Consider the following 58,594-nt stretch of genomic DNA (forward strand, 5'->3'; position numbering starts at 1 on the left):
GTGTTGTAACATCATCGCATGCATTCCTGGGTAGCACATGACACGGAATTTTCTCGATGGGAAGTACAGGATTTGTTCTCGATATTGACTTTTCACCTGAATAAAACATTTAAAACATGGGGTCTAAACAGTTACCAAATATGCTACTAAGGCAAACTTTTGACCAAGTATGGTCTAAGCTCTCCGCGTAAGCGACCACCTGGGCTTGACATTTTAGGCGGTCGGTTACAAGTGGTTCGACTGTATTCCGTTTTTCAAACTCAAGTGTTGGGAATGCCAAGACTCAACAGGCCGTTTTTCGCAAACTTCACAAGTTCATTTAAGATCACAAGGTTTGTTTTTCTCTCTCGCTTTGACTGTGTACTTATACTAAAAATGCATCATCGCACGGCGGTCCTTAAAGCTTAGCGAAACCTAATTTGATTGGCTTACAACCTCTTCTAAACAGTTTGATTGCTTAGTTCCTTGCCCCCGAGTGGGGGATAGGGCCGGAGATCAATTCTCGCCATCTGTCCCTATTCTTGGCCACAGCTGCTGCTGCGGCCCACGATGTAAGTCCCAGCTCAGCGCGTTCCTTCTCCACAGTTCTCCGCCATGTTTCCCTTGGCCGTCCTCTACTACTTTTTCCACTTGGTGCCCAGGATAATGCCACGTGTGGGTTTCGGTTTGGTGCCATACGCAGAACATGACCTATCCACTTAAATCGCCTGCGTCGCACTTGTGTACTGATCTTTTCGATTCCCGCTCTTCTCCGAATTTCATCATAGGGCACACGCATGGGCCAATGGACTTTCAAGATTCTCCTTAGGCATTTGTGAAGAAAGGTGTCAAGCCTTTTTTCATCCGCTTTTGTCATTCTCCAAGTCTCGCATCCATACAACAGGACAGCAATGATGTTTGACTTGAAGATCCTCATCTTAGTTTCTCGGCGGAATTCACCTTTTCTCCACACCTTTGAAAGTCGATGAAAAACACTCCTAGCTTTAAATAACCTACTCCGAATGTCCTGTTCGGCACCACCCAAGTTGTTAACAGTGGCCCTAGATAGACAAAGCTGTCTGTATCCTCTACATCAGTGCCGTTTATCTTTATAGGATCTTGTCTCCTAGCATTGAGTCTGAGCATCTTCGTTTTGTTGACGTTTATCTTCAAACCCGTACCTTCACTGTTGCTCCCCAGTCTTTCTAACTTCGTTTGTGCTTGCGTCCATGTGCTGGAAATGAGCGCAATGTCATCGGCATAGTCTAGGTCTTCAAGCTGTCTCATCATCTTCCATCGAATCCCTGTATTACCTTGCTCTGTAGTCCTACACATAATCCAATCTATTATCAGCAGGAAGAGAAACCCTGACATTACACAACCTTGTTTCACTCCTGATTTCACGGTAAACCAATCCGATTTGCCTGCTCCATCGATCGCTGCACACTTGGTGTTACTGTAAAACAATTTGACAATTCTTATGAATTTTGATGGTATTCCATAAGACTGCATTATCCTCCACAGTGTTTTACGGTGGACACTATCAAATGCTTTCTCGTAATCTACAAAACAAGTATACAGACTTGCATTCCATTCCAGCGATTGTTCGATGACATTTCGCAGCACAAAGATGTGCTCAGTCGTGCTTCGCCCAGTTCTGAAACCTGCCTGTTCTTCCCTTAGCATCCCATCCACTGCATCATGCAGTCTAGTAATAATTACTCTTCCCATAACTTTCGCTGGTACTGATAACAACGTTATTCCACGCCAGTTGCCACAGTCAGTAAGGTTCCCCTTCTTGGGAAGCTTAACGATCAGACCACAATTCCAGTCCTCCGGGATTTCCTCTGTCTCCCACACCGTGCGAAATAGGTCTTCTAGCAGGCACGCAGTTGCCTCTATGTCAGCCTTCAGTAGCTCTGTTGTGATTGAATCCATTCCAGCTGCTTTGCCATTCTTCATGTTCTTCAGAGCCTGCTTTATTTCCTGTCGGGTGATACATTCGTCGCTGACATCTATTCCGTTTTGCTGCCTATTCTATTCTCCTTCTTTCTCTTATCCTTTCTGATCTTGTCTCTTCCATCTTCTTCTTCAATTTCCTTCTTTCGTCAATTTTTCTCCAACTTGTTGTACTTATGGAAGTCTTGCTCTTCCTTTGTCTATGACCAAGAACTGACTTTGCCGTTTCGCAGTAGGCCTTCTTGATGTTCGACCATTTCTCCTCGACGCTTTCGGCATTCTGGGTGTCATCATTTCCTGTTTCATCAGACTCAGTTTCTGTCAAGCAGCTAAATCTGGTCTTAAGCTCTAAGACAAATCTTTGTTTAATCTCAGGCACCTTTAGCTTGCTCAGCTCATATTTCCGTGCAGTCGTTTCGCCTTGCTTTCTAACCACCCCACTTAGCTTCAATCGAATATTTCCAACAACCAGGTTGTAATCACTTCCAACGTCGGCTCCCCTGAAAGCCCTGGCGTCCTGTACCGATCTCTTAAATATTCCATTACCAGCTATGTGGTCGATTTGATTCCTTGTTCTTCCATCTGGAGAGGTCCAGGTGTACTTATGGATGTCTTTGTGGGGGAACATGGTCGTTATGATGGCCATGTTGTTGGCCGCACAGAACTCTATGAACCTTTCACCATTATCAGATCTGTCGCTTCCTAAACAATGCTTACCAACCACTCCGTTTTCGCCCTCCATTTGGTGCCCTAACTTTGCATTCCAGTCGCCCATAGTTATTATGATGTCATGTCGAGGTGTCCTGTCATACACCTGTTGCAGTAGTTCATAGAACCCGTCTTTTTCATTGGTGTCAGCGTCATTGGTCGGTGCATAGACTTGAATAATGGTTGTTTTTATGTGCTTGGATTTGAACCTAGCTGTTATTATTCTGTCGCTCACAGGGTTCCAGCTCTCCAGAGCCCTAGATGCCTCCTTGCTCATCATAATGGCCACACCGCTTTGGTGTTGGTTATCGTTTCTGCAGCGAATATTATATTCACTCCTCTTTGTGTCCTAACCTGCCCAGACCCTGTCCATCGACACTCGCTGATCCCTAGGATCTCCACCTTGTACTTTGCCATCTCTCTACAAACCTGAGCAGTCTTTCCGGTGCTGTACATGGTACGCACGTTCCAACATCCCACTCTCATTGTCTTCTTAGGGTGAGTCAACGCCCTTATCCGCATGCAAGTTTCCTTTCGGCTTTCACCTGCATTCTTCATACTGCTGTCCATCAGGATGACGGAGTCGTCTCCCGTAAGATAGCAGGCCGCTGATCTCGCTCCTTGGTGGTTATCGGTACACTCAAAAGAGTGGCCTTGACATCAATTTCCGGTTTCCGTAATCACCTTGCTTTTACGGGATGGGTTGATTGGCCCCATGCCCAACCCCCAACCTGGAGGACCAGGGATTTTCTGTCGGGGTGTCCTTCCCCTAGCCACGGGTACCAGATATTTAAAGGCGCTGGAAGCTCGCCTTTCGCCATTGTCACTCAGCTACATCGTATTACCAGGGTCACCAAACGTGGAGGTGTGACATATGACTTGCTGGCAGAGCCTTTTTGAGACGGTAGGCATTTCTCGGCACTTACAAGAGCTACCTAGTGGCAACAGTAGCTCTCACCGGGACCTTTTACCAGCCTTTGACCCCCCCTCCCCCCCCCCCTAAAAAAGAAAACAGTTTGATTGATGACGGAATATTACCTGACTCGCAAGCTTGTTTTGTTGATAAGATGAAACACGTTTACCATCTGGTACTAATTAACTGGTAATCATCAACTGCAATAATTGAGACTGTCAGGCTCGTGCTTCCGATTTCTATTCTTAGATTCCCTGAATCACGCAACTTAAAAATAGGATAAACTGTCACAAATTTAACTTGGAACTTTCAAGACACGGCTTTGTTCGATTTATAACGCCAAGTCACAAAAGAACAGACTTGGATACGGATAAAACCTTATTAAGCAAGCTTATTCGGCCCGTACTGGGCAAATAATAATCTCAACCTTTTTATTCTGAATTTATGAACCTCTCTTTTCGATCTCTAACATTTTTTCTTTTTTTTTTTCACGTAAGAAACTCAAAAGTAAACTCAAAGAAAAAAGCAACTTTGCTTAACTCACACTTTGTTTATTTGCATTATCAAAGTAAATGAAGATTTTACAATTATTTCATATCAAAAGCTATTCACTACTAGTCATCATTGCTAACAGCTCTTTCTACAAAACGTTTCATCATTAAAGTAGCTAACTTTAAAGGTCCAATAAAATAAAGCTTGAAATACAAACTTTAAAAACATATATATTAACCTACAGATACAGTCGAACCCCGTTTTCTCAGACACCAGTGTTGATATAATCTTAAGCTGGTCAAGTAAGTTCATTGAAGCAATGTTCATTGTACTACATATTTTCCAGTACATAACTGACTGTCAATAACCTGCTAATCCCTAAAACAAACTTGCTATGAAAACATCATAAAGATAATGAAATGTCAAAGAGTATAGTAATCATTTTAGAAACAATACGTTTCTTCTCTAAATTAAGAAAACGTAAATCCTCTAAACAGCCTTTTCTTCTATAGTTGAGGTTCTTATTTCAGCAATTAATCCATTAAGTGGTTTTATTACTTTCTTATTTAGTATTGCTAGTCACCGCTCTATTAATCAATATAACCACTGGTGCAGCAAACAAACAAATGTTTTTTTTTCCTTCAAAATAATTCATACAATACAACTCAAGAGATGTGGCTATTTATCCCATCCACATGCCAGAGACACAAATTTGTTTTTGTCACCCACCCACCCACCCGTCCCCCCTACTCCCAGAACAATTATTGAACAGTTCAACCGATACAGAACCAAACCACCAGCAATTACGTGAATACTGCATCTCTAACGTTTTACCACAGAAAAGAATTCCACAAATTCAACTAACTGAAAACTAAAATGGATTTTGAATCCCTGAAAAATAACCCGATAATTACCGGTTTTCGTTTTGTTTGTAAATGACAATGTTCACTCCAATATTTGGATGCGATGGTTATACTCGTCACAAAGAACAATTCGGCCATTACTGAGATTTGCTACAGACCGTGGATAATTGAATTCTCCTGAATTACAGCCCTTTGTTCCAAACTTGCCAACAAACTTTCCATTAAGTTCAAACAATTGTGTTCTATTATTACCTGAATCACAGACCATCAGATGTCCTCACTTGCTCACTGACAAGCAATGGGGATAAAAAAAAACTCCCCGTTCCCCCACCCTGCTTTCCAAACTTGTACTGAAAGTTTCCATTCCTGTCGCAAACTTTCAGACAGTGTTCAAAACAGTCTGACACTATGAGATATCTGTCACACTGAACACAGTGGATAGGATAAATAAAAGAACCCTGCCCACCCATCTTCATTAAAAACTTGCCATCAGGAGAAAAGATCTTAATCAATTTGTTTCCTGCATCAGCAACAATGATATTACCATCACTGTCTACAGATAAACCAGAAAAATTAGAGAGCTGATTGTCAAGGCTTCCTTCCATACCAAACATACCCACGTACTCACCCTCCCCACTGAAAATCTTGATCCTATAGTTATTGTACATGTTGTCTGCTACGAAAATAGTTCTGTTTGTATGACAAGTTATTCCAGTTGGATACTTAAATTCGCCCGCTTTGTTACCTTCCCGACCAAAAGATCTTAAGTACTTTCCATCACTCGTGAAGATTTGAACTCTGTGGTTCCAGCAATCAGTTAAAACTATCTCGTCCCTGGCATTCACTGCCACCCCCCTGGGATGGTTAAACATTCCAACAGAGGAACCTTGTTTTCCAAAAGAAAAAACAGGTCTGGCCTGAAATAATTTCACATCAATAGAAAAAGGACTATTAAAAACCTGTTTGCCGTTTACCTTTACTGTCACTTTGTATTTGCCTTGATCTTTCGGTGAATAGCAGATTTTGTAGCTTCCATCGTTATTGTCATTTATTCGCACTTCCGTCGCGCATTCTCGTTCTTGTTCATCCCTGATCTCTGCCGATACACGGTCATGTTTATTGTAACACTGCTCTCCCTCTACGTTTCTTGTGGCCAGAACAAACTGTGCTTCAACTCCAACAGTTCCTTCTTGGAGTCCTTTGCCCTCAGCGACAGATTGACTAGCTTCAGTTTGCTGCAGTATTTTCAGTGTTCCGATTTCTTCGGTGTTGACAGTTTTCAACATCTTTTGATTTGGCACGAAAACCAACGCGGGAAGATCTTTCAGGTCACGTTCACTTGGCTTAGTAGTTTGATCAACTCCCTCCAAGATTGTTTGTAATGACTTTTTCACTTGAACGACTTCAGCGTTTGCACTTCGAGTCAAAACTTTATCAGCTTTATCCAACGATGATTTGATCATCTCTATTTGATGCTCGATCTCAGTCTTTTGCGTTGTTAGACTTTTGAGTGATTTCTCTTTTTGGTCTTCCACCGCTGCAAAAATAGTTTGCTTCTTCGCTTCAATATTAGCAATTAAATTGTCAACAGTCCTCTGAACGTCTCTCTTCACCTCTTCGCCTCGTTGTATGATCTTCGCGTAGTCTTCATCAAGTTTACTAACAGCAGTCAGCTTTGCTTGTAAATTACGCTTCTGTGTTTCAATCATTGATTTCATTTCAATCTTTTGTCTTTCAGCTTCGTCTTCTATGGCTCCAAAGAATGACCAGGATGATCCATCAAAACACAAGATTGGCAAACGGCCGCTTCACAGTTCTTACAAAAGTACTTTAACTCTTCTTTCTCGTGCCGTTGCTTTGTACAGAACACAGGTCGCTTGAGCACATCCTCATAGTCCTTCTCTTGAAAGTCTTTCAGCGCCAGAACACGGTGATCTTTATTGCTTCGCATGATGTTGTGTGCAGTGACGCGCTCTTGACAGTGAAATATGCAACACTGGAAACAATAAGAAGTCTCAGAGCTTTTCTTCTCGCAGTTCCCACATCTTACTTGACTACTTCTGCACTCTCTTATTGCCACACATCAATCAAGCCATTGAGATAAAAACTGGTTGGAAGATCTTTCAGATCGCCACTTTCAGGTACTCTGCTAACGGCTTGACAATTTGGGCATCTGATGGTGTCGCAGCCATGGCTCGTCCTAGGCCATTGTTTCAAGCAGTGCAGACAGAAACTGTGTAAGCATGGCAGATGTTTTGGATCGGTAAATATGTCGGAACACACCGAGCAAGACACTTCTTCGCGGAGATTATGGAGCAACGTTTTGATATCCATGTCGTGTTCAGAAACAAGCGAGTAAAGCAAGGTTTCGACGGAACTCAACTCGAAACAATGAAGTCTTGTGACTTTCTTTTCACTCTTCTCTGAATCGTGGCTGTTTATTATGCTAATCGTTTCCTTTCTTGAAACCGAATTATGCTAATCTTTTCCCTTGTTGAAACCAATCATTGAACGTTGCTTTAAGAGCCTTTGTCATTTTGTTTTGGATACTGATTCTTAATGTGACCATTAGGGCTCGTTGATCAGATGTCACTAAAACATTACTGTTTTGGAGTCTGTATTTCGATTCCTTTCTGTCTGAGTTGACTTCATTTGCTTTGTTCTCGCGCAAAAGATGGACAGCTCATTTTGTTGGGGTGCGTTGGTCAGGCAAAACTCCAAGCAATGGTCTGAACTTACAATCTCTACGGACTCGCGAAGACTCGCGATTATCTGCGAGCAACGTGGTGGACTGTAATTTTCATATGGCAATGGCATCTTATCCATCCTCTAAAATCTTTCTCTTTCACCTGCTCCTGTGATGAAAGCCTCATTTCTCCTTACCATCTTATGGCAAATGTAAGAAGACACGTTATGAAAATGCAAGACGCAACCATCATAGTTGAAAACGTTTGACTAAAACCCAAATTCTCTCAAAATTATTTACAAAAATATTGTGACTAAGTAAGGAGAAATTTGATATGGATCTTTTTCTTTAGACGGTGAAAATCACTGGCAAGTTTGAACTAAGAGCTGCTGTGATTTGTAACAGCTGACCTCACTGCTCACACTTTAGCCAAACTGACCAACACTGCTGGAAATTATCCTGGCTTGCGTGGTATAAAACAGCCAAGAGCATTGTGGCTCCCCTCGGATTGGATGCTACTCCAACACAGATTACTTCCCTCTTAACCTTTTATTAGGTCCTTCTAACATGATGGTACACTCCTGTGTGGCGAGAGGCACTACAACAGTAAAATGTCAGAGGGGGCGACGTCATATATCCGCGCGGATGCACGCACATGTCAGGGGCTCTCGCGTGGATGTTGTCACGTTGCGTGATCAAATGGTGAGAGTTGAGAGATTCTCTTGCGTATTTTTCACAGCGATGGCAGGGAATAAGGCAGGGAATACGAACCAGGGAGCTTATATGTAGTTTTATGCTCTGAGCTAACGGAAAAGGGGGGTTTTTCAGGGTCGAAAACAAGACTTCAATCTCGCGCTGGGAATGAATAATAAGATCTGCTCACGCTAGTTGTAAGCTTACGCGTATGCTTAAGAATATAGCAAGAAAACTATCTGCTCTGGTATCGAGTTAATTTGTGAGTTTCTCAGACAATGTTTAATCATAACCAAAACCCGTTTTGATGGTTTCTTATTGTCTCTGCTTGTTTGGTGAGTTTGCAATGGTTTTTGAAAGGAAAGTCTGACGCGTACAATTAGCTCATTTGCATAGTGCAGCTCGTGCACTTTCAAGTCCGAGTCCCTGTTTTCAATTGTCAACAAATCTTGACAAAGATTTCTTTCGTTATCTTTTGTGCTGAGATGCTGCAACAAATTTCACGAATGCAAAAAAGGCTAGAAAACATCATGTGTGTTTCTTCAACATAAGCATAGTGAAGTTTTACACTGCGAAAATGAAAATAGACAAGGAGTTTTGATAACTCGATCAACAAAATCGAAATCGTTATTCCAAGTTGATTAAAGAAAGCGTCATCGTAACTTTGCTGATTATTTCTGCTTTATACACATATTTTCAGCTTAGCTTTTAATATGTTCTCAAACATTTATCAATCTTAAACGTATTTAAAAACTATAGAGCTATCGTTTGAGTTCGATGTACGCTTTCACACGAAAGTGCGGCGGAAGTACAATTTGTCATGTTTACTGACTGTACAAAACATGCATCGGCGGGCGCTCTCATTCATCGACAACAGAGAATTTACTGGATTTTTACACGAATAAAACTGAGCAGTATCTACGGACGTACAGTTATTAAGCCTCGATGAAACATCAAGCGTTGCTTACAATTCAAGCGAAACTCAAACTAGCAATTATTTTGTTTTACTTTTCGGTCGCGATAGACTGACAAATTCCTCGCAAGCGTGTGGCAAGAGGAGCTATGAAACTATGAAGTCCTGAAGCTCTGCTATATCTAAATATATCCAGCTAGTTTTTTGCTGTGTAATGGAAAAGCTGTTACTCTTCAACATATGTGAAATTTAAAGTGGAGTAATGTACAGCTCATGTAAAAGAAGCATCAGTCGGAACACAACTTGGTCAGCGATATATATATGCTTACAGCGGAACATACCTAAATTCGACACTGTCTTACTTCACTCAAACTGGAGCAGCTTACGACGAAAATACTTAAGCAAAATTCCAACAGATGTAAACGCGTTGAGTTGCGGGGCAAAAACATGAAATATTTCGGGAATTTCGGACGCCATTTTCCCCACGCGACATCCGCAAAAATCCTCGCAGCATGTACGCGCGTGTACCGCAGGTGATGGCGCAATTTGTTCTAAAAATAGAATTATTGTCCCATATCATGGGGACAACCTCAATACTTGAAATGGCGCGCGCTTACGGTCTCCGTCCCCGATTATGGCTCCTGGAAAGAAACAAATGTTTTCAATGGAGTGTTTCTCGATGCCCCCTTCTAGCAATTATCTAGATACGTTCAACCGTTTTCTTTCTGTCTAGTTGCTATGAGGAGAAGACAAACACTCTCCCAGGATATTTAGTAAGAAAGTAAACTTATTTCGTGAAAAATTAAGCAGCCTCGCATCTAACGACCCGGTTAGCTTTATTAATCCTTCATTTGAAGCCCTTACTAACGAGTGCGCTGTACACAAAATTTAGGGGGGTCCCAACAATACCTTACTAAAGCAGGGCTGTCGTGCGATTCTATTCTTCGGCGGGAAAACAAGGGCAATGTTTAACTGTGTACATTCTGATCGAAACACTGAAGAGAGAACAGACAAGCCGAAAGCTGGAGAACGCATGTTACATCTACATCTATACTTAGTTAAGTAAGTCGGTAAAAACCGTGAGATATCACACCAACTGTAAAAATCTAAATAAAAATAATACAATGGAATATAAAAAAAAAAGTAAAAAATAAAACAATCTAAATAAAAATAATACAATGAAATAGCAAAAAAAAAAAAATAAAAAATAAAAAATAAAAACTCTAATGAATAAAATTAATACAATGGAATATTAAAAACTATTAACTAACTTTTATCTAAAAAGTATCTACGGACGTTGTATTCCGGCACAATATTGTATTGTAGCATTGCTTCCAAAAAGAAAACTTGGCGAAGCACAATACCCAGCTACAGAGAAAGAAACATAAAACGCTTTAAGAACGGCGCTTGTTTATCTAACCTATTGCCACTTTTGTGAGCTCAGTTCTATACGTATGAATTTAGCGCTACCAGGAAAAAAGAAACCCTGCAGAATATGAAAATAGTGCTCGCTTAGTCGCCTAGCCGACCCGCTAGCTAAGAGTAGTGTGCAAGAGCTCTGTAGGGAGGGAAAAGTTAACGTAACCCCTTTCAAGTGTATCTTCTGTATCTGAACGCAACAAAGAGATAAAGATATGGTTCGACCTGGGCTCGTGTTAACAGGAAGCTGAAACTTAATCATGTATCAAATAACCACGTAACTTATCATGTATTTCGTTTTCATGGCTCCAAAACAAACTCAAGTTTTTTCAATTTATAACGTAGTCACAAAAGAACAGAGTTAAATACGATAAAACCTTATTAAACAAGCTTATTCGGCCCATTGTACTGGAGAATTTATGAACCTCTCTTTACGATCTCTAGCAATTTCTTTTTTCACATAAGAAACTAAAAAGTAAACTCAAAGCAAAGAGCAACTTTCTTGAACTCACACTTTGTTTATTTACATTATCAAAGAAAATGACGATTTTACAATTATTTCATATCAAGCTATTTACTGCTCTTAATCACTGCAAACAGCTCTTTCTACAAAACCTTTCATCATTAAAGCAGTTAACTTTAAAGTTCCAATAAACTAAAGCTAAAAATACAAAGTTTAAAAACATATATTTTAACCTACAGATACAGTCGAACCCCGTTTTCTCAAACACCGTCAGAAGCACACTAAGTGTTGCTATAATCCAGGTGTCTGTCTTAAGCTGGTCAAGCTAACAGAAAATGTTGGAGCTGGGAACTAAAATCAATTTCCATAAGGCTCAAGGTGTCCGTATTAAGCGGTCATTCGTAAAGTGGGGTTTAACTGTAGCACTGCAGCTAACAAATACTGCTATTGAGTATAAGGAAAATACAAACTTCAAGGCAATTAGTAACTTGGTAAGTTCATTGAAGCAATGTTCTTTGTACTACATATTTTCCAGTACATACCTGACTGTCAATAACCTGCTAATCCCTAAAACAAACTTGCTATAAAAACATCATAACGACAATTAAATGTCAAAGAGTATAGTAATAATTTGAGAAACAAAATGTTTCTTCTTTAAATTAAGAAAAGGCAAATCCCCTAAACAGCCTTTTCTCCTATAGTGGAGGTTCTTATTACAACAATTAATCCATAAAGTGGTTTTATAACTTTCTTATTTTGCTAGTCACTCTATTATATAATATAACCACTGGTAAAGTAAACAAAAAAAAAACGTTTTTTCTTGTCCTTCAAAATAATTCATACAATACAACTTAAGAGATGTACGTATTATTCCCATCCAACTGCAAGCCACACAAATTTGTTTTTGTCACCCACCCACCTGTCCCACCTAACCCCAAAACAATTATAGAACAGTTCAACCGATACAGAGCCACACCACAAGCAATTGGGTGGACACTGCATTTCTAACGTTTTATCACAGAAAATAATTCCACATATTAAACAAACTGCAAACTAAAATAAATTTTGAATTTTGAATTTTGAATTAATGTCCTAGAGTTTCTCTTTTTTTTATAAAGTACAGTGCTCACTCCAGTATCTGGATGCGATTGTTATTCTCATCACTCACAACAATTCGGCCATTACTGAGAACTGCTAGAGACGATGGAGAATTGAATTCTCCTAAATTACTGCCCCTTCTTCCAAACTTGCCAACAAACTTTCCACTGAGTTCAAATACTTGTATTCTATTATTATCTGAATCACAGACCATCAGGTGACCTGACTTGTTTACTGACAAACAACAGGGATAATTAAACTCCCCGTCCCCTCCACCCTCCTTTCCAAACTTGTACTGAAAGTCTCCATTACAATTAAAAACCTTTATACAGTGTTCACTGCAGTCTGACACTATGAGATATCTATCACATTGAACACAGTGGAAAGGAAAAGTAAAAGAACCCTGCCCACCTATCTTCATTAGAAACTTGCCATCAGGAGAAAAGATCTTAATCAGTTCGTTACCTGCATCAGCAACAACGATATTTCCATCACTGTCTACAGATAAACCACAAGGATTAGAGAGCTGACTATCAAGGCTTCCTTCCCCACCAAACATACCCACGTACTCACCCTCCCCACTGAAAATCTGGATCCTATGGTTATCCTGCTCTGCTACGAAAATATTTCCATTTCTATGAAAAGTTATTCCTGCTGGATACTTAAATTCGCCCGCTTTGTTACCTTCCCGACCAAAAGATCTTAAGTATTTTCCATCACTCTTGAAGATTTGAACTCTGTGGTTCCCCCAATTAGTTACAGCTATCTCGTCCCTGGCATTCACTGCCACCCCCCAGGGATAATTAACCATTCCAACAGACGAACCTCGTTTTCCAAAAGAAAAAGCAGGTCTTAACTGAAATGATTTCACATCAATAGAAAAAGGACTATCAAGAATGTGTTTGCCGTTTACCTTTACTGTCACTTTGTATTTGCCTTGATCTTTGGGTGAATAGCTGATTTTGTAGCTTCCATCCTTATTGTCATTTATTCGCACTTCCGTCGCGCATTCTCGTCCTTGTTCGTCCCTGATCTCTACCGATACACGGTCATGTTTATTGTAACACTGCTCTCCCTCTGTGTTTTTAGTGGTCAGAACAAACTGTGCGTCAACTCCAACAGTTCCTTCTTCGAGTCCTTTGCCCACAGCGATAGATTGACTAGCTTCAGTTTGCTGCAGTGTTTTCAGTGTTCCGATTTCTTCGGTGTTGACAGTTTTCAACATCTTTTGATTTGGCACGAAATCCAACGTCGGAAGATCTTTCAGGTCACGCTCAGTTGGCTTAGTAGTTTGATCAACTCCTTCCAATATTGTTTGTAATGACTTTTTCACTTGAACGACTTCAGCGTTTGCACTTCGTGTCAAAACTTTATCAGCTTTATCCAACGTTGATTTGATCACCTCTATTTGATGCTCGATCTCGGTCTTTTGCGTTGTTAGACTTTCCAGTGATTTCTCTGTTTGGTCCTCCACCGCTGCAAAAATAGTTTGCTTCTTCGCTTCAATATTAGCAATTAAATTGTCAACAGTCCTCTGAACGTCTCTCTTCACCTCTTCGCCTCGTTGTATAATCTTCGCGTAGTTTTCATTCAGTTTACTAACAGCAATCAGCTTTGCTTGTAAATTACGCTTCTGTGTTTCAATCATTGATTTCATTTCAATCTTTTGTCTTTCAGCTTCGTCTTCTATGTGCTCCAAAGCATGACCAGGATGATCCATCAAAACACAAAATTGGCAAACGGTCATTTCACAGTTCTTACAAAAGAACTTCAGCTCTTCGTTCTCGTGCCGTTGCTTTGCACAGAACACAGGTCGCTTGAGCACATCCTCATAGTCCTTCTCTTGAAAGTCTTTCAGCGCCAGAACACGGTGATCTTTATTGTTTCGCATGATGTTGTGGCCTGTTACGCACTCCTCACAATAAAATATGCAACACTAGAAACAGTAAGAAGTCTCAGAGCTTTTCTTCTCGCAGTTTCCACATCTTACTTGACTACTTCTGCACTCTTTGATTGCCACTACATCAATCAAGCCATTCAGAAAAAAACTGGTTGGAAGATCTTTCAGATCGCCACTTTCAGGTACTCTGCTAACGGCTTGACAATTTGGGCATCTGATGGTGTCGCGGCCATTGCTCGTCCTATGCCATTGTTTCAAGCAATGCAGACAGAAACTGTGTAAGCATGGCAGATGTTTTGGATCGGTAAATATGTCGGAACACACCGAGCAAGACACTTCTTCACAGAGATTATGGAGCAACGTTTTCATATCCATGTCGTGTTCAGAAACAAAGGTTTTCGCGGAACTCAACTCGAAACCATGAAGTCTTGTTACTTTCTTTTTTTAGCTCTTCTTGGAATCGTGATTGTTTATTATGCTAATCTTTTCCCTTGTTCAAACCAATCATGGAACGTCGCTTTAAGAGCCCTTGTCATTTTGTCTCGCATACTAATTCCAAAGAATGTGACCCTTGGGGCTCCTTGATCAGATGTCACTAAAACATTGAGCAGAACAAAACATTAGTGCTTTGGTGTCTGTAGTTCAATTCCTTTCTGTCTGAATAGACTTCATTTGTTGTTTTCACGCGCAAACGATGGACAGCTCATTTTTTTAGGGTGTGTTGGTCAGGCAGAACTCCAAGCAATGGTTTGAACTTACAATCTCTACGGACTCGCGAAGACTCGTGATTATCTGCCAGCCACACGTCCCTCGTGAGCTAGCTCGCGCGCCACTTGTCGATCTCTCACGAGAGGAAAAATGCTTCTTGGCAGTCTGTTATAATCAAAACTACTTATGTCGTTATGGACTGTAATTTTCATGTGGCAATGGCATCTTATCCTTCCTCCATAATCTTTCCGTTTCATCTGCGCCTGTAATGAAAGCCTCATTTCTCCTTACCATCTTATGGCAAATGCAAGAAGACACGTTACGGGAATACAAGACCCAATCATCACAGTTGCAAACGTTTGACTAAAACCCAAATTCTCTCAAAATATTGCCACTCAGTAAAGAGAAATTTGATATCGATATTTTTCTTTGAACGGTGAAAATCACTGGCATGTTTAAATTAAGAGCTACTGTGATTTGTAACAGCTGACCTCACTGAAATAGTGAACTATTTTTAGTTAACGATGGAGTGATGTCACACTTAAGCCAAACTGGCCAACACAACTGGAACTTATCCTGGCTTGCGTGGTATAAAACAGCCAAGAGCATTGCGGCTCCCCTCGGATTGGATGCTAGCCCAACACAGATTACTTCCCTCGTAACCTTTCATTAGGTTCTTCTAACATGGTGGTACACTCCTGTGTGGCGAGAGGCACTACAACAGTAAAATGTCAGAGGGGGGCGAGGGAAGGAGGGGTTTGCCCGTCAATTTTTGAAAAGTGACTGCCCACTGCTTATTCCCGGACTGTTTAATCTGGAGTTTAGCTCACTACTTGGGAGGAGGCGACCAAATGAAATAGTCGGGGACTGATGCTCGTGGTCTCGCTAAGAAGCTGGTGTAAATCAATGATTCTGTTCTCACTTATAGGGTGTTCAGGACAAAAGCCCCATTAGTTTTAGCTGTCTAAGTGTGCATTTGAAGACCCTGAAGACGTTAACGCTGTGATTTTCGTTTTAATTGGTATTTTGTCGGGATTGAAAACAAAGTTAGAGTTACACCCAGATTGCTCTCCTCTAGAACTTTTATTCAAATTTTTCGACGAGCATCCCCGACATTTTTGTATGGGACTCCCGTAACACCCCCCCTCCCTTACCCCCACCCCGCACCGGGGCTTTCTGGCCGTCAGTGCCTCATGCTTATATACATGAGACGTGTAGTTATTCTATTGATGGAAAGAAAAGCGATTTTTGGTCTGACAAGGATCTTGTGTACCGGTCAACTTATCAGCAGTGAAGAATTTTTAATTAAAGATCGAGGAAGGCACAAATGTTTTCAATGTAGTGTTTCTTCGTTGCGTCCTACTAGCAATTATCTAGATACGTTCAACCTTTTTTCTGTCTTGTTGCTATAAGGAGAAGACAGATACTCTTCCATGACAATTAGTAAGAACGTAAACTCATGTCACGTAAAATTAAGCAGCCTCGCATCAAACGATCTGGTTAGCTTTATTAATCCTTCATTCGAAGGCGTTGCAAACGAAAGCGCTTTATCTCATACACACAACTTAGGGGCGTCCCAAGAATACCTTACTAAAGCACGGGCACTAGCACCGTCATACGTCACTGTTCAAGCGATTCTATTCTTTGGCAGGAAAACAAGGGAAATGTCTGATTGAAACACTGAAGACAAGACAGAGAAACCGAAACAGACACGGCTCCTCGTACGGTACTGATCAGATGAAACGATACTCATTCTTAAATCAGCAATTCAGCCTTGACAGAAATCGATAACTTTTTAGAAGACGAAGGTTCTTATACATGACAAAAGAAGACCAGAACACACGTCGCTTTAACAATACAATATACAGGACCAATTATCAGCAAGCTAACATTTATACACTGTATTGTGTTATTTCTCATTGTTCTTAACCTGCTACGCTTAAGTTTATCTTCCACAGTGAATTCGAGTAGCTGTCGAGAGATGGAAGTGGTTTTGAGTTTTGTAGTTTTTGTATAACATGACCTGTAATTTGGTTACCTGCTTACTTGAGTGCTTAGAAACCAAGGACATTGCGACAAACAGCTCCCAGCACATCAAACTCAGTTTCGGCATAACAACCTCCCCTCCCTGGCTAGAAGAACCAGTCAAAGGAAACACGATGTCAACCCCTAATTTATCGGTAGAAATAATAACACGTGCTATTGGTCGAAGGGAGAGAAATTAACAACTGCAAGACCACAGAGGGTTGGAGAGACTGGAGTACATTGTGCTCCGAGAGGCCGTGAAGTTATGTATTGTCTATACGCAGACCAAAAAAGTACAACATAAAATGGAAAATATTGCGGAAAAACGGCGATCCAACTCAAAATTTGAATTCAAGAAGAATTCAGATCATAAATACCTTAGTCTAAAGCAAACGCTTCGACATGAAGCCGGAGAAAAACGTTCTCGCTCGCGTTTTGTTATTCTGTGTTTCAGTTGAAAATCCAAGCAACACACGCTTTTTGCTCGCTTGCTGTATACATCATATAGCCTTTCCCATATGTGGCTCTTTTTAGCGTTTACGTCTAATGGAAGAGTATAGTGATGACGAAAAGCATTGAAACATTACTAGCTAAAGGAAAACCTAGCAGAGCACCTCACCCAGCCAAAAAGAGAGGAACATAAAACGCTTCAAGAACTACGCCAGTTCATCTTACCAATTGGCAATTTCCATTTGACCCATTTGAGAGTTTAGTTCTCCAATTATGAATTTAACGCAACCGGAAAAAAAGAAACCCTCCGGCAGAATATGAAAATAAGGCTCACTCGCCTTGCCGACCCAGCTAAGAGTAGCGTGCAAGAGATCTGTAGAAATGTTATTTGGAGGGAAACGTAACTGCTTTGAAGTGTGTCTTCTGTAGTTAACAGGAAGCTGAAAAGTAATCATGAATCAAATGATCAAGTGACTTATCAGATATACTCGAATCTCCGGTTGCGACCGCCTCTCGTAAGCGACCAGTTTTCTAAAATACTAAAAGTTTTGAAGTCAAATCATTATATTTAGAACCCCTTGTAAGCGACCACCTCTCGTAAGCGATCGCGACAACTTTTGACGCTCAAAGTTTGAAATTTTCTTTTCTTTTTTAGCCTCCCGTAATCGACCATTGGACAGATAATAGAGTGGAGATTTGGTAACAAGACATTATCGCAAATTCCTAGGTAGCACAAGAGACTGACTTTTTTTTTTCAATGGGAAGTACAGGATTTTTTCTCGATATTGAGTTTTTGATGACATGAATAAAACATTTAAAACATGTGGTCTATACAGTTACCAGATATGCTACTGAGGCAAACTTTTGACCAAGTATGGTCTAAGCTCTCGTAAGCGGCATTCTGCCGAAACCGACCACCTAGGACACGTACGCTTGACATTTTGGATAGTTGGTTACGAGTGGTTCGACTGTATTCCGTTTTCTTGGCTCCAAAACAAAGTTAACTTTGTTCGATTTATATCGCCAAGTCACGAAAGAACATCAAAATTAAATAAGCGCCCCCCCCCCCCCCCGTCTTCTCCTAATTTGAAATAAGCGCTCCGGGTGCTAATTCGAGGATTTACGGTATTTGTTAATGCTAAAATTCAGTTTAAATGGAATGGCTCGGTTGAACGTTTTGAGTCATTTCTACATCAAAAACTTGGTTTATCAGCAGACGACGTAACGAAGGCTAGCAATGGAGCGTGTACTGTGTGGAAGACTCCATGTGTGACTTTCAATCTTTACACGAAGACCAAAACCCTTCTAGCACAAAGAAAAGTGGCGGATTATACTCGAGATTTACTTCTTCAGACCATCTAAGCAGTTTTAAAATAATCAAAATTCTGCCAAGTCACCAGACGAAACAAACAACATTCACCTCGCCATCGAATATACAACGGGCGGAGTACATCAACAAGCAGGACCGCGAAAACTTAAATTCAGTAGGAATGAGCAAAACACTCATATGAGTTGTATTTAAAGCTGAAATGCTCTGAAAATTGTCGAATTTGTTCTGAGAAACTAAACGTTTCGGGCTTAGCCCTTCTTCAGTAGGTGGATTTAGCCACGCCATACAAAAAAACTGTACGCGTAAGCACGCACGAAAAGCGCGCGCATGAAGTACAAAGTAAACAAAGGGGAAAACCATTGTTTTAGTGCGCGTAAGTGTAATACGCGCTAGACCCACAGTCACAAGAAATTGAAGTTAATATTCAGTCCGTTCGGTCGAAGCGTGCCCAGCAGAACTTATCCTGAATTGCGTGGTATAAAGCAGTCAAGGGAATTGCTGCCTCCCCCGGATGGGCTGCTAGTCCAACACAGGTTTCTTAGTTTGTCCCAACAGTTTGGTGCATGGTGGTACACTTCTGTGTGACGAGAGGCACTACAACATTAAAATGTCAGAGGGGGAGCTTTCCCATCAATTGTCCACACAGTCACTGCCCACTGCTTATTCCAGGACTGTTTAATCTGGAGTTTAGCTCCCTATCTGCGTGGGATGGATGCTTGTCGTCTCGCAAAGGGGTGTAAATCCATGCTTCTGGTCTCGCTTACGGTGTTCAAAACAAAAATCTCACTATTTTTAGCCACTAGCCGTCAAATATACTTTCTGTGTCTTGTCGTGTGGCCTGTTAATTATAGCTTACTAGTAGTAAGCTGTTTGTCTGCAATTCTTATAACGATACACTTTTCCATCTCGGAAAGGCCACTGAACAGAAGAACGGGAGAAATTAAACCAAGGTTCATGTTATGCTCATTGATAAGGGACCCGTTCATCAATGAACATGCATCTTGTTAAAAAGCTGCCAAAGAACCAAACCACCTAAAGCATCAAATCAGCCCCAAAATAATCAGCTTCAAAGCCACAGAGGCTTTGTTACTTTGCCATATTTTCAAGGAATCTCTGAAAAAATTGCAAGAACTTTAGGACAATTCGACGTAAATGTTGCTCATAAACCCGTCAAGACGGTTGGTTCGATCCTGAAGAAACCGAAGGATAAATTCGATCAAGACCTGTCAACTGGTGTCGTGTATAAAATCAATTGTAAAAACTGTGAAAAACTTTACATCGGTCAAACATCCAGAGCACTGAGATCTAGAACAAAAGAACATAAAAGAGCCGTCCTCACATGTGACAAGAACTCTCTTTTGGCGCAACACTGTATGAAAAACAACCACGAATTTGATTTTGATAATGTCAAGGTCATAGACCGCTGTCCCTTGTGGTCGCGTAGATTGTTCTTGGAAGCGTGGCATTCCATTCGCGAACCGAACTCAATTAATGACCACGCGCATATTCCAGACATTTACAAAATGCTAAATTAATCCCTAGCGAGTTCCTCACATTCTTATAAAAATCTCATTTACATTTAGACGCCATTAACATTCATTTCATCACTAAAGAAGGTTATAGTATTTTAGCCGAAACGTCTATTTTAAGATTTTTAAGTCAGTGACAACAACTTTTAAGATTTTATGCATGTTGTTAGTTTCTCCGTTTTCATTATCTGCATAGCACGCGTTTGAGGAATAATATGGGGCGAGTGTGAGGGGTGTTCGGGGAAGGAATTGAATTGCCTTCGGCTTGCAGCGCTCTTCTCGTTTCCTGGCGTGTGGCGACCCGTGCGCGTGTTCTCGCTTTTGTACGTCGCTTCCTGTTATTACTCGAGTTCATGGGCCGGAAATAAAAACCATGTTTGTAAGATTCATAAGCGAAGTTGTAAAAGAGCAACTTTGTTTAAATAATTGTTTGCTCAGTACTTAAGATACAGAACAATTTTTCCGTGTTTACATGGCCTCATCTTAACACGAGAAGGGTTCGGAGAATTCGAGACAGTTATGCAAGCCCTCGACTACGTCTCGGGTTTGCATAACTTTCGAGAATTCTCCCAATCCCCGAGTGTTTAGATGAGGCTATGTAAACACGGAAAAAGTGTTCTTTTGCTTTATAAAATAATTCTCAAAAATAGCGCGAATGTAAAACGTCACAACCCAGTTTACATACTCTCATCTAAACACACCTATCGACCAATAAGAGCGCGCGTAGTATCTCAGTTATTTTATAAAGAGGAAATATTGCTCTCGTTCTGTTGTTACAGGTTCTCACATTTGGCCGGCTAACTTTTCTCAAAAGTAAACCAAACAATTCGCTTCTCACGAAACAGTTAAAACTGGATGCATATTACAACTTCACTTAACTTACACTTTATTTCAGTTTCTCACATCGAGTAAATGATGATTTAACAATAATCTCATATGAAAAGCTGTTCACTACTTGTTCATCATTGCTAACACCTCTTTCTACAAAACGTTTCTTCATTAAAGCAGCTAACTTTAAAGTTCCAATAAACTAAAGCTACAAATACAAACTTTAAAATATATATATATTAACCTACAGATACAGTCGAACCCCGTTTTCTCACACACCATTAGGACCACACTAAGTGTTGATATAATCCAGGTGACTGTCTTAATTAACAGAATGTGTTGGAGGTAGGAACTAAAATCACTTTCCGTAATCTCGAGGTGTCCGTATTAAGAAGTCATTCGTAAAGCGAGGTTTAACTGTAGCACTGTAGCTAACAAATACTGCTATTGAGTATAAGGAAAATACAAACTTCAAGGCAAATAGTAAAGTTCCAATAAACTAAAGCTAAAAATACAAAGTTTAAAAACCTATATTTTAACCTACAGATACAGTCGAACCCCGTTTTCTCAAACACCGTCAGGAGCACACTAAGTGTTGCTATAATCCAGGTGTCTGTCTTAAGCTGCTCAAGCTAACAGAAAATGTTGGAGCTAGGAACTAAAATCAATTTCCATAAGCTCAAGGTGTCCGTATTAAGCGGTCATTCGTAAAGTGGGGTTTAACTGTAGCACTGCAGCTAACAAATACTGCTATTGAGTATAAGGAAAATACAAACGTCAAGGCAATTAGTAACTTGGTAAGTCCATTGAAGCAATGTTCATTGTACTACATATTTTCCAGTACATAACTGACTGTCAATAACCTGCTAATCCCTAAAACAAACTTGCTATAAAAACATCATAAGATAATTAAATGTCAAAGAGTATAGTGATCATTTTAGAAACAAAACATTTGTTCTTTAAATTAAGAAAACGCAAATCCTCTAAACAGCCTTTTCTCCTATAGTGGAGGTTCTTATTTCAACAATTGATCTATAAAGTGGTTTTATTACTTTCTTATTTTGCTAGTCTATTGGCTAAGTCTATTGTTTGATATAACCACTGGTAAAGTAAACATACAACAATTCATACAATACAATCTAAGAGACGTTGCTATTTATCCCATCCATCTGCAAGCGACACAAATTTGTTTTTGTCACCAACCCACCCGTCTCCCCTTTAAATTAAGAAAACGTAAATCCTCTAAAGAGCCTTTTCTCCTATAGTAGAGGTTTTTATTACAACAATTAATACATAAAGGGGTTTTACTGCTTTCTTATTTAGTCACTCTATTATTTAATATAACCATTAACCACTAAAAGGTTTTTTTGTCCTTCAAAATAATTCATACAATACAACTCAAGAGATGTAGTTATTAATCCCATCCATCTGCAAGAGACACAAATTTGTGTTTGTCACCCACTCACCCACCCTCCCCCTACCCTCAAAACAATTATTGAACAGTTCAATCGATACAGAACCAAATCACCAGCAATTACGTGAATACTGCACCTCTAACGTTTTACTGATCACAGAAAAGAATTCCACAAATTAAACAAACTGAAAACTAAAATGAATTTTGAATCCGTTAAAATAACTCGACAATAACCGGTTTTCTTTTTGTTTGTAAAGGACAATGTTCACTCCAGTATCTGGATGCGATGGTTATTCTTGTCAGACACAACAATCCGGCCATTACTGAGAACTGCTAAACACGATGGGAAATTGAATTCTCCTAAATTACTGCCCTTTCTTCCACACTTGCTAACAAAATTTCCATTCAGTTCAAAAACTTGTATTCTATCATTACCTAAATCACAGACCATCAGGTGTCCTGACTTGTTCACTGAAAAACAACAGGGATACTTAAACTCCCCGTCCCCTCCACCCTGCTTTCCAAACTTGTACTGAAAGTTTCCATTCCTGTCGTAAACTTTCATACAATCTGTACTGTAGTCTGACACTATGAGATATCTATCACACTAAACACAGTGGAAAGGAAAAGTAAAAGAGCCGTGCCCATCTACCTTCATTAGAAACTTGCCATCAGGAGAAAAGATCTTAGTTAATTTGTTACCTGTATCAGCAACAATGATATTTCCATCACTGTCTACAGATAAACCACAAGGATTAGAGAACTGACTATCACGGCTTCCTTTCCCACCAAACATACCCGCGTACTTACCCTCCCCAATGAAAATCTGGATCCTATGGTTATCCTGCTCTGCTACGAAAATATTTCCATTTCTATGAAAAGTTATTCCCGCTGGATACTTAAATTCGCCCGCTTTGTTACCTTCCCGACCAAAAGATCTTAAGTATTTTCCATCACTCTTGAAGATTTGAACTCTGTGGTTCCCCCAATTAGTTACAGCTATCTCGTCCCTGGCATTCACTGCCACCCCCCAGGGATAATTAACCATTCCAACAGACGAACCTCGTTTTCCAAAAGAAAAAGCAGGTCTTAACTGAAATGATTTCACCTCAATAGAAAAAGGACTATCAAGAACGTGTTTGCCGTTTACCTTTACTGTCACTTTGTATTTGCCTTGATCTTTCGGTGAATAGGAGATTTTGTAGCTTCCATCCTTATTGTCATTTATTCGCACTTCCGTCGCGCATTCTCGTCCTTCTTCGTCCCTAATCTCTACCGTTGCACGGTCATGTTTATTGTAACACTGCTCTCCCTCTGCGTTTCTAGTGGTCAGAACAAACTGTGCTTCAACTCCAACAGTTCCTTCTTCGAGTCCTTTGCCCACAGCGACAGATTGACTAGCTTCAGTTTGCTGCAGTGTTTTCAGTGTTCCAATTTCTTCGGTTTTGACAGTCTTCAACATGTTTAAATTTGGCACGAAATCCAACGTGGGAAGATCTTTCAGGTTACGCTCATTAGGCTTAGTAGTTTGATCAACTTCCTCCAAAGATTGTTTGTAATGACTTTTTCACTTGAACGACTTCAGCGTTTGCACTTCGTGTCAAAACTTTATCAGCTTTATCCAACGATGATTTGATCACCTCTATTTGATGCTCGATCTCGGTCTCCTGGGTTGTTAGACTTTCAAGTGATTTCTCTGTTTGGTCTTCCACCGCTGCAAAAATAGTTTGCTTCTTCGCTTCAACATTGGCAATTAAATTGTCAACAGTCCTCTGAACGTCCCTCTTTACCTCCTCGCCTCTTTGTATGATCTTCGCGTAGTCTTCATCAAGTTTACTAACAGCAGTCAGCTTTGCTTGTAAATTACGCTTCTGTGTTTCAATCATTGATTTCATTTCACTCTTTTGTCTTTCAGCTTCGTCGTCTATGTGCTCCAAAGCATGACCAGGATGATCCATCAAAACACAAGATTGGCAAACGGCCATTTCACAGTTCTTACAAAAGTACTTTAGCTCTTCTTTCTCGTGCCGTTGCTTTGTACAGAACACAGGTCGCTTTAGCACATCCTCATAGTCCTTGTCTTCAAAGTCTTTCAGCGCCAGAATACGATGATCTTTATTGCTTCGCATGATGTTGTGTGCAGTGACGCACTCCTGGCAGTGAAATATGCAACACTGGAAACAGTGAGTAGTCTCGGAGCTTTTCTTCTCGCAGTTCCCACACCTTACTTGACTACTTCTACACTCTTTTATTGCCAACACATCAATCAAGCCATTCAGATAAAAACTGGTTGGAAGATCTTTCAGATCGCCTCTTTCAGGTACTCTGCTAACGGCTTGACAATTTGGGCATCTCATGGTGTCACAGCCATGACTCGTCCTATGCCATTGTTTCAAGCAGTGCAGACAGAAACTGTGTAAGCATGGCAGATGTTTTGGATCGGTAAATATGTCGGAACACACCGAACAAGACACTTCTTCACGGAGATTATGGAGCAACGTTTTGATATCCATGTCGTGTTCAGAAACAAGAAAGTAAAGCAAGGTTTTCGCGGAACTCAACTCGAAACCATGAAGTCTTGTTACTTTCTTTTTTTAGCTCTTCTTGGAATCGTGATTGTTTATTATGCTAATCTTTTCCCTTGTTCAAACCAATCATGGAACGTCGCTTTAAGAGCCCTTGTCATTTTGTCTCGCATACTAATTCCAAAGAATGTGACCCTTGGGGCTCCTTGATCAGATGTCACTAAAACATTGAGCAGAACAAAACATTAGTGCTTTGGTGTCTGTAGTTCAATTCCTTTCTGTCTGAATAGACTTCATTTGTCGTTTTCACACGCAAACGATGGACAGCTCATTTTGTTAGGGTGTGCTGGTCAGGCAGAACTCCAAGCAATGGTTTGAACTTACAATCTCTACGGACTCGCGAAGACTCGCGTTTATCTGCGAGTCACGCGTCCCTCGTGAGCTGGTTCGCACGCCGCGCGTCGATCTCTCACGAGAGGAAAAATGCTTCTTGGCAGTCTGTTATGTTCAAAACTACTTATGTCATTATGGTCTGTGAGTTTCATATGGCAATGGCATCTTATCCTTCCTCCATAATCTTTCCGTTTCATCTGCGCCTGTGATGAAAGCCTCATTTCTCCTTACCATCTTTTGGCAAATGCAAGAAGACACGTTACGGGAATACAAGACCCAATCATCACAGTTGCAAACGTTTGACTAAAACCCAAATTCTCTCAAAATTATTTAAAGAAATATTGCGACTCAGTAAAGAGAAATTTGATATCGATATTTTTCTTTGAACGGTGAAAATCACTGGCATGTTTAAATTAAGAGCTACTGTGATTTGTAACAGCTGACCTCACTGAAATAGTGAACTATTTTTAGTTAACGATGGAGTGATGTCACACTTAAGCCAAACTGACCAACACTACTGGAACTTATCCTGGCTTGCGTGGTATAAAACAGCCAAGAGCATTGCGGCTCCCCTCGGATTGGATGCTAGCCCAACACAGATTACTTCCCTCGTAACCTTTCATTAGGTTCTTCTAACATGGTGGTACACTCCTGTGTGGCGAGAGGCACTACAACAGTAAAATGTCAGAGGGGGGCGAGGGAAGGAGGGGTTTGCCCGTCAATTTTTGAAAAGTGACTGCCCACTGCTTATTCCCGGACTGTTTAATCTGGAGTTTAGCTCACTACTTGGGAGGAGGCGACCAAATGAAGTAGTCGGGGATTGATGCTCGTGGTCTCGCTAAGAAGCTGCTGTAAATCAATGATTGTGGTCTCACTTATAGGGTGCTCAGGACAAAATCCCCACTAGTTTTAGCTGTCTAAGTATGCATTTGAAGACGCTGAAGACCTTAACGCTGTGATTTTCGTTTTAAGTGGTATTTTGTAGGGATTGAAAATAAAGCTATAGCCACACCCCTCCTCTAGGACATTAATTCAAATTTTCCGACGAGCATCCCCGACATTTTTGTATGGGACTCCCCTAACTCTCCCCCCCCCCCCCCCCGCCACCCCGCACCGGGGCTTTCTGGCCGTCAGTGCCTAATGCTTACATACATGTGACGTGTAATTATTCTATTGGTGGAATGAAAAGCGTTTTTTGGTCTGAAAAGGATCTTGTGTACCTGTCAACCGATTAACAGTAAAAAACTTTTCAGTTAAAGATTGAGAAAGAAACAAATGTTTTCAATGGAGTGTTCTCAATGCCTCCTTCTAGCAATTATCTAGATACGTTCAACCGTGTTTTCTGTCTTGTTGCTAGGGAGGAGACAAATATTCTCCTAGGATATTTAATAAGAAAGTAAACTTATTTCGTGAAAAATTAAGCAGCCTCGCATCAAACGATCCGGTTAGCTTTATTAATCCTTCATTTGAAGGCCTTACTAACGACTGCGCTGTACACAAAACCTAGGGGCGTCCCAACGATACCTTACTAAAGCAGGGCTGTCGTACGTCACTGTTCAAGCGATTCTGTTCTTTGGCGGGAAAACAAGGGAAATGTTTAACTGTGCACATTCTGATTGAAACACTGAAGAGAGGACAGAGAAGCCGAAAGCTGGAGAACGCACTTTACATCTACATCTATACTTAGTTAACCAAGTCGGTAAAAACCGTGAGATATCACACCAACTGTAAAAATCTAAATGAAAATAATACAATGAAATATAAATAAAAAAAATAAAAAATAAAACAATGTAAATAAAAATCATACAATGAAATATAAAAAAAATAAAAAATAAAAAAAAAACTCTAGTAAATAAAATTGATACTATTAACTAACTTTGATTTAAAACTAACTACGGACGTTGTATTCCGGTACAATATTGTATTGTAGCATTGCTTCCAAAAAAGAATTGGCGGAGCACAATACCGAGCTACAGAGAAAGAAACATCAAACGCTTTAAGAACGGCGCCAGTTTATCTAACCTTTTGCCATTGATTTCCTCAGTTTGCGAGCTCAATTCTCCACGTATGAATTTAGCGCTACCGGAAAACAGAAACTTTGCAGAATATGAAAATATAGTGCTCGCTCGCCATGCAGACCCGCTAAGAGTAGCGTGCAAGAGATTTGTAGGGAGAGGAAGGTTAACGTAACTGCTTTGAAGTGTATCTTCTCTATCTGAACACAACAAAGAGATAAAGCCTGGGTTGTGGTTCGACCTGAGCGCGTGTTAACAGGAAGCTGAAACGTAATCATGTATCAAATAACCACGTAACTTATCATGTATTTCGTTTTCTTGACAACAAATCAAACTCAAGTTTTTTCAATTTCATAACGCAGTCACAAAAGAACAGAGTTAAATACGATAAAACCTTATTAAACAAGCTTATTCGGCCCATTGTACTGGAGAATTTATGAACCTCTCTTTACGATCTCTAGCAATTTCTTTTTTCACATAAGAAACTAAAAAGTAAACTCAAAGCAAAGAGCAACTTTCTTGAACTCACACTTGGTTATTTACATTATCAAAGAAAATGACGATTTTACAATTATTTCATATCAAGCTATTTACTGCTCTTAATCATTGCAAACAGCTCTTTCTACAAAACCTTTCATCATTAAAGCAGTTAACTTTAAAGTTCCAATAAACTAAAGCTAAAAATACAAACTTTAAAAACCTATATTTTAACCTACAGATACAGTCGAACCCCGTTTTCTCAAACACCGTCAGAAGCACACTAAGTGTTGCTATAATCCAGGTGTCTGTCTTAAGCTAGTCAAGCTAACAGAAAATGTTGGAGCTAGGAACTAAAATCAATTTCCATAAGGCTCAAGGTGTCCGTATTAAGCGGTCATTCGTAAAGTGGGTTTAACTGTAACACTGCAGCTAACAAATACTGCTATTGAGTATAAGGAAAATACAAACTTCAAGGCAATTAGTAACTTGGTAAGTTCATTGAAGCAATGTTCTTTGTACTACATGTTTTCCAGTACATACCTGACTGTCAATAACCTGCTAATCCCTAAAACAAACTTGCTATAAAAACATCATAAAGACAATTAAATGTCAAAGAGTATAGTAATAATTTGAGAAACAAAATGTTTCTTCTTTAAATTAAGAAAAGGCAAATCCCCTAAACAGCCTTTTCTCTTATAGTGGAGGTTCTTATTACAACAATTAATCCATAAAGTGGTTTTATAACTTTCTTATTTTGCTAGTCACTCTATTATATAATATAACCACTGGTAAAGTAAACAAAACAAAAAAACGTTTCTTCTTGTCCTTCAAAATAATTCATACAATACAACTTAAGAGATGTACGTATTATTCCCATCCAACTGCAAGACACACAAATTTGTTTTTATCACCCACCCAGCCGTCCCACCTAACCCCAAAACAATTATAGAACACTTCAACCGATACAGAGCCACACCACAAGCAATTGGGTGAACAGTGCATCACTGACGTTTTATCACAGAAAATAATTCCACATATTAAACAAACTGCAAACTAAAATAAATTTTGAATTTTGAATTTTAAATTAATGTCCTGGAGTTTCTCTTTTTTCATGAAGTACAGTGCTCACTTCAGTATCTGGATGCGAATGTTACCCGCCTCGCTCACAACAATTCGGCCATTACTGAGAACTGCTACAGACGTTGGATCATTGAATTCTCCTAAATTACTGCCCCTTCTTCCAAACTTGCCAACAAACTTTCCACTGAGTTCAAATACTTGTATTCTATGATTACCTGAATCACAGACCATCAGGTGACCTGACTTGTTCACTGACAAACAACCTGGATAATTAAACTCCCCGTCCCCTCCACCCTCCTTTCCAAACTTGTACTGAAAGTCTCCATTACAATTAAAAACCTTTATACAGTGCTCATGGTGGTCTGACACTATGAGATATCTATCACACTGAACACAGTGGACAGGAAAAGTACAAGAACCCTGCCCACCTATCTTCATTAGAAACTTGCCATCAGGAGAAAAGATCTTAATCATGTTGTTACCTGCATCAGCAACAATGATGTTTCCATCACTGTCTACAGATAAACCCCAAGGATAAGAGAGCTGACTATCAAGGCTTCCTTCCCCACCAAACATACCCACGTACTCACCCTCCCCACTGAAAATCTGGATCCTATGGTTATCTCTGTCTGCTACGAAAACATTTCCATTTGTATGAAACGTTATTCCCACAGGACACTTAAATTCGCCCGCTTTGTTACCGTGCCGACCAAACGATCTTAAGTATTTTCCATCACTCTTGAAGATTTGAACTCTGCGGTTCAACCAATCAGTTACAGCTATCTCGTCCCTGGCATTCACTGCCACCCCACAGGGATACGTAAACATTCCGAGAGACCAACCCTCTTTTCCAAAAGAAAAAACAGGTCTGACCTGAAATAATTTCACATCAATAGAAAAAGGACTATCAAGAACATCTTTGCCTTTTACCTTTACTGTTACTTTGTATTTGCCTTGATCTTTGGGTGAATAGCTGATTTTGTAGCTTCCATCCTTATTGTCATTTATTCGCACTTCCGTCGCGCATTCTCGTCCTTGTTCGTCCCTGATCTCTACCGTTACACGGTCATGTTTATTGTAACACTGCTCTCCCTCTGCGTTTCTAGTGGTCAGAACAAACTGTGCTTCAACTCCAACAGTTCCTTCTTCAAGTCCTTTGCCCTCAGCGACAGATTGACTAGCTTCAGATTGCTGCAGTATTTTCAGTGTTCCGATTTCTTCGGTGTTGACAGTCTTCAACATCTTTACATTTGGCACGAAAACTAAAATCGGAAGATCTTTCAGGTCACGCTCAGTTGGCTTAGTAGTTTGATCAACTCCCTCCAAGATTGTTTGTAATGACTTTTTCACTTGAACGACTTCAGCGTTTGCACTTCGTGTCAAAACTTTATCAGCTTTATCCAACGATGATTTGATCACCTCTATTTGATGCTCGATCTCGGTCTCCTGGGTTGTTAGACTTTCAAGTGATTTCTCTGTTTGGTCTTCCACCGCTGCAAAAATAGTTTGCTTCTTCGCTTCAACATTGGCAATTAAATTGTCAACAGTCCTCTGAACGTCCCTCTTCACCTCTTCGCCTCTTTGTATGATCTTCGCGTAGTCTTCATCAAGTTTACTAACAGCAGTCAGCTTTGCTTGTAAATTACGCTTCTCTGTTTCAATCATTGATTTGATTTCACTCTTTTGTCTTTCAGCTTCGTCTTCTATGTGCTCCAAAGCATGACCACTGTGGCTTAGAGTGACACAAGTTTGGCAGACCGCCATTTCACAGTTCTTGCAAAAGTACTTTAGCTCTTCTTTCTCGTGCCGTTGCTTTGCACAGAACACAGGTCGCTTGAGCACATCCTCATAGTCCTTCTCTTGAAAGTCTTTCAGCGCCAGAACACGGTGATCTTTACTGCTTCGCATGATGTTGTGTGCAGTTACGCACTCTTGACAGTGAAATATGCAACACTGGAAACAATAAGAAGTCTCGGAGCTTTTCTTCTCGCAGTTTCCACACCTTACTTGACTACTTCTACACTCTTTTATTGCCAACACATCAATCAAGCCATTCAGATAAAAACTGGTTGGAAGATCTTTCAGATCGCCACTTTCAGGTACTCTGCTAACGGCTTGACAATTTGGGCATCTGATGGTGTCGCAGCCATGACTCGTCCTATGCCATTGCTTCAAACAGTGCAGACAGAAACTGTGTAAGCATGGCAGATGTTTTGGATCGGTAAATATGTCGGAACACACCGAGCAAGACACTTCTTCACGGAGATTATGAAGCAACGTTTTGATATCCATGTCGTGTTCAGCAACAAGCGTGTAAAGCAAGGTTTCCGCGAAACTCAACTCGAAACAATGAAGTCTTGTGACTTTCTTTTTTTAGCTCATCTTGGAACCGTGACTGTTTATTATGCCAATCTTTTTGCTTGTTCAAACCAATCATGGAACGTTGCTTTAAGAGCCTTTGTCATTTTGTCTTGGATACTGATTCCTAAGAATGTGACCCCGAGGCACTCCGTTTAAGCTCGTTGATCAGATATGTCACTAAAACACTGATCAGAACAACAGAGAACTGCTTTGGAGTCTGTATTTCAATTCCTTTCTGTCCGAATAGGCTTCATTTGTTTTGATCCCGCGCAAAAGATGGACAGCTCATTTTGTTAGGGTCTGTTGGTCAGACAGAACTTCAAGCAATGGTTTGAACTTACAATCTCTACGGAGTCGCGAAGAGTCGCGATTATCTGCGAGTCACGCGTTCCTCGTGAGCTGGTTCGCACGCCGCGCGTCGATCTCTCACGAGAGGAAAAATGCTTCTTGGCAGTCTGTTATGATCAAAACAACTTATGTCATTATGGACTGTAATTTTCATATGGCAATGGCATGTTATCCATCCTCTAAAATCTTTCCGTTTTATCTCTGCCTGTGATGAAAGCCTCATTTCTCCTTACCATCTTATGGCAAATGCAAGAAGACACGTTATGGGAATACAAGACTCAATCATCACAGTTAAAAGCGTTTGACTAAAACCCAGATTCTCTCAAAATTATTTAAAGAAATATTGTGACTCATTAAGAAGAAATTTGATATCGATCTTTTTCTTTGGACGGTGAAAATCAGTAGCAAGTTTGAATTAAGAGCTGTTGTGATTTGTAATAGCTGATCACACTGAAATAGTGAGCTATTTTCAGTTAATAATGGAGTGATGTCACACTTTAGCCAAACTGACCAACACTGCTGGAACTTATCCTGACTTGCGTGGTATAAAGCAGTCCAGAGTATTGCGGCTTCCCCCGGATTGGATGCTAGTCCAACACAGGTTACTTTCCTCCCAACATTTTCTTAGTTTCTCCCAACAGTTTGGTGCATGGTGGTACACTCCTGCGTGACGAGAGGCACTACAACAGTAAAATGTCGGGAGGGGGGGGGGGGAGCTTCCCCATCAATTTTCCACATAGTCACTGCCCACTGCTTATACCCGGACTGCTTAATCTGGAGTTTGGCTCGCTTTCCGCGTAGTGGATCGGAGGGGGCTCTCATGTGAAATAGTCGGGGATGGATGCTCGTCGACTTGCTAAGGGGCGTAAATCCATGCTTCTGGTCTCACTAAGGGACAAAACCTCACTATTTTTAGCCGCTAACCGTCAAATATACTTTTTGTGTCTTGCCTTGTGGCTTGTTATTTATAGGTTACTTTAGTAGTAAGCTATACTCGTCTACAATTCTTACAACGATACACGTTTCCATCCCGGAAACGCAAGTAAACAGAAGAACGAGAGAAATCAAACCAAGGTTCATGTTATGCTCATCGATAAGGTCTCCATTCGTTAATTAACAGTTTGTTAGTTTCTCCGTTTTCATTATCTGCATAGCAAGCGCTTGAGGAATAATATGGCGCGAGTTTGAGCGATGTTCGGGGAAGGAAATGAATTTCCCTGTCCCTCTCTTGCAGGCGCTCTTTCCTTTTCCTCGCTTGTAGTAACCCGCGAGGGTGTTCTCGCTTTGGTGCACTCCTTCCGGTCATTACTCGAGTTCATGAGCCGAAAATAAAAACCATGTTTGTAAGATCTATGAGCGAAGTTGTAAAGGAACAAATACAACAAAGATTATTGTTTGCTCAGTACAAAGGAAACATTGCTTTCGTTCTGTTGTTATTAGTTTATGGATTTCACCTTTGGCTCGCAAATTTCTCTTAAAAGTAAACAAAACAATTCGCTCCTCGAGCAACAGTGATAACTGAAGGCATATTACAGTTTCACTTAACTTACACTTTATTTCAGTTTCTCACATCGTGAAAGTAAATGAATATTTTACAATTATTTTATGTCCAAAGCTATTCACCATTGTTCATCATTGCTAACAGCTCTTTCTATAAAACGTTTTACCATTAAAGCAGCTAACTCTAAAGTTCCAATAAACCAAAGCTAGAGATGTAAACTTTAAAAATATATATTAACCTACAGATAAAGTCGAACCCCGTTTTCTCGGACACCGTCGGGAGCACGCTAAGTGTTGATATAATCCAGGCGTCTCTCTTAAGCTGGTCAAGTTAACAGAAGATGTTGGAGCTAAGAGCTAAAATCAATTTCCTTCATCTCCAGGTGTCCGTATTAAGCAGTCATTCGTAAAGCGTGGTTTAACTGTAGCACTGTAGCTAACAAATACTGTTATTGAGTATTAGGAAAATACAAACTTCAAGGCAAATAGTAACTCAGTAAGTTCATTGAAGCAATTTTCATTATACTACATATTTTCCAGTACATGACTGACCGTCAATAACCTGCTAATCCCTAAAACAAACTTGCTATAAAAACATCATAAAGATAATTAAATGCCAGAATATAGGAATCATTTTAGAAACGATATGTTTCTTTAAATTAAGAATTAAGCAATTAATTAAAAAACTGGTTTTATTACTTTCTTATTTTGAATTGCTAGTGACTCTACTAATTAATGTACGCAGTTGTAGAGCAAACAAATAAACGGTTTCTTTTCCTAAAAAATAATTCAGACAATACAACTTAATAGATGTAGTTATTCATCCCATCCATCTGCAAGAGACGCATTTGTTTTTGTCACCCACCCACCCGTTCCACCCGTTAAAATGAATTTTAATCAAACAACGGGGCTAAGTTAACTCTCCGTCCCCTCCACCCTGCTTTCCAAACTTGTACTGAAAGTTTCCATTCCTGTCGTAAACTTCAAGACAATGTTCGTCTCGGTCTGACACTATGAGATATCTATCACACTGAACACAGTGGATAGGAAAAGTAAAAGAACCCTGCCCACCTATCTTCGTTAGAAACTTGCCATCAGGAGAAAAGATCTTAATCAGTTTGTTGCCTGTATCAGCAACAATGATATTTCCATCTCTGTCTACAGATAAACCTCAAGGATCCGAAAGCTGGCTATCAAGGCTTCCTTTTCCACCAAACATACCCACGTATTCACCCTTCCCACTGAAAATCTGGATCCTATGGTTACTCTGGTCTACTACGAAAATATTTCCATTTTTATGAAAAGTTATTCCCGCTGGATCCTTAAATTCGCCCACTTTCTTACCTTCCCGAAAAAAAGATCTTAAGTATTTCCCATCACTATCAAAGGCTTGAACTCTGGTTCAAACTATCAGTTACAGCTATCTCGTCCCTGGCATTCACTGCCACCCCCCAGGGATGCTTAAACATTCCGACAGACGAACCTTCTTTTCCAAAAGAAAAAGCAAGTCTTGAATGAGATAATTTCACATCAATAGAAAAAGGACTATCAAGAACGTGTTTCCCGTTTACCTTCTCGGTCACTCTGTATCTGCCTTGATCTTTGGGTGAATAGGTGATTTTGTAGCTTCCATCCTTATTAACCGCGCGGCCATGGGCCGAGCGCGGTTCATGGTTTACCCGTGGTTATTTTTTAACCGCGCGGCCATGGGCCGAGCGCAGTTCATGTTCTACCCGTGCTTTATTTTTTTAACCGCGCGGCCATGGGCCGAGCGCGGTTCATGGTTTGCCCGTGGTTTATTTTATTTTTTTTATATATTTGTTTTTTTTTAGTTTTGTCGGTGACCAGACCCAAACTTCCACTCGGCCAAATTTTGAATGACGCAACCTGTGATGTTTACTCGCCAAAAGCTGTTGAAACATTAATACAAGGACAATGTTACGGATATTGTTTTCTTTACTTTGGTTAAAATATATTTTCTTTTGGTTTTATCGAAGCGTTGGATTCGAAGGGAAATAATAAATACGCTAAAAAAAGGCGTTACGTCAGCCATGGAATGCGCTGATGTTGCAGCTTTCACTTTCGCTACCTGACGAATAAGATCGTGTTTATATTGCAAGTTTATTTCGGCAGAAGCGACGGTCATCAATTTAGTTGCAATTTTCCGAGTATTTCTTGTGGTTTTAGGCAAATGAAGCAAATTCTTTGGCTGTTTCATCGCAGCGAGTTCGGTGATCAGGAGGAAAATTAAATATTTGCAAGCCATGCAAAGAACATGTCACAACATACAAGGATTACGTCACTGGTAGGGAAATAACCACCGTAAAGGTAGCCGTGGATAATGGAAGTCTTGAATTATGTGACTCGTGTGACTACTTTGCTAGCCCTTTACTCGTGGGAAACACTAATTAAATTTAATCGTGACTTTTAAGAAAGAAAGCTGTTGTTAATAGTGTTATTATCGTATCGTTCATATCGTTCATCCCCATACACATCCCGAAGAAAGTTCCAGATTAAGATCATTACGTCATCGGAGATTTCACAACGGCTACGACTGATGGTGCAATAATAGAGTTTGTGTTGATCAAGTGATGTGATGTCTACAGTAACAAAAGAATCATCAAGGACTGCTTTGGAATGTGCACTACGTTGCGACTGTAGTGGTAAGCAAGCAGTTAAATTTTAAAAGCGCAGTTATAAGACCTAACAGATCTTCTGGGTTTTTTTTTTGTCGGTGACCAGACGCAGACCTCCGCTCGGACAAATTTCGAGTCTCGCAACGTGTGGTTTGTTCGCCAAAAGCTCTTAAAACATTAATACACGGACAATTTTACGGATATTGTTTTCTTTGATGTGGGTAAAATATATTTTCTTTTGGTTTTATCGAAGCGTTGGATTAAAAAAATAATAACCACGCTAAAAAAAGTATTACGTCAGCCATCGAATGCGTTGACGTTGCAGCTTTCACTTTCCGTAGGTGACAAATAAGATCGCGTTTACTTTGCAAGGTTATTTCGGCAGAAGCGACGGTCATTAATTTATTTGTAGTTTTGCTAGTATTTCTTGTGGATTAGGCAAATGAAGTAAATTCTTTGGCTGTTTCATCGCAGCGAGCTCATAGATCGGAAGGAAAATTAAATATTTGCAAGCCAAGCAAAGACCATGGCAGAACATGCAACGATTACGTCATTGGTAGGGAAATAACCACCGTACTAAAGATAGCCAAGGATAACGGAAGTCTTGAATTATGTGACTCGTGTGACTACTTTGCTAGCCCTTTACTAGTGGAAAACACCAATTAAATTTAATCGTGACTTTTAAGAAAGAAAGCTGTTGTTAATAGTGTTATTATCGTATCGTTTATATCGTTCATGTCCATACATATCCCAAAGAAAGTTCCAGATTAAGATCATTACTTCATCGGAGATTTCACAACGGCTACGACTGACAATGCAGTGATAGAGTCTGTTGATCAAGTCATGTGATGTCTACAGTAACAAAAGAATCATCAAGAACTGCTTTGGAATGTGCAGTGCGTTTTGACTGTAGTGCTAAGCAAACACTTAAATTTTAAAAGCGCGGTTATAAGATCTAACAGATCTTCTTGTTGTCATTTATTCGCACTTCCGTTGCGCATTCTCGTCCTTCTTCGTCCCAGATCTCTACCGTTACACGGTCATGTTTATTGTAACACTGCTCTCCCTCTGCGTTTCTTGTGGTCAGAACAAACTGTGCTTCAACTCCAACAGTTCCTTCTTCAAGTCCTTTGCCCTCAGCGACAGACTGACTAGCTTCAGTTTGCTGCAGTATTTTCAGTGTTCCAATTTCTTCGGTGTTGACAGTTTTCAACACCTTTGGATTTGGCACGAAATCCAACGTCGGAAGATCTTTCAGGTAACGCTCAGTTGGCTTAGTAGTTTGATCAACTCCCTCCAAGATTGTTTGTAATGACTTTTTCACTTGAGCGACTTCAGCGTTTGCACTTCGTGTCAAAACTTTCTCAGCTTTATCCAACGATGATTTGATCACCTCTATTTGATGCTCAATCTCGGTCTTTTGCGTTGTTAGACTTTCGAGTGATTTCTTTGTTTGGTCTTCCACTGCTGCAAAAATAGTTTGCTTCTTCGCTTCAATATTGGCAATTAAATTGCCAACAGTCCTCTGAACGTCTGTTAGTCCACACGCCCAACAACGACAAATTACAACAGAGCATCTAACTTTTTAATACGCACTCGTAGCGTTTCTCGCCATCTTGGATTACATTCTTCTTTTTCTAGTGCCAGTCCCCTATCGTTCTATAATAACTAGTTCCAGTTCTCTACATTTTGCCCTCTCTGGAAAAAGATGTTGTCCTCAACATGAACGAATAGACAATAGTCTCTTCTAGGTTATCTCATATAACAGTTCTTTGTACACTTGTATCTCATCCTGGGGTGAACAAAAGTATTCTGGTTGATCAGGCCAGAAAAACAGCGTAGGTTGCACTCAGGTGTCACTGTTCTATCTTTGGGGCAATATTACTTTCCAATGCCTAACGCCTTTATCTCTAACACGATTTGACTTCCTTGTACAAAGAATATTCCGAGATAGAGAAAAAAAAAATTCTCTTAATGAAAGGAGATTGAACCTCTACACACAAACAAAACATTGTACGAAATTATACAATACCAAAAGGAAACATTTAACAGTCTTATCTAGGATGAACGTAGCCTCAATAGGTGCAAATCAGTTCCTTTCTTCTCACGTTAATTTCTAAGGGTCTGCTAATAACACCACATATGCACAGGGTACATCGGCTGTGATGATACTGGAAAAGGTGCAAAATAGCTATAGGGCTGCAGAACAGGTTGTAGCATCCATGATACTGTGGCAGGTTGCCACAACTGCTGTGGGTACGATACTCTGACGCCTTGATCTCCTGCTGTAGAACTGGTTTGAAAGGAGGGTCATCCTAAGAGGTGGTCTGCTCATACGTTGTGACTGTCTAAGGGGTAAGCTATCTGCAGCCTCATCATCTACTGTACCAACTGGTTGCTCTGGGTCTTCTTCTTCTCCCTCTTAGTCTGGGCTATCAACTTGACAAGGGTCAATGTCCTCTTCAACTACATGTGACTCTGGAACAATGCCACAATGATCCTCACATTGATTTCTTGTAGACTGGTAAAGTTCTTGGAGCTTATCAGGTGTGAGGCTAAGAATGTCCTCATCAGTAGTTCCGGTTGTCTCCTCTTGTGAAGCCTGCTGTCTGTTGGCCCTCCTAGATACTGTACGGCGACTCTTTGATGACTTAAGTGGGGTCTCAACTGGCAAGTAAGAACATGGTAATAGCATGTTGCGATGGAGAACTTTTGACTTTCCATTTCCACTCTCTGGCTTTACTTCATAAACTGGCATATCCTTCCACTTCTGAGTTACCAGATAGATTTCTTGCTCCCAGTAAGGTCGTAACTTTCCCGGGCCACCACGCTCAGTCATGTTTCGTACAAGAACACGATCTCCTTCACACAGCGCAGTGTGTCTGACTTTCTTGTCATACCGTTGTTTCCCCACGTCTGCACTTTTCTTTGCATGGGCAGAGGCCAAATCATAAGCTTCTTTCATTGCTCGTCGCCAATTTCTGACATATTCAGGATATGTAGAAAATCCCTCTGGAGGTTTCAAGCCAAACATTAAGTCAATAGGTAGTCTCGGGTTTCTACCAAACAGTAGATAGAAAGGTGAAAATCCAGTAGAGTCATGCCGGGTACAGTTGTATGCATGAACTACCTTATTGAGATGGTCACGCCAGCGGGATTTCTGTTTCTCCGGTAAGGCTCTCAGCATGGATAAAAGCGTCCGGTTGAACCTTTCGACCTGCCCATTACCCTGCGGGTGATACGGTGTTGTCCGTGAATGTTTAATCCCACTGAGTTTCTCAAGGTTGTAGAAGAGCTTGTTTTCGAACTCTCCACCCTGGTCATGATGGATGGTTTCTGGGAATCCAAATCTCATGATAAAGTCATTATATAATTTATCAGCAGCAGTCTTCGCAGACTTATCACGGGTAGCATACGCTTGAGCAAATCTGGTGTAGTGATCCATGATCACCAATATGTACTGGTTTCCGCCCGAGCTTGGTTCGAGATGAACAAAATCCATGGAAACAAGTTGGAAAGGTGCTGTAGAAACAATAGGTTGAAGTGGTGCATTAACGTGAGTCGCAGGTTTTCGTTGCTTTAGGCAATGGCGCACTTTCGTGACATAATGGGTAATGTCTGCCCTCATAAACGGCCAATAGAAACGTTCTCTAGCTAGTTCCACTACTCTGTCTGCACCCAGGTGCCCCATGTTTTCGTGTAGTTCTTCATACACCCTTCTGTGGTATTTCTTGGGTAAGACCATTCGGTCTCTAGATCCAGATTTGTGGCAAAGAATTCCATCTTCAGCAATGAGCAGTTTGTTCCATTCATGTAAGAGCTGTCGTACAATAGCTGACTCTTCCTGTCTCTCCTGATAGGTCGGACGGCTTCCGACTTGCATAAAGTGCAAAACACGACCGATTGTGGGATCTTCTTGTTGAGCTGCGATAAGTTCACTAGGTAGCATAGTTGGAATGTTAACACACTCTTCCTTTAAGATATCAGGCACTGCTGTAAGTGATGACAACCAAGCGGTCTGAACAGTGTTAGTGTCATGGATTGAGGAAGTGACAGCATCCAGAACATCTTGACTAGCTACTTCTGAACAACTTTCCATATAGTTCTCAAAGCTGACTGGCATTCGGGACAGGGTGTCAGCATCCGCATTGGCTTTTCCTGGTCGATACTTGATTTCAAAGAGGAAATCGGCCAATTCATTAATCCACCGCAAACCTGTGGCATTGAGCTTTGCTGATGTTAGAATGTATGTAAAGGGGTTGTTATCCGTGAAAACAGTAAACTTTGGAGAGTAATAAAGGTAATCACGGAAATGGTCAGCCACTGCCCAGTTTAGAGCCAGAAACTCAAGCTTGCCTGCATGAAGGTGGTACTTCTTTTCAGCTGGTGACAGTGCTCGTGACCCCATCATGGTTTTGGTACAACACTGCCCCAAGACCGTCTTTACTTGCATCAGTTTGTAGAGTGAATGGTTTTGAGAAATCTGGGTAAGCCATAACAGGTGAATGACTGAGGTGTCTCACTAACTCTTGAAGGGCGAGTTGCTGTTCCCTACCCCAACAGGTTGGTGTCTTTGAGGGTGGTTGACCATCCTACCCAGTGCTAGTTAAGAGATCATAAATTGGTTTTGCAATTCTGGCAAAGTTCTTAATGTACCTTCGATAGTAACTTAATATTCCGGCAAGCTGTCTGACTTCACCAACAGTTCTAGGTGACACTTCCTTTAACTTCTCGATAGCCTTAACACACCCTGGGTCCATCCGGTAACCATCACCTGACACAACTCTTCCTAGAAACTGGACCTCACGTTCAAACAAACTACATTTACGCGGCTTCAACTTCACTCCATGTTCACGCAACTTTCTTAACACGGTTCTCAGGTGCTCAACATGTTCTTCACATGTCCTGCTAAATACTATGATGTCATCAAGCTATGGTATGGCCACTTTGTCCCTCAGTTCACCCAAGCACCGTTCCATACACCACTGGAAATTGGCAGGCGCATTCATCAATCCAAATGGGATCCTTATCAATTCGTACAGCCCCCATGGTGTAATGAATGCTGTGGCTGCTCTGCTCTCCTTGCTCACAAACCTCTGGTGGTATGCCTTACCCTGATCGAGAACACTGAACCAACTATTTCCATCAAGACTATACAGGGTTTCTTGGACTCTAGGGATAGGATGTCTGTCAGCAATAGTCCTGCGGTTAAGTTCTCGGTAGTCGATGCATAGTCTCAGAGACCCATCTTTCTTTCGGACACAGACAACTGGAGAGGAATATGGAGACTTAGATTCAGTGATGAAATTCTGGTTCAGAAGGTCTTCAATGTACTGTTTCACCTCTGGGTACAACGGTCGAGGGATTGACGTGTACTTCTTCTGCACTGGCTGGCTATCCTTCAAGTTAATCTCCATTTCCAGATCAGGGATGCAACCAATATCTTCTTCACTGGATGAGAATGACTCATACTCTTCCCTCAGCATTTTCTCAGCTACAATTCGCTGATCTTGGTTTAAGCCACTAAGGTTAACTGCCGGGAGATGGTTTTTGCTTTCTCCATCTTGTTGCCCAGAAGGAGTTGGTCTTGTCGGCCCTTGAGGCTCGTGCTCCCTTAGATGTTGTTGGTCGGTCCGGATACTGCATTCACTCGGCCTCACGTCTGCCGCAGTCACCGATTTCACTGTCTGAAGAACTCCTAACGAGGTGCGGCTCTTAAGCGTGATGACATGATCTGTACCATTGTACACAGCAACTTGTACACGGGATGATTTTCCTGGTTTGATGTTCAACAAAGTCTCATTAACTTCCAAGCCCTCTGGCAATAACTGTACTAGTTTGTCTGGCTCAAACAACACTGGTGTTTGCTTGTACACAGGTCCTGCATTTGCACGACAACTGACAGCAACTGTGCTATCCTTAGGTATGACCACATTTTTTCTTCCAGTTCTCAGTTTACAAATGGCATCTGAACTTGAACTCTGAATGAAGTTTACCAAGGCATCTAATTTTGCCTTATCTTTTCCAGGGAAACTCTTGTAAATAATTGGCCTGGGATTCTGGTCCTGGCTTACCAGCTGTTCAATGACATTGTATCCCAGAATAGGACAGTCTAACATTTCTGATGTTACAAGGAAAGGCACTAACATTTCTTCTTGACTACTATCACTGCTGAGAGAGGTTAACTTCACTCTGACTTCCACCCACCCAACGTAGGGTACCTTAGTCCCATTTACTGCTGTTAAATTTAGATTCGCATCCAGGAGCTCTGACAACTGTCTAATAGCTACTTGTCCTAGGTGTTGCTGAAGCAATTCGACTGATATTATGGATACCTGGGCACCAGTGTCCCATAGCAAGTCACATTCACAGTCATTGAGGAAGCACTTTACCGTACACTTCTTACCAACAAGGCCAATAACTTTGGCATGTTCACTTGGAGTTAAATGGCTAACACAGGCTGGGTCTACAAAATCTTTAGACTTACTCGTACTTGCCTCAGAGAGATGACTTATTGCTTGGCACAACACCTTGTGTTCAGACCAGTGTCCTTTCTGACATTCTGCGGAACAATACCATACACTTCGACACTGACTACATCTCTTAAGCTGTCCATGCTCAACTCCAGTTTTACAGCAGTTGTTACATTGGTGAGACTTGGGTGGATTTACGACTGTTTCCCGTCTCGCGGAAGGAGTCGATTCCTGTTTAACTGCTTCCTACACCCTGTTGCAAAATGAGAGTCGCTCCCACACTTAAAACAGTGATTGCAATACTCCTTCTTGTTTTCAAGGCAGCTTGAACACAAAGGTGGTCTTCTTCTCTCCGGCCACTTCCCATGGGGTACACTTTGGTCGGTGCTCTTCTTTCTGACCTCACTTTTCAATGCCTCAACTTCTGACCTGATTGCACTGATAGCTGTTAGAAGATCATTCTGAGGGGTGTTTTTCTTGTTTTCTTCCTTTCCGTTAGGTGAGTCATCAGAAGATACTGCAGATATTGATAACGCTGGTGGTTTGGTCTTGCTATTGTTCCTTAGCTTTTCGTCCCTCTCCTTTTCTGCTGAGGCTGCCATACTCATCTGTTGCATTAACACTTCATCTGATACATTGGGGTCCTTCAGGAATGGGTGAATCTTAGCACGAATACTTTCATCCTGCAAACCAGTTTCTACTGTTCGAAGACACAGACGCTGTACGTGCCCAGAGTCATAATGTAGGGATGTGTCATCATCTTCTTCAGTACATGCAAACAGAATCTGCTGCCTCAGATCTAGGGCATTCATCAAAAACACCTGAGGTGATTCTTTTGGGCTCTGACATAATGATGCTAGTGTTTGATAGAGTTCTGATGTATTCTTCGCACCATAGTGGCTACGGAGAATTTTCTTTAACCGATCCAATGTTAGGTCTTTGTAAGTTTCCAGGTAACTTCTAAGCACCATACCAGGTGTGATCGAACGAATAACACCATCAACAATTTCATTTTCAGCATAACCCTGGGCCAACCCCGTTTGAATTTGACGCGCCAGTGAGGAGAAGCTAATTTTATCTTTCTGCTCAGGCTCCCCGATTTGACCACTGATCTTAAATTGTCTACGTAAAGCGCTGGTTGCCAAGAGTTTTTGGACCGAGTCTTCCTTCGCTACAGTGGGAGGTTTGGAATCACTTTGAACAATTTTTCCACTCTTACCTTCTTCCTTGATGCCAGAAGATGGTTTTTCTGTCAACAACTTTTTCACACCTTCAAGGTAAGGAACAACTTCGGCTTCTTTTAACTTGCCAATTCCTTCCTCGAGTTGCTGAACGATAAGTTTCGCCACGAATAGTTTGCTTTTCCCTTCAATTCCGACTTTTAAGAACTCTGCAATTCGCTCGAGTGAACTCCAATCCGCGGCATAAATGTTAGACTGTATTTCAAGTTGAAGGTCTTCGGCCATAGTGTGTCCTTCGCTCTTCTCCACACGGGTTGACAAATATGGCGGGCAACTTACAAAGCACGTGGTCGCCAAGAAAACACAGATAAGCTCAAAAACATACCAAAATCGTTCGAAACGAGCGGTTCCTACTGTCCTTCATTGTCCTTGAGTTTTAGGTCCTGGCAGGGTCGCCAATTTTGTTAGTCCACACGCCCAACAAACGACAAATTACAACAGAGCATCTAACTTTTTAATACGCACTCGTAGCGTTTCACGCTATCTTGGATTACATTCTTCTTTTTCTAGTGCCAGTCCCCTATCGTTCTATAATAACTAGTTCCAGTTCTCTACACGTCCCTCTTTACCTCTTAGCCTCGTTATATGATCTTCGCATAGTCTTCATCAAGTTTACCAACAGCAGTCAGCTTTGCTTGTAAATTACGCTTCTGTGTTTCAATCATTGATTTGATTTCAATCTTCCGTCTTTGAGCTTCGTCTTCTATGTGCTCCAAAGCATGACCAGGATGATCTATCAAAACACAAGATTGGCAAACTGCCATTTCACAGTTCTTACAAAAGTACTTTAGCTCTTCGTTCTCGTGCCGTTGCTTTGTACAGAACACAGGTCGCTTTAGCACATCCTCATAGTCCTTGTCTTGAGAGTCTTTCAGCGCCAGAACACGGTGATCTTTATTGCTTCGCATGATGTTGTGTGCAGTTACGCACTCTTGACAGTGAAATAAGAAGTCTCGAAGCTTTTCTTCTCGCAGTTCCCACATCTTACTTGACTACTTCTGCACTCTTTGATTGCCAGCACATCAATCAAGCCATTCAGATAAAGACTGTTTGGAAGATCTTTCAGATCGCCACTTTCAGGTACTCTGCTAACGGCTTGACAATTCGGGCATCTGATGGTGTCGCGGCCATGGCTCGTGCTATGCCGTTGTTTCGAGCAGTGCAGACAGAAACTGTGTAAGCATGGCAAATTTTTTGGATCGGTAAATATGTCGGAACACACCGAGCAAGACACTTCTTCACGAAGATTACGGAGCAACGTTTTGATATCCATGTCGTGTTCAGAAACAAGCGAGTAAAGCAAGGTTTCCGCGGAACTCAACTCGAAACAATGAAGTCTTGTTACTGTCTTTTTTTAGCTCTTCTTGGAATCGTGGCTGTTTATTATGCTAATCTTTTCGCTTGTTCAAACCAATCATGGAACGTTTCTTTAAGAGCCTTTGTCATTTTGTCTTGCATACTGATTCCTAAGAAGGTGACCCTGAGGCACTCCGCCTTAAGCTCGTTGATCAGATGTCGGTAAAACATTGATCAGAAATAAAGACTTCTGCTTTGGAGTTTGTATATCAATTCCTTTCTCTCTGAATAGACTTCATTTGTTTTGTTCACGCGCAAACGATGGACAGCTCATTTTGTTAGGGTGTGTTGGTCAGAACTTCAAGCAATGGTTTCAACTTACGGACTCGCGAAGACTCGCGATTATCTGCGAGTCGCGCGTCCCTCGTGAGCCAGTTCGCGCGCCACGTGTCGATCTCCCACGGCAGGAAAAATGCTTCTTGGCAGTCTGTTATGATCAAAACTACTTATGTCATTATGGACTGTAATTTTTACATGGCAATGACATCTTATCCATCCTCTAAAATCTTTCCTTTTTATCTGCGCCTGTGATGAAAGCCTCATTTCTCCTTACCATCTTATGGCAAATGTAAGAAGACACGTAATGGGAATACAAGACCCAATCATTACAGTTGAAAACGTTTGACTAAAACCCAAACTATCTCAAAAGTACTTAATGAAATATTGTGACTCATTAAGAAGGAATTTGATATCGATTTTTTTCTTTGAACGGTGAAAATCACTGGCCAGTTTGAATTTAGACTACGAGTAGTCCCTCTGTCGCTTAGTCCGTCGTGCGTGACGCGAAAGAAATTCGCTAGAAAAAAATGGCCGCGCGAAATCCTGGGGCCTAGGAGCGCTCGAAAGGAGGGACTACCGCCTAAGCCCAAGAGTTTGCCCTTTCACGGCCGAGTGATTTCTCGGTGTAGGATTTCTCATCTTGACGTCCTTTTATTATCGCCTGTTATCAACAGCCCCAGGAGATCTGAATAAAATTGCTCTACTCTACTCTTCAAGTAGCCAGGCAAAAACATATGCCGTCAGTGTTCGTTCAGCGAAACTGCCAAAGAAGTTTTAAAAAGATGACGGCGAAAGAGGCCTTTTGTAACGATTTTCGCTGCGTCTAAAAGTTATTGCGAAAATTTCAACAGAGTTTCAACCTAGAATTTACATGATACATTATACATTACACATAGGAGATCATCCAACTGCGGTGAAATGTTTCCCGATAGCAGCGGAAAATTTCAGGTAAATGTCCGGTTTCAAGTGAGAGTCCGGTTCAATCTTTCAAATGGACGGCAGAAAAAGGCCAAGCTCAGTGAATTTATAGTCCCTGACTTAGACGATGTTGTTGAGCAGCGAAATCACTAACACGCTCGCAGTCGGGTTGGAGGCAGAAAGCTTTAACAAACAAACACTAGATGAATTTAAATCTTTCCAAAGCCTGTTGGCAGATTCGCAAGAACATCACGGCTTGCGGAGCTCGATTGCAACGTTTCGATTTGCTCTGGTACCGCTTCGATTTGCTCCGGTTCCAAAACATTCCTGCAAGACGTCTCAGGTATCTCGAATGTTGACAAGACGTTGTCAACGCTCCTAACATAAGCCAATCATATTTTTTCGTTGTGAGAGCAACGCATAATTCAAACTCTTGGGCTTAGGCGGTAGTCCCTCCTTTCGTGCGCTCCTCGCCTCCAGGATTTCGCGATCGCGCGACCATTTTTTTCTCGCGGTTTTCTTTCGCGTCACACACGACGGACTAAGCGAAAGAGGGACTACTCGTAGTCTAGTTTGAATTAAGAGCTGTTGTGATTTGTAACAGCTGACTTCATTGAAATAGTGAACTATTTTTAGTTAATAATGAAGTGATGTCACACTTTAGCCAAACTGACCAACACTGCTGGAACTTATCCTGACTTGCGTGTTATAAAGCAGTCAATAGCATTGCGGCTCCTCCCGGATTGGATGCTAGTTCGACACAGCCTACTTCCCCCCTAACATTTTCTTAGTTTGTTCTAACAGTTTGGTGCATAGTGATACACTCCTGTGTGACGAGGGGAACTACAACAGTAAAATGTAAGAGGGGTAGGGGAGGGGGACTTGCCCAAATGAAATAGTCGGGGATGGATGTTCGTGGTCTCGCTAAGGGCCAGTTGTAAATCCATGATTCTGGTCTCACTTACAGTGTGTTCAGGACAAAGACACCACTATTTTTAGCTGTCAAAGTGTGCATTTGAAGACGCTGATGACGTTAACGCTGTCATTTTCGTTTTAAGTGGTATCTTGTAGGGATTGAAAATAAAGCTAGAGTTACACCCAGATGGGTCTCCTCTAGGACTTGAATTCAAATTTTCCGACGAGCATCCTCGACATTTTTGTTTGGGACTCCTCTAACTACCCCCCCCCCCGGTCCTTTGCACCGGGGACATCTGGCCGTCTGTGGCTCGTGGTTATATACATGTGACGTGTAGTTACTCTATTGGTAGGATGAAAGTGTTTTTTGGTCTGACAAGGATCTTGTGTACCGGTCAACTGATCAACAGTGAAGAACTTTTCAGTTAAAGATCGAGGAAGAAACAAATGTTTTCAATGGAGTGTTTCTCACTGCCTCCTTCTAGCAATTATCTAGATACGTTCAACCGTTTCTTTTTCCCTCTTGTTGCTATGATAAGAGGACAAATACTCTCCCAGGATATTTAGAAAAAAAGTAAACTTATTTCGCGAAAAATTAAACAGCCTCGCATCAAACGATCCGGTTAGCTTTATTAATCCTTCATTCGAAGGCGTTCAAACGAGAGCGCTGTATCTCATAAACACAACTTAGGGGGCGTCCCAACAATACCTTACTAAAGCAGAGACACTAGCGCCGTCATACGTCACTGTTCAAGCGATTCTATTCTTTGGTGGGAAAACAAGGGAAATGTCTACCTGTATACATTCTGATTGAAACACTAAATAGAAGACAGAGAAAACCGAAACAGACATGGCTCCTCGTACGGTAGTAAACTGTAATTTGATTACCTGCTTACTTGAGTGCTTAGACACCAAGGACATTGCGACAAACAACTCCCAGCACAACAAGCTAAGTTGCCACTCAGTTTTGGTATAACAACCTCCCCTCCCTGGCTAGAAGAACCAGTCAAAGGAAACACGATGTCAACCCCTATTTTACTGGTAAAAATAACAGATGCTATTGGTAGAAAGGAGAGAAAGTAACAACGGCAAGACTACAGAGTGTTGGAGAGACTGGAGTGCATGTACCATGTATTGAATACATAGACCACATAAGTAGCACATAAAATGGAGAATGTTGCGGAAAAACGGCGATCCAACTCAAAATTTGAATTCAAGAACAATTCTCAACAACATGTCATAAATACCTTAGTCTAAAGCAAATGTTTCAACCTGAAGCCGGGGAAAGCGTTCTAGCTCGCTTTTTGTTATTTTGTGCTTCGGCTGAAAATCCAAGCGCCACAAGCTTCTTGCTCGCTTGCTGTATACATCATCTAGCCTTTCCCATACTGATATGGCTCTCTTTAGCGTATGCATCTAATGGGAGAGTATAGTGATGACGAAAAGCACTGTAACCGTTACAATGCTCTTAAGGTTTAATGCTTTATAGTAAGTTGAGTTCCTGAAAGTATGTTTAATTATCTTCAGTAGTTTCCTTGTCATTTCCCTCTTTTCGACATACTCTGAATAAAATATAATAGTCAACAAAAAACAAAGGTGTGGCTGACTAGGGCTCTTTTGCTAAGAGATAGGTTCTTGGTTTTTATCATGAAACACGAAAGCTAAGGTTCCTAATTTGAGCGACTTTCCTTCTTTCGTCAATGTAACTGAGCACCGCTATAAAGGAGATATATTTTCTGTTCCTTTAAAATGTAGATAATTTAATAACAAAACAAACAAAACTGGTGACTGCAACTTCGGCTCTTGGGTATTCAACTACCTCTTGTTTATTTCCATATCCCTTCACCAACAAACTGAAACACAAGCTTTGTGCTCTACATGGCTCAAGAAGGTTGCTTAGTATTTAAAAATGCCCTTATCTCTTTAGATTATCACAATTCATTAAAACTTTGATTGACTTGATCGTTTATCAATTTCAACCACAAAACTGTTTTTTAAATCTGTTTCTTAGACTTCACACTTATTACTCTTAACTCTGACGCGCCTCAATCTACGTTCTAACCCTCCCACGAACAAAGCTTCAGAATCTGGTTTTTCAGGCCTGTGGGGGTGGTACTTCTTCCACATAGATCCGGGACACTGAATTCCATCCTGTGTAGGCGTCAGCAGATCCGTAACCAGCACAGTTACCGACCCAGAATCCCACGCGCACAACACCCTTGTGGACTTTTTCACATACTCCTTCGATTTGTCGTGGACGGTGCAAGTTCTTTTTGGCGCCATTTCCATGTACCATGTAGACCACACCATCAATCGCTGCTGGAGCAGAGCACTCGGTACCGTTGAAAGTGAAGTACCATCGTCTGCAGCAACCATGGCAGTTATAGAGGCGAAGATTGCCATTCCAAAACACCCTCAGGCCTGAGTTGTCTGACTTTTTCTTGAAAACGCATTCCTACAGAAATAAAATAAAAAACAAGGTCAACTAGAAATGTAAAGATGTGAGCCTAGAAACTAGATGATCACTCAAATTGTACGGCATTACTATTTTAGACTTCAATGTTACAGATTACGTAGGTTATTGCTTTAAAATTCCATTCGTTGGTTTCTCTTGTTTTGTCGCAGGATTAATCAAGTCGCAACAACGTCTTTTTTTTGCTTTGGATAGCTACTGGGTTAACCTACTAACCATGTCTAATGAGACGCCTAGGAGTAAAATTCCGATTATTCTTCTGCAATATTTACCTTGATCAATCCAGTATCCTTGCCGTCGTTTATATTTTTCCAAACGCATTGTTTCCAGTTACTTCCCAACGTGCCTGGAAGGCCCTTCGGGCCTGGAGGGCCCTGACTTCCTTTATTGCCTGCGTCACCTTTGGTTCCTCGTGGTCCCTTGGGGCCCTGGAGGCCTTCACTTCCTGGTTTCCCTGCGTCGCCTTTGTCTCCACGTGGTCCCGTGGATCCTTGTGGACCGGGTGAACCAGCAATGCCTGCTGGTCCTGAGGGTCCAGGGTTTCCCGACATACCTGGGATTCCCGGCGCGCAAAAACAGGCACCATAACCACAAGGTCCATGAGGTGGAAACTGGTGAGTGCCCTACATGTGCAGAGGAAACAAAGCTTTTATTTTATCCTGATCTATTGATATGTTGACTTAACCGACAATTCTATAGTAGTTGTCGGGCGATTTAATTCATCAAACTTTCCTCTAATTTCATGTTCTTATTTGCATTCTGCCATAAACATTTATTGACGGGGAAAAATAGAGAAGAAGGCGCAAATGAACTTACCATGTTTGGAGTTGTTTTACCACTGCTGTTGTTGTTAGCTGCATAGCACAAGGCGCTCAGAGTTAAAATCAGTAAACACAACATGATGATCGGCGAAATTTTCGTATGGGATTGTGACATCGTTAGATATTTTGTGATCTGTAAGGAATATGAACATCAAGGCAATAAATATTGACGATAGAAACCGGCAGGATGAGATAATTTTGATGATTTCTTGCCCAGTGCGATATCAAAAGATAGGTTACAATTCTCAGCTCAATTTTTTGCTTGACATTTTGCAAGTTAATGTATAAACTGAGAAAGATCGAGATCATTTTCTCTTGATAAAAAAATTTACTTGCACAGTTAAATAAGCTTTTTTATAAATAAACGTTCCTACGTTGTTCCAGATGGTATCATTTAAAGGAAAATGACACTCCGAAAATGTAACAAAACGTTCTCTCTAGTTCTCTCTCTAGTAAACGAGTTTCCAGTAAAACGTTTGAGAACACGTTTTGAACATTGTTGCCTGTTAAATGGAATCCTCTTACAGTTAAATAAGCATATTTGATACAGTTCCTACCTTATTCCCGTTGCTGTCAACTGAAGGATGATGACGCATCAGCGATGTAACAGAACTTTTTATCTCTATACAGTGAGCGAGTTTCACGTGAAAACATGTTTGCCTATGTTTACTTGTAAAATGCAAAAATAAGACCAACAGCCTTATTGGCTGGATAAAGTTTAAATCGACCAATGGCGTGGACTCTTTTCTTTGTTATCATCATAAACGGGTTGATACACGTTCGAAGTATAATTAAAAAGACGTGCTGTCTCATTGGTTATATTTATTCTCAATCGACCAATGAAATGGATTCTTATTTTAAATTTACTTTCCTTTGAGGTAGTTAAGCACGTGGTATGATAATTTGCAAATTTAGCATTAGCAAGAAAAGGAAGGAAAGACAATTTACTCGTTGGAATCCACTTTCAAACATACTTCGATGGAAAAACACTCCTTGTAAAACAACAATGTTAATTAGTGTGGACAAAGTCTTTTTCGTTTTTTATCGACGTTCTTGCAAATATCTTAAGTTTTCATAAATTTCGAATTCTCGTAGTTTTGTTGGGCCTTCCTTTAACATCCTGAATTTATCGTTCGATTTTCCTGGAAGTTCACGCTTATCATCTTAATTTTTCTCTATTTAAATTAATTCTATCCTAACGAATTCAGCAATATTTCGCCACAGTTTTTGGATACAATCTACTGAAAATAAAAACAAATTTTCGAAACTACGTTCAATGCCAGACGTTCAATTTAATGAAACTCTTAATTTAATAAGTATAGATAGAAAACTTTTGGACTTAATTGTTTCATGTCTCAGGTTCCCATGGCTAGACGAAAATTGGACTTTAGCAATTGAAACTTATGTTGGTGACAAATCATTAACACACAAGAGGAACTTTTCATTTTAAAAATAGTATCTTCATGGAAACGAGAAGTTCTTAGCTTGACTCAGAAAAGAAATACAGTACGCTTAAATGTTCTTGAAATGGTTAAAACCTAAGTTGTTAAACTATACACCAAAAGTGATTTACACACAAGGAACTTTTACTGTAAAATGGATTTAAGTTACCGTTCTTAAGTGTTTTTCAAAATTGAGAAAAGTATTTCGTTGATTAATTGAACTGCAGACGCATTTTTAGCGATCAAACTACTAAACTCTGAACTCAGTCAAATGAAAAAACTGAACTTTTTACCTCTGAAGTAACAAAGCGTAACAGCAAAGACTAAAAGGAAGAAACGAAAAGAAAAGAGTTTGTAAGATGTAATTTAAAAATGAGGAAACAATTAATAAAAATATGTCGAACTCAAATGAAAACTTACATTGCCGCAGTTTCTTGTATCGTCTTATTTCAGACTAAGCTGCAGACTCGTTTTTCTATGTTTGTTTAATGAGTTACTCGTCAGAACAAGTTTTTTGAGACAAGGTAAATTCTGACACGTATAATGCTATTAGTCAGGACGCTTTGTTTTTTGTTTAGACACGGATTTGTTGAATAGAATGAAGCCTTCCGTTGTATTTTTTCACCTTTAGTTTCCTTACTGCTGATGACATGATAATATCATACGCGAAACAAAGTCGTGGTCTTTAGGTCCCTTGCAATAAAATATATCACTGCCTCTTTTGTTCAAAAAAAAGGGGTCAGTCTATAAAAACTAGGCCTGAAAACTAGTTGAGAATAAGACCCAGCTAAAAAAACAAGGTTCAGCCTTCGTTCAATTCCTTACAATATGCTTCGGGCATTTTTTTTAAGATTTTTGATATAACCAAAGAGAAATGATTGTAAAACTAGAACTATCAAGAGCAAAAGCATAACAAAATTAAAGAATGTCATGACTCAGGAAACGGAGCCATTATCTATCCACTGCATGATCTCATTCTGTAGAAATCATTCCCAGTGGATTTTACTGTTTTGTAAAGAAAGGAAAACTAAGCCGAGAGGGTTGTGTTCTTTTATTTTTCGAGTTTCGAATTTAGTTTATTCAGTTTGTTATTCAAAATACTCAAAATAAAGCTACATTTTGGGCGTAAATTAATTCTCAGGGCACCAAACAACTGAGCAGTTCATTTTCGACAGTTTCCCATCTTGAATTAAATAATGTAGTCTTGTATTTTAAGTGATCTAGTTTTCATGTTCGTGAAAACATTTCATTCTTTATAACAAGAATTTATTTAATGTGAACAAATGACCAATTATTTAGTTTCTTTCCATTGGTTTTAGACCAGCGGAACAGTTTTAAACAATTCCTATCTTCACTAAAACTAAAGAGGCATTTAAATCGCAGCATTTGAACATTAAACGCATGTAAACATATCTAAATCAATTACCTCTGAAGTAACACAACGTTTCACTTGGTTGTATGGGCAGAAACAGCAAAAAACTGAAATGTAGAGAATAGATAAAGTGAAGTTTAACAACAAAACGAGCAAATTAAGGTCTGAAAAAGATAACCAGAACCGAATGAAAGCTTACATCGTCAGCTTCTTGAACTATGTCTCTCTCCAAAAGTGGAGCTAAATGCAAAACTCTTTCTCTCTTCTTTATTTAAAGAAGTTCTCGTTAGAACAAGTTTGTGACGCAATGTAGAAAATATTTAAAAATTCAAGGTTTCTTCTTACGCGCAGTGTTATTCGTTGAAACATTATGTTTAGTTTTATAAGCTCCAATGGGATGATGCCGTCTATTTTTGATATTTTTTGATGACATTTTGCTTTGTTAGCGAAGGTCCACGTGCAATGTTCTGTTTTCCTGGGGCGAAAAACAGTGCAAATCATTGCCCTCGAGTTTAGACGATTTAAAAAAAAATTTGTCTTCAAAACTTGAACTTAGAAATGGTATTCAGTAACTAAAACACTGTTGCTTGAGTTAGTATTATACGTCAGTAATGAGTAAGTTATAAGTAATTATACTTCAATATACAAATATAAAATACACCATGACGGCAGACGTTTGACTTAAAAAACTATATGTTTGATATTAAAATTTTACGGACTCAACAGAAGATTTCATTGCTCTACTATGTTTTATCTAACGCTCACATCAGTAGGTTGACTTGCTGCTGAATATCAAGAACATACACACAATCTGTTTGGATTGGAGAAATTTAGGCGGGCCAACTTTAGAGTTCGATCTAAATTCATTCTTCTTCCTGCTGGTTCAATTTTTGTTTCCATCGATGAACAGGCGCTTCGTGAATGTTGTATAAGCAGATGTTCTTACCTGCAAAATAAACGTTCGATCGGCTTGGGGTCATATCCTGACAAGAACTGCTAGCGATTGGTTCATTAGTGATCCTCTGGGTTGTTTCATTTTGGTTGGTTTTAAAACTTGTCGTTCGCGAACCAAATCTTTGTCAGGTTCATTTCTCATTCCTAGAAAAGCAAATACAGTCCACGCGCCATAACAACTTTTCCTTCTCTTTCCGGATGTCTTCTTGGTCGATTGCCAACGTTAACATGGAAAGATTCATTAAGTATAACGCAGTGAAAAATCAGTTATAATTTTTGAAAAAAAAGGAGGAAAATGTTGCCCTAAAAATTGTTCGGTTTGCAAAATTTTTATGACGCAACGTTCATGTTCCTTCCAGTTCGTCATTTACCATTGTCCATTGTTTTTAACAGTTCGTTACTGACATTTCTGCCAATTATGTCTATGAAAGTTCCTCTTTATATCCAATGAAATAGGTTGGTTTCGTTTCTATGTGTTTTCTCAACTCTAAACGTCAAGTTATGTTCAAATCAAAATTACTGATTCAATGGCCGGATTTATACTACAGACGGATCATCCGTCTGGGATGAACTTGGGCAAAGAACGATAGTTCGTCGATAATTCGTCTGTGTATAAATACGCGCAAACAGACGGATCATCCGTCCAGACGCATTATCGTGATAGTTCGTCTTGACCCACGAACTTTCGTGGATAACCGTCTAGATGGATGGTCCGTCTGTTTGCCCGTATTTATACACAGACGAATTATTGGATGAGCTAGTGCTATCCTTCTTTGCCCAAGTTCATCCCAAACGGATGATTCGTCTCTAGTATAAATCCAGCCAACGGTTAACAATGAAGTTAGTTTACTGCACTCGATCATTTCCTTGTCGTTTACTAATTCAACAGTAATTATTTCAATGTTAAAGTCCTTTAATACATTCGTTTGGTATCATACGCGCTTTTGAGTTGTTTTTAATGATCAAGATAAACAAAACTCCACCTTCAGTCAGTAAAGGACATCAATATCTAGATCAGTTTGAATTTTTAATCGAAAATGCAGTCTTGTGATAACTGTGCACAAGCCAGTCGACCGTTAATATTTAGTCGCTGAGTCACGAGACTTGCTACTAAGGGAAGAAGTTGTAAAGTCGAGCTACTTCAGCGACGGTGGGCAACGAAAAGAACCCTAGAAACACTAATATAGAAAGGACTTTGCAAAAGTCCATTTTCAGGCGATTAATACGCGATTTACTCTGTTCCTCTCTCTCAGTTAGCTTCATTTCCAGTCCCACCGCTTTCTTAATGTCTCACTCTTACAGCCCTCACCTTCCCCTCCCTCTGTTAGCTTAACTCCTACTCCCTTGGTTTCTTTTTTGTCTCACTGGTACAGTATTGCCCTCACCCCCTCCTCTCTTAACAGCACCTACCCAATTCCCCTGGGTTTCTTCTTGTCTCACCCCAGCTCTTCGCCAAGTCGAATTGTCTCGCCCTAGGTTCGCTCGCCCTTCCTCCGGTGTAGTCTCGTCCCATTCTCTTAGCTTACTGTTTGTCTCGTCCCACTTCCCTTCCCACCTTCTGCTCCCCCTTCTTTTCTTACTTAATTCTATTGGCTTCCTTTTTTCCTCGTCCCAATTCTCTCGCCCTTTCGTCCCATTGTAGTCTCGCATCATACTTTTTGCTTCCTTTTTGTCTCGCCCCAATTCCCTCGCCCTCTCGTCAGATTATAGTCTCGCCCCATTCTCCTGGCTTCCTTTCTGTGTCGCCTCAATTCCCTCGCCCTCTCTTCCTCCTTATAGTCTCGTCCCATTCTCTTGGCTTTTTTACTGTCTCGCCCCCATTCCCTCAGCCACTCCTTCCCCTGATAGCCTCATCCCCTCTCTTTTGGCTTACAGTTTGTCCCACCGTAATTTTCGTCGTGTATCTTTGCACTTTTCACGGGCTTTCTGCTCAAGTGAGCAAGACCCAGAAGGTATAACCTGGAGAAAGCTTAGATATAACAGTTTAGATCATGGAAAGCTGTGGTCGATTTGTTTTTTTTTTTTTTTTGTTTTTTTTTTACTCTGACGGGTGACAGCTCTTGAGATCAGTTGTTAAAGACGATGAGTTAGTCGGGAATTTTGCTTCAGTTTTTCTGATTAACATTTCAGAACTCTTAGATTTCTGTTTTATTGAAAGTTCGAGACAATTTGTCAGGATTCCTTAAAATATAGCATAAAGCTAATTGAAAGTCTGACCGGACGGCTGAGAAGAGTAAATTTAATGCCCAATACTTCGGTTAGGCAGGACTAACCTTCTTCAGGGGGTACACTGAAGCTAAGTAGATATAAATAACACGGTTACAAAATTTTAATGTTGCATTTGGTCAAATGATGGACTATTATCCTCTTGTTTCTGTGTGACTGAGTTAAGAAACTCTCTTGGAAATTTATGTGTGAATTTCCGAAAACACACATTTTATACCTTTGAGAAAGGAGATATCAGGATGTATAAGTTCAATTAATCTGAAATTTTCAGGGCTGTTTCCTCTCATTGAATTGAGTAGAATGAGCTGACAGTTTCTCCATAAGTTGAATTTTAGCCAAGTTATTAACAAATACAGTATCTCCCATATAAAATCTTGTTGAAGTTTGAACCAGCACTGTGTCCATACTTTTAGTGGTTCCCAAATTTCCTTTGCTCCTCCAACAGAGTGAACTTAGTACTTTGTTTTGACGTTAAAATCACTTGATTCCATGTAATTAAAAATTAGTTTAGTTCCTACGCTTTCTTCGGATATATAGGTTCATATGGTTCTGAACCATGGTTATGAAGTAACACTTCAGTGTTTGAAAAAAAGTGTCTATTTTCACGTTTACCCCCGCCTCAAGGAAATATGTGACATGATAGGTTGACAAAAATGGGGGAAAATGAAACGTGCACTAAAGCGAATACATAAAAAAATAAATACATTAAATTTCGTCACGCCTGTTTAATCCAGAAGGTTCAGGGGTTTTGCCCTTGAAGATCAGAAATGCTTCTCTTGCCATGCGAATAGCATCATCCCTATTTGAGTTGATGAGTTCGAGAGGAACTACTTCTTAGATTAAAATTCAGCTTGGCAGTGAGGCTTAAAGGACACAAAAAAGGAAATTGAATGACAATGTTTATTCATTTCTTTTGTTTGTGTTTTCTAGGCCTCACTATCAAACTGAAATTTAATATATCGAAAGTGACCTATTACCTTAGCATGGGTTGGGAGTTACGTTATTTTAAAGGGCCTCATACCCTCACGGACCCTCATCATCTATGGTCCTCGACCAATGACATTACCAGCTAAAAGAAAAGCTAGCAGAGCACCTCACCCAGCCACAAAGAGAGGAACATAAAACGCTTCAAGAACTACGCCAGTTCATCTGACCAATTGGTAATTTCCATTTGACCCATTTGCGAGTCTAGTTCTCCACAGATAAATTTAACGCAACCTGAAAAACAGAAACCCTGCAGAATATGAAAATTTGGCGCGCTCGCCTGGAAGACCCAGCTAAGAGTAGCGTTCAAGAGATCTGTAGAAATCTTATTTGGATGGAAACGTAACTGCTTTGAAGTGTGTCTTGTGTAGTTAACAGGAAGCTGAAAAGTAATCATGAATCAAATGATCAAGTGACTTATCAGATAAACTCGAACCTCCGGTTGCGACCATCTCTCGTAAGCGACCAGTTTTCTAAAATACTAAAAGTTTTCAAGTCAACTCATTATATTTAGGACCTCTTGTAAACGACCACCTCTCGTAAGCGACCGCGAAAACTTCTGGAACGAAAAGTTTGAAATTTTCTTTTCTCTTTAACCTCCCGTAAGCGACCACTGGACAGATAATAGAGTGGAGATTTGATAACAAGGTGTTGTAACATCATCGCATGCATTCCTGGGTAGCACATGACACGGAATTTTCTCGATGGGAAGTACAGGATTTGTTCTCGATATTGACTTTTCACCTGAATAAAACATTTAAAACATGGGGTCTAAACAGTTACCAAATATGCTACTAAGGCAAACTTTTGACCAAGTATGGTCTAAGCTCTCCGCGTAAGCGACCACCTGGGCTTGACATTTTAGGCGGTCGGTTACAAGTGGTTCGACTGTATTCCGTTTTTCAAACTCAAGTGTTGGGAATGCCAAGACTCAACAGGCCGTTTTTCGCAAACTTCACAAGTTCATTTAAGATCACAAGGTTTGTTTTTCTCTCTCGCTTTGACTGTGTACTTATACTAAAAATGCATCATCGCACGGCGGTCCTTAAAGCTTAGCGAAACCTAATTTGATTGGCTTACAACCTCTTCTAAACAGTTTGATTGCTTAGTTCCTTGCCCCCGAGTGGGGGATAGGGCCGGAGATCAATTCTCGCCATCTGTCCCTATTCTTGGCCACAGCTGCTGCTGCGGCCCACGATGTAAGTCCCAGCTCAGCGCGTTCCTTCTCCACAGTTCTCCGCCATGTTTCCCTTGGCCGTCCTCTACTACTTTTTCCACTTGGTGCCCAGGATAATGCCACGTGTGGGTTTCGGTTTGGTGCCATACGCAGAACATGACCTATCCACTTAAATCGCCTGCGTCGCACTTGTGTACTGATCTTTTCGATTCCCGCTCTTCTCCGAATTTCATCATAGGGCACACGCATGGGCCA

General features: G+C 40.5%; 3 protein-coding genes and 2 pseudogenes across 9 annotated transcripts; all 5 read right to left on the reverse strand.

The window, feature by feature from the left end:
- Window positions 1-4,089: 4,089 nt before the first annotated feature.
- LOC149113108 (E3 ubiquitin-protein ligase TRIM45-like) lies at window positions 4,090-7,443 on the reverse strand (annotated as a pseudogene).
- Window positions 7,444-11,123: 3,680 nt separating this feature from the next.
- On the reverse strand, window positions 11,124-14,673 carry LOC149113109 (E3 ubiquitin-protein ligase TRIM45-like). The gene has a single exon (XM_089287894.1). It carries the CDS (start codon window positions 14,075-14,077, stop codon window positions 12,215-12,217), a length of 1,863 nt encoding a protein of 620 aa, XP_089144020.1. The 5' UTR covers window positions 14,078-14,673; the 3' UTR covers window positions 11,124-12,214.
- A 6,317-nt stretch (window positions 14,674-20,990) lies between these two features.
- Window positions 20,991-25,137, reverse strand: LOC149113110 (E3 ubiquitin-protein ligase TRIM45-like; annotated as a pseudogene).
- Window positions 25,138-27,693: 2,556 nt separating this feature from the next.
- On the reverse strand, window positions 27,694-31,230 carry LOC149113111 (E3 ubiquitin-protein ligase TRIM45-like). Its single transcript, XM_089287902.1, has one exon. It carries the CDS (start codon window positions 31,153-31,155, stop codon window positions 28,909-28,911), a length of 2,247 nt encoding a protein of 748 aa, XP_089144028.1. The 5' UTR covers window positions 31,156-31,230; the 3' UTR covers window positions 27,694-28,908.
- A 17,455-nt stretch (window positions 31,231-48,685) lies between these two features.
- Window positions 48,686-54,301, reverse strand: LOC110055223 (uncharacterized). Of its 7 annotated transcripts, XM_089287905.1 has the most exons (7): window positions 53,198-53,267; window positions 53,053-53,105; window positions 51,920-51,949; window positions 50,742-50,806; window positions 50,180-50,317; window positions 49,636-49,986; window positions 48,686-49,345 (listed from the first exon to the last, which is right to left on the reverse strand). In XM_089287905.1, the coding sequence occupies exons 4-7, from the start codon at window positions 50,778-50,780 to the stop codon at window positions 48,986-48,988; spliced, it is 888 nt and encodes a 295-aa protein (XP_089144031.1). In that variant the 5' UTR covers window positions 50,781-50,806; window positions 51,920-51,949; window positions 53,053-53,105; window positions 53,198-53,267; the 3' UTR covers window positions 48,686-48,985. The 7 variants fall into 7 exon arrangements, with proteins under 7 accessions (XP_089144031.1, XP_089144029.1, XP_089144032.1 ...); XM_089287903.1 differs by lacking the exons at window positions 50,742-50,806; window positions 53,198-53,267 and adding an exon at window positions 53,945-54,301; XM_089287906.1 differs by lacking the exon at window positions 51,920-51,949.
- Window positions 54,302-58,594: the final 4,293 nt, after the last annotated feature.

Source organism: Orbicella faveolata, unplaced genomic scaffold (genome assembly GCF_042242905.1).
Source record: "Orbicella faveolata isolate gen_17 unplaced genomic scaffold, um_ofav_v1 contig_15, whole genome shotgun sequence".
NCBI lineage: Eukaryota > Metazoa > Cnidaria > Anthozoa > Scleractinia > Merulinidae > Orbicella > Orbicella faveolata.

Excerpts from the sequence above, each read along its gene's own strand:
- LOC110055223 (XM_089287903.1), bottom strand. The coding sequence starts at position 53,978 with ATGACCCCAAGCCGATCGAACGTTTATTTTGCAG. Across the intron at positions 51,950-53,052 it reads AACGTTGTGTTACTTCAGAG|TCTTTGCTGTTACGCTTTGT; the intron begins GTAATTGATTTA and ends TCTTCCTTTTAG. Across the intron at positions 50,318-51,919 it reads TACGCTTTGTTACTTCAGAG|ATCACAAAATATCTAACGAT; the intron begins GTAAAAAGTTCA and ends TATTCCTTACAG.
- LOC149113111 (XM_089287902.1), bottom strand. The coding sequence starts at position 31,155 with ATGGATATCAAAACGTTGCTTCATAATCTCCGTGAAGAAGTGTCTTGC.
- LOC149113109 (XM_089287894.1), bottom strand. The coding sequence starts at position 14,077 with ATGCGAAACAATAAAGATCACCGTGTTCTGGCGCTGAAAGACTTTCAA.